General features: G+C 34.3%; 7 protein-coding genes and 1 non-coding gene across 20 annotated transcripts; 3 read left to right on the plus strand and 5 right to left on the minus strand.

Moving 5' to 3' along the window:
* The first annotated feature begins 5,182 nt into the window (after positions 1–5,182).
* LOC112728328 (cytochrome P450 704C1) lies at positions 5,183–9,504 on the plus strand. Its single transcript, XM_025778416.3, has 5 exons — positions 5,183–5,809; positions 6,585–6,878; positions 7,150–7,497; positions 8,016–8,216; positions 9,225–9,504. The coding sequence occupies exons 1-5, from the start codon at positions 5,297–5,299 to the stop codon at positions 9,411–9,413; spliced, it is 1,545 nt and encodes a 514-aa protein (XP_025634201.1). The 5' UTR covers positions 5,183–5,296; the 3' UTR covers positions 9,414–9,504.
* Positions 9,505–9,561: 57 nt separating this feature from the next.
* On the minus strand, positions 9,562–16,073 carry LOC112728327 (pentatricopeptide repeat-containing protein At1g02060, chloroplastic). 12 transcript variants are annotated; one of them, XM_072209755.1, is made up of 9 exons: positions 15,601–15,998; positions 14,182–14,457; positions 13,862–14,065; positions 11,709–13,778; positions 11,435–11,546; positions 11,192–11,275; positions 10,351–10,442; positions 9,997–10,263; positions 9,562–9,821 (listed from the first exon to the last, which is right to left on the minus strand). In XM_072209755.1, the coding sequence occupies exons 3-5, from the start codon at positions 13,963–13,965 to the stop codon at positions 11,543–11,545; spliced, it is 2,178 nt and encodes a 725-aa protein (XP_072065856.1). In that variant the 5' UTR covers positions 13,966–14,065; positions 14,182–14,457; positions 15,601–15,998; the 3' UTR covers positions 9,562–9,821; positions 9,997–10,263; positions 10,351–10,442; positions 11,192–11,275; positions 11,435–11,542. The 12 variants fall into 12 exon arrangements, with proteins under 12 accessions (XP_072065856.1, XP_072065861.1, XP_072065855.1 ...); XM_072209760.1 differs by having other exon boundaries at positions 9,562–10,259; positions 14,182–14,388; positions 15,601–16,001; XM_072209754.1 differs by having other exon boundaries at positions 9,562–10,263; positions 14,182–14,388; positions 15,601–16,001.
* LOC140176873 (protein ROOT HAIR DEFECTIVE 3 homolog 2-like) lies at positions 9,590–10,440 on the minus strand. The gene is made up of 3 exons (XM_072208431.1): positions 10,351–10,440; positions 9,997–10,259; positions 9,590–9,620 (listed from the first exon to the last, which is right to left on the minus strand). Exons 1-3 carry the CDS (start codon positions 10,438–10,440, stop codon positions 9,590–9,592), a joined length of 384 nt encoding a protein of 127 aa, XP_072064532.1.
* Positions 16,074–23,091: 7,018 nt separating the features above from the next.
* Positions 23,092–27,431, plus strand: LOC112728329 (cytochrome P450 704C1-like). The gene is given in 8 exon segments (XM_072209761.1): positions 23,092–23,153; positions 23,317–23,564; positions 24,414–24,629; positions 24,865–25,155; positions 25,714–26,040; positions 26,362–26,565; positions 27,107–27,167; positions 27,170–27,431. Coding segments are annotated over 8 exon segments (1,509 nt in total). The 5' UTR covers positions 23,092–23,116; the 3' UTR covers positions 27,295–27,431.
* Positions 27,432–27,658: 227 nt separating this feature from the next.
* Positions 27,659–31,068, minus strand: LOC112728330 (uncharacterized). Of its 2 annotated transcripts, XR_011868906.1 has the most exons (4): positions 30,029–31,068; positions 29,847–29,931; positions 28,081–28,602; positions 27,659–27,884 (listed from the first exon to the last, which is right to left on the minus strand). XR_011868906.1 is itself a non-coding variant. In XM_025778417.3 (3 exons), exons 1-3 carry the CDS (start codon positions 30,038–30,040, stop codon positions 28,133–28,135), a joined length of 567 nt encoding a protein of 188 aa, XP_025634202.1. In that variant the 5' UTR covers positions 30,041–31,068; the 3' UTR covers positions 27,997–28,132. The 2 variants fall into 2 exon arrangements, 1 of the variants encoding a protein (XP_025634202.1); XM_025778417.3 differs by lacking the exon at positions 27,659–27,884 and having other exon boundaries at positions 27,997–28,602.
* LOC112728331 (BEACH domain-containing protein C2-like) lies at positions 30,666–55,143 on the minus strand. The gene is given in 34 exon segments (XM_025778418.2): positions 30,666–31,211; positions 32,141–32,263; positions 32,751–33,514; positions 33,901–34,258; positions 34,435–34,548; positions 34,896–34,992; positions 35,775–35,895; positions 35,984–36,068; positions 36,184–36,333; positions 36,828–36,944; positions 37,032–37,118; positions 37,242–37,310; positions 37,407–37,463; positions 37,573–37,656; positions 37,781–37,850; positions 38,645–38,790; positions 39,350–39,814; positions 40,371–40,514; positions 40,607–41,155; positions 41,357–41,517; positions 41,520–41,550; positions 41,676–41,760; positions 42,253–42,818; positions 43,570–43,893; positions 44,428–44,509; positions 45,890–45,966; positions 46,446–46,559; positions 46,899–47,003; positions 47,726–47,860; positions 48,544–48,635; positions 48,638–49,247; positions 50,171–50,955; positions 52,190–54,244; positions 54,966–55,143. Coding segments are annotated over 33 exon segments (8,844 nt in total). The 5' UTR covers positions 54,189–54,244; positions 54,966–55,143; the 3' UTR covers positions 30,666–31,133.
* A 591-nt stretch (positions 55,144–55,734) lies between these two features.
* On the plus strand, positions 55,735–59,457 carry LOC112728332 (uncharacterized). Its single transcript, XM_025778419.3, has 10 exons — positions 55,735–55,924; positions 56,343–56,547; positions 56,649–56,785; positions 57,275–57,341; positions 57,475–57,527; positions 57,929–57,983; positions 58,064–58,138; positions 58,226–58,346; positions 58,823–58,869; positions 58,967–59,457. The coding sequence occupies exons 2-10, from the start codon at positions 56,443–56,445 to the stop codon at positions 59,069–59,071; spliced, it is 765 nt and encodes a 254-aa protein (XP_025634204.1). The 5' UTR covers positions 55,735–55,924; positions 56,343–56,442; the 3' UTR covers positions 59,072–59,457.
* Positions 59,458–64,476: 5,019 nt separating this feature from the next.
* Positions 64,477–64,582, minus strand: LOC112731512 (small nucleolar RNA R71). The gene has a single exon (XR_003167286.1). It is a non-coding gene; the product is annotated as a small nucleolar RNA R71 (small nucleolar RNA).
* Positions 64,583–71,559: the final 6,977 nt, after the last annotated feature.

Genomic DNA, 71,559 nt, shown 5'->3' on the forward strand with positions numbered 1-71,559 from the left:
ATAATCTAGTTAAGTAAACACTAGTATCTTAAGATACATATGTTTAAATCATTGTTACATCTATTTATATATAGTCCAAAAGTGTATAAAGAGTATAATAAAGAGTACATTTAATAATACGCATAATGAATATAATAAATAGTACATTCAATAATAAATAAAAATAATAATAATTATAAATATTTTTTATAAATTATTAAAAATCAAACATTTTCTAAAAATAATAATTATAAATATTTTCTATAAATTATTAAAAATAATAATTAAAAATATTTTCTACAAATCATTAAAAATGTAAAATTTTATATCTTTACCAAAATTATAATTTTAAATTTTAAATTTTTTATTTTAATAATTTGTTGAGCATTTATTAAAATAAAAAATTTAAAATTTTTATTAATAACAATCTTAAACTTAAACTGTATTCTTAGATATAAGAATTCATAATAACAAAATTAAAAATTAATTAATATTTTACCAAAATTAAATACTAAATAGAATAAAAATATTTTTAAATAAAAACCAATTAATGATCTGCATATTATCATGGTTAATAAATTCAATAATGCTAACTGATCAATAAATATAATGTTTTTGGCAAATATTTCACTAATTTTAAATATTAAAGACTAAATTCTAAATCTTAATAAATATTTTTAGAAAATGTTAGATTTTTAAGAATTTATAAAAAATATTTATAATTATTATTTTTTATTTATTATTGAATGTACTCTTTATTGAATTCATTATGGATATTATTAAATGTACTCTTTATATACGCTTGAATCATATATAAATAGATATAAATTAATTCGATCTACTATGATCCAAAATTTATTGAAAATTGACCGATTTGAATTACTAGGGACGTCCTAGCATGCATAATTTGAATCACCCTATTTCGAACTTCCCTAAGATTACATGCAAGCATAATTCGAATTGGACAAATTTGAATTACAAGCATCACTGCTAATTCGATTAGGACTAATTCGAATTAGTATTGGTTTGTCTCATTCGAATGGGATTGATTCGAATTACATAAGAATGTACTTTTGGGATATCCTGGTAATATTTTTCAATTTGGTAGATTTGTGTAATTTGGTCATCCATTTGGTTTAATTGTGCATTTTACCCAATATATAAAGTGCCTATAATAACTATGATCAGATATAAAGTATACAACAAGAAATTGTGTGGCAATAAAATGTGTTTATATGATATACATAATTATTAGCGTTATATATAGAAGAGTCATTTGGCTTGGTGGCAGCATGACATTGTTAAAGCTTTTCCTTCTTCCAGGTTCAAGGTTCGAGCCCTGCCTTCTTTATTTGTGAAAGGCTTTACATAGTTTAATTGGACCACCGGTACATAGTTGATCCACACGTTATAGGTCCATTGGTGGAAGCGCGGGTTTAATTGGACTACCAGACGATCCGATCCGATTCCAATAACTATGAACGAAAATACTAAAATTTGGCGGCGGTTTAGAACCGCCGCAAAACAAGTGCTACTTTCGTTTATTTGCTATTTAGCGGCGGTTATTCCAGCGGTTGACTGAAATCGCCGTTATCCGTTTTGCCGCGCCCTATCTTCCGGCGTTTCATGAAATCGCCGCGAAATGTTTTGCGGCGGTTCAAAACCGCCGCTAAATGGCTCCAGGAACCGCCGCTAAATGGCATTTTGTTGTAGTGATTACTAGCGTGATAATTCGTGCAATGCACGGGGTTCACGAAATTTAAATCTTTTTAAAAGAAAAATACTAAGAATATAACTAAAATATATTCTATAAAAATATATTATATTTGGATAATTACAAAATTATCACTACATTAAAATAAAATAATAGAATACAACAATTATTCAATATATCAATAAATGGTATAACATGTTTTCTAAGATAATAAAAGATAATAAAATATAATAACAATTGTTAGACACTAAAAAAATAGGTAAAAGAAGTCCAGCAGAGATGTAGTTTACTATTACGTATAATCTTAAAAACACATAACGTCAAGATACCTATTGATACCAAAACAAAATATTTACAACATATATAAATTTGTTCATTAATTAAAAAACAAAATATGTCCAAAACAACTTAACATATAATTCAAAATATCTATCAAATAGAGTTATACATAAGAGGCCTAACATCGCTGAATCGACAACTCTATCGGGCGGTTAGCTATCGAGCCGAGTTTCAAGGTAATGATGTCCCCCTCCTTTAAATTGTATACTCTACAACATTCATTTCACTCGACCCCAAACTTCCATTCTCCACCTCTTCCTCCACTTTTCAGTAAGTGAAAAAAGAACACATTCTTCTCTACATTGGAATATGGACCAGTGATGGTCCAAATCGAACCATCTCCATCTAGTTTAAGATACGCAACAAATTTCGAAGCCAAATACTGCAACAAATAATTCATAGTTAAGATAAACATAATATTTTCATACACAATGAATAACAGATTTAGGAAGAATATTCAATAAGCTTGCAAGAAAAAAAAATAAAAGAAATCACTCTTTTGAGATCAAGTTACCAATCTAGATTGACCCAGATCCGAAGCTGTGATGATCTTTTCATAATAAACCTCTAGAGTGTATCTAATTCAGGATAATATGAATATGTTAGTCACCACACTAAAAAATAGCAAGCTATCCCATGATATTAAAATCCAAAACACAAGGAAAAAAGTTACATTTAGCATTACCTATGATCAGACAATTCGTTTGTCGCGTTACTTTGTTCGTTGACCTCCAATGATAAACTACTTCCACTAGACAAATCTATCGATTATGCGGATTATCCCCTACCAGTGTCTCATCTTGATCATTGTTTGCATCACCATCTGATGAAAACTGATCATCAGATGGTTCAGACCCAGATAGAACCATCACATCAGCTGATGAGTCCTCATCAATCCTGGTATACTTTATGTGGAATACTCTTGATACATTATCAAGTGTCTCTGGGTCCATTAGCTCAGGCACATAGCAGTCAGGATCAAGGTGAACTTGGATGGGTTGGTTGTCATGATTCCACAATGAAATAAAAAAAAATTTCCAAAACCGACATACCTAAATTGAACAGATACCCCTCTATTGATAAAATAGAAAGTTCTAATCTGTTTAAATGAGGAGTCAGTTATGAGCAACTGATCATTTTTTCTTATCACCTCCAGCACTAAACAATTATCTAGCTCGTCAATGACATAGAACATTGGCCCTAATCCGAGTAGAAACAAAAGTCGAGGGAAGAGCTCTATCACCCTATATTCAAATTTCTTTCCAAAGTTAATTCATGTGTAACAAAACATACTAAAAATGCTTCACATAATTTTACGTAATTATTTAGCAAAGAGAGGTATATATACCTTTAAATCTACCATTATTACCAACTGAGCAACACAAGAGAAAAATAATCACGTAAATGAACTAACATTATAATGAGTATCACAAAAATAGGTAACTAAGTAACTAACACATATGAGGTCTTTTTGAATGTCCAAGAAAAAATACTGAAGTTTTGAAAGAAACAATGAAAAAGAAATTGTTGTTATCTTGATGGATTCTGAAACCAAATCATGTACATGAACTTCGAATCATCTTTTCACGTATTAATAAATGCTGAATTTTCAAAGTCAGTATCAATATATGTATGATTACTAACGATTTTATTATTTATTTTGAATGGACATTGATAATTTATCAAAACTAATCTTTTTAGAGTTGTTGTAGTCTACACCCATTTGAGATTAGAAAGATCAGGAACTCATAATTAGCTAATCAAACTCATCTAACAGGGAAAAGAAACAATCAAGAGGAGGAAAGTAGAAAAGACCGCTAACTGAATATAAATTAAAAACAAACCATTCGAAGTTAAAGATTTAACCCACCTCTTTAATCGGTTAACATGCATGATATAATAAACCATAATATATTTCGTTACCTACTTACTGAAAAGGTGAAATCTAAAAATCGGTTCTTTTCCGTTGGGCCAATATTACTGGGTTGCTAAAAATCTCCTATTAGCATATAATGGTACGATTAGAATCTAAGACTGAGACTTTTAACCAAGAAACCAACTAACTAAGTAAAAAAAAAAAGAAGTAACAAATTAAAAGCATATTAATGAAAAATACCCAAGAAATCACTTTGAAAAACTACTATACAATATATTTTACAGATTACGACAACTTCTGAAATCTGGCCTACATATAAATGAGAAGCCAATAAAATTAAATTACAACATGAAAAATATCTGAAAAAGAATTAAAAAAAAACTATATTTTCAAAAGTTAATCTGAAATATATTGAATGGAAAAGTAAATGAGACTTCAATGGAATTAAAAATGCAACAAAGAAAAGATCAGCACCATACCTGTTTGAATCTTTTCTATTGGCATCCATCGCCATTCAGCCTTATCAGATAAAGAGATTTGGTATAAGGATTCAAGAACAAAGAAAAGATCTTGTCTCTTACCGCAAAAGAGAGCATTATAATAAAGTAAACCCTAATAGGAGATTTTAACAAATTCAAAAAAAAAAACAGACGATAAAATGAATCCAGAAACATAAAGAACAAACATAAAGAAGGAACAACAACCATTGATAAACAAAAGAAGAAATAGTTGAACAAAAATATCGTTATTTATTCTAATAAATTAAATTTCTACTAATGCTAATTATAATGTTGAAAAATTTCAGAAAGCTAACCACCACTACTAATAATAATTTAAACAAACAATCATGAATTATGAATTGTGCTATCTATATATTCTTTATAAAATTACTTTTTCCACCAAATCAGTATCTGCACCCATTTGTTTAATTACAAACAAAGTCCAAACATACCAATAAGAAATAGACAAAGTTTAATGTCACTGTTAGACATGAAAGGTGACTAATAATTTTTTTTAAAACATTTCTTTTGTACATAAAAACAAATCACTTGACTATATATAATATAGAATTTTAAAATGTTTGATTGTTAAAGCAACAATATATAATTAAAGTAAAAGAGTTTTGAATTGCCATTAATTAGATAATTTGTATTTGTAGGGCTTTGAAATTAACGACAAACGAGTGATGGAATAAAATATTTTATCCGATGTAACAATATATAAATTAAATTCTTACTACTAAAAAAGAAAATTATTACTTTGAAGCAATTTGTCTTATTGGCTAAGCTGTTTTCATCATTTAATTTTCAACAAATAAATAGACCTCAAATCCCTTCACCTACAGAAATATACAAAACCATTTCACCTTTGATCACACACACACAACAATGGAAGTTTTATCCACCATGTTGACTTTCATACCCTTTTCTTTTCTATGTCTCTTCTTAGGCTTATGTTTCATGATGTTAAAAGGAAAATCCATAGGTAACTCAAACTATGCCCCATGCAAAGGCACAGTGTTTAACCAACTCCTCCACTTCAAGAACCTCCATGACTACCATACAGAACTGGCCAAGACGAATCCGACTTTCCGGCTACTCACGCCGGATCAGAGCGAATTGTACACGGTGGACACGAGAAACGTGGAGCACATATTGAAAACAAAGTTTGATAAGTACTCAAAAGGGAAGTACAATCAAGATGTTTTGAGTGATCTTTTTGGTGAAGGGATTTTTGCTGTTGATGGTGAGAAGTGGAGGCAACAAAGGAAGCTTGCTAGCTATGAATTTTCCACAAGAGTTCTTAGGGACTTTAGTTGCTCTGTTTTTAGAAGGAATGCTTCTAAGTTTGTTAGAGTTTTATCTGAATTTTCTCATCAAGGTGTGGCTTTTGATTTGCAAGTAAGTGGTTAGATTTTTACTATAAAGTTGTGATATCATTCTATTAGCTTAATTTGTTGTGTGTATCATACTATCATCAATGTTTTGTATTAAATCCGTCTAAGTTATTCATGGAAACAATTCCAAATTTATATATAAAAAAAGTTGTCACTTTTTTGTAATAGCTAAAATAAAAATTGTGGAAGTTTTTGACATCAGACTATGAAGCAAGTATTAAAATCTGAGGGAAAAAAAAAAGAGAGAAAACAAGAACTTGAGCCTTCTCCAAGTCCTTTTACTCTTGGAAATGATTTTGGTTGTATACAGCATATAAATTTATGTATTACTTATTTTGATTTTTTGTTTATATATAGTGATGATATTTTCGAGTGAATTTATAATCCCAAGGTTGCACTATTTGTTTTGTTATTATATTCTATTATTATATCAAAGTTGCCAATAAAATAAAATCCATATATTAAACCCCATATACAAAAGTTTTAAAATTGGATAATTTTTTTTTTGGTGACTTTAAAATTGGATAATTAACCTGTAATAGGATTTACTATATTAAAGTTCCTTTTTCAAATGCTAAAATTTTATTTTCGGTAATGCTAAGAAAAAAAAAATTAAAACTTATTTTATTTAATATTTAATAATTATTGTAATAATTAATAAACATTAAATAATGTAAATTCTGAAAGTTTTTAGCTAATTTATTTTTGTTATTAAATATTTTTATTTCACTGTATGGACTTATTATGATCACATCAACATGTTTTTTTTTTCTTTGTAGGATTTATTAATGAGATCCGCTTTGGACTCAATTTGTGAAGTTGGGTTTGGAACAGAATTGAATTGCTTAGAAGAATCAAGCAAAGAAGGAGTTGAGTTCATGAAGGCCTTTGATGAATCAAATGCATTGATCTATTGGCGCTATGTTGATCCATTTTGGAAGATCAAGAGGTTCCTTAACATTGGTAGTGAAGCTACCCTTAAGAAAAAGGTTAAATTAATGGATGATTTTGTCCATGGAATAATTAAGGCCAGAAAAGCACAATTGACAGTTCAACAAGAAGAGTCTTCTTCTGTGAGTTGACCAATTTCTTATCTCTTTTCTAAATCTATGATGACTATTATTTTCTTGTTCACGCACGTGAGTAAGTAATTATCCACTCTAATTTTAAGGGCACAAAAATATAGTCAAGAAGATTTATGTTATACTATCAAATAGTACAAAAAATATATATTTTTAGTGACAATTTATTTTATCTTTAATGGTAAGAGTTTAATTTGTTGGATTAACAATGCTATAGTAATTCAAAATCTAATGTAGTATTAGTACACCCTTTTAATTTCAGAATGTTAAAGAGGATATACTGTCAAGGTTTTTGATGGAGAGCAAGAAGGATCCAAAAACTATGACAGATAAGTATTTGAGGGATATAATTATGAACTTTATGTTAGCTGGAAAAGACTCAAGTGCAAATACTCTCACATGGTTCTTCTACATGCTTTGCAAGAACCCTCTTCTTCAGGAAAAGATTGCACAAGAAGTGAGAGATAATGTCACTTGTTATAGTAGCCATGAAGGAGAAGAAAACATTGATGAGTTTGTGTCCAATTTAACAGATGATACCATTGATAAAATGCATTATCTTCATGCTGCATTGACAGAGACATTGAGACTCTACCCTGCTGTCCCTCTGGTATAATATATAAGTATTGACTATAATGTGTATACCAAAATCAGCAATCAAAATTAGCCATGAGTATAAAATATATGTTGAAATATATACACATTGAAAATAAATTAAACCATATATATATTTATACACAAATATATTGGTGACTGATTTTGTGGCTGATATTGATGTACAAATATCATTTTTGTATAAATATATACTAACTTTTATGATTTTGATCAAAACTATCTTCAGTTATCTCTTCTTTATTCACACTTGCTACTCATCCACTTTAATCTCTACTCATTTTAAAAAAAATAAAGCTATTTAATTTTTTTTTAGATAGACATTCTTTTCTCTTTTTATTTGTCTTATAATTTTTTTAATCTTTTAAGATTTATCAAGGATCATAATCTAAATTTTTAGATATAGAAGTCTGATACTATATCATAATGTCACTTTTTTTCAAAAATTTAAACTAATTAAAAAAGATGCCATAAATGATTATATCTCTAAGATTCAATGATTTTTCAAAAATATAGGATGGAAGAACAGCAAATGAAGCAGACATTCTGCCAGATGGATACAAAGTGAAGAAGGGAGATGGAGTGTACTACTTAACATATTCTATGGGAAGAATGTCTTCCATTTGGGGTGAAGATGCTGAAGAATTTCTTCCTCAAAGATGGCTCCATCATGGAGTTTTTCAACCTCAATCTCCATTCAAATTCGTAGCTTTCCATGTTCGTACCATCTTTTCCTTTCATTTAGTTAATATAACAATATATATATATAACACTAAATACAGACACGTACTAGCTATTACATATATATCATATAAATAAGAATATTCAAAATAAAAAAATTTGGCTAGGCCCTACTAATTTAATTTGTTCAAGAGATATACAATTAGATCAGTATGGTTACGTTACCTTGTTCATCTTTTGAGTATTATGATTTTCTAGCACAAAAATATTTTATATAATTAACAAAAAAGGTTAAAATTTGATTATTTTCTTCCAAAATTACTATTTTTTATTTTGAAAAATAAAAAAATTATTGAAATTTTATTATTTTCACAAATAATCCAAATATGTGAAAACTGATAACATTTTTTGTAAAAAAAAAGTTATTTTTAAAATAAAAATAAGTTGACACAAACACATATCCTTAGTCTAAAATCACATTATTATTTTACTGAGAAAGCATTATGCGTTTTAAGAACAAGTCAAGTCATTTATTTGTTTTATATTATTCCCAATTTTTAAGTTAAATTTTAAAATGTTACAAAAAACTACTTATGATCTAAAAAATTTAATTCAAAACAAAAACAAAAAATTTACATTGATGTGAACTAATAATTTACATATATATAATAATTAATGACTTAATTTGCTCTCTGAAGTTTGAACACTTAAGCATTTCGATATAAGCTAAGGTTTAATATATACATAGAGAAATTTTTAGAGCCCAACAATTTTTAGTATTTTTGGTTATTATTTAACCAGCACAAATATTAAATTGTCTTTAACAAATAAATTTTACTAATTTGTGTGCAAATTCTGAAAAATTTAGTTACAAACTATATTGATTTATATGTGCAAAATTTTGAAAAATATAAGTGTAAATTATATGCTTGTTAGGTGTAAAATGTTTGTAAATATATGTACAAATTACTCCTAGACAAATGTTGACAAAAAAAATATTTGCTAACTATTTAATATTGCTTATATATATGATTGTAATTGCAGGGTGGACCACGTATATGCTTAGGAAAGGAGTTTTCTTACAGACAGATGAAAATAGTGGTAATGGCTCTTCTACGCTTCTTCAGGTTTAAACTAGCAAATGAAACACAATGTGTGACTTATAAGGTCATGTTTACTCTTCAAATGGATAAGGGTCTCCCTCTCTATGCACTTCCAAGGTCATTAAAGTAATTATGCAATGTAAAGTAGTTGGAATGGAAATGCTCATCTTTTGTTGACTCATGAATCATGATATATATGATGATTTGTCTTTTCTGGTTTATTTATTTGTTCATGATTTGTCATTTGTGCAATGATTTGAAGTAGTAGTAAATCTATGAATCCTCAACAATATATAATATGATATATCATAAAATATTAATGTTATCTTCAGGCATCCTACAAAAACAAAAACAAAACAAATGGGGGCAAAAGACAATAACAACAGGCCTTATCCTGCCCGGTTAGAATTCACTGCCAACATAACGAGCAAGTTTTATTTTTAATAATTTATCCTAATTTCTTGTCCTGAAAATTTCTGGCACTGATAATAACATCCTCTTGCTTGAAAAATCCTGGCACTCCGATATCATTCAGGGGCTTCACAAATACATAGCAAAGCATCATGACTAGTTTCAATCCTTACTACTATCCAATTCCCAAACTCCAAAAATCAATCAATTTATAAAATAAATCTTGCAAATTGCAATACAGACACATGATTGGTACATAGATTAAAGAATTGACAAGATTTATATTTAGAAAATATTGTTACCTATCCTTCATGCGAATCAGAATCTTTCCTGACTCTTCTTTTGCTTTATTTGCCACTATTTGTTTTGCATAGTCCCTTAAGCTTTGTTGCATTCTTTCAACTGTTTCTTCATCCAATTCAAAACCAGAAATACAAGCTGAAAGTTCTGTTACGGCAGCTTCAGTCTCACGTTTAAGAAGCTTCCTTATTGAAACCCAAGTGTCTTTTCCACCTGCTTCAAATAGTGACTCCACTGGCTCAATCAGGCCCTTGGCCAATTGTTTCTGCCTAAAAAAAAAGTCTCTCTTTCAGTGTTTGACAGAGATATGAAACATCATCAAATGACTAATCTCTTTGAAATGATGATACCATTACCTCAAATTTAGTTGTTATTTCTGATAACTTTGTGTCATGCACAGATGAAGCATGTGACTCAATAGTCTCTGACTCAATACCTGTCGTCATGTCTACAAAGAGAATATATTATTAACATTAATCAGCATATATACAACACAAATCCTTCAACATTTATATTATTTCAAAAAAAATTTGACATAACCTCCCCTAAAATTGGACATATATCCACTTTTATGGTTCTCACAATTCCAACCAACCTCAATCCATAGCATCAGTCAAAACTCAATTGAATTCACAACATTTCCAGCAAAATATATTAACTTGCTTATACATTGGAAAGGCAACATTTTTGTTTGAGTTATGCTCAGAAATTTCAGCAAATAAATTGTTATGCATGTTCATCCAATCATCATGAAGTTCATTTTGCAATAATGACTTCATAATATATTACTTTATATTTATTTATAATAGTTTCATAATTCCTATGCATTCATATATAGATCAACTAAACCTGAACTAATTTTAATTATAATATGGATCTACTACTACTACTAGAGCATGAAGCCCTGAAATCAGCAGCTAAACCTGAACTAACCTTAACAACCAATAATGTTCGATTTTCTATTTTGATCAATTTGAAGACCAACTCATCTTTAGTTAGCAAACGGGTCAATTATATAGATCAAACAATGTAGTTACTTTCTATTATATACAAGTCATATTTACAAACAATTAAATCTTAAGTCCTTTCTTAGGTTTATGTCTACAGGTCTTATTCCTGCTGAAATACCAGTTAACTTCACCAAATTATGGGAAATAAGTACATCTTGTTCTACTTCAATCTTGAAGAGAATATCACCTTAACCCTTTCGGCTCTCAGCAGAAACAGCAGACATGGCTTCTCACAAAGAAAAAGGTCCTACCACTATGTACTTTAGAAGACCTGTAAACACAACAGCGGAAATGGAGTAAGTTTTCAACAAATTGGATATGTTTTAAAACTTAATATCTGCCACAAACTTGGCTTGATTACAACAATTAACATGAGGAGGTTAATCAAGAAAAAGAAACTGAACAATGCGTAAAGTATAATGTTACTTGCCATTACAATGGATCTATTGGACACTGGGCTTATCTGCTTCTGCGCAAAAGCTTCTCCGGTCTACATTCACTCAGAAACTACCATCCACAAATAACTGTCCCTAGCACCTTATCTGTCAAATGTTTTAGATCAATTTTGTTTGTGTCAAACAAAAATATTCTAAAGATGAAACAGACATAACTATGCAGCATCAGAAGCTTATTATGCTATCAATATATGATCAAAATGGAACAGATGAGAACAAAAGACTGAAAAAGAAGTGAATTTAACTCACTTTAGGTCGACTCTTGGCATTCTCTTCGATATAAATGCAGCTTCCTTTAATCTCCCTCCTGCCTCTAGAGCTGCTATCAGATCATTTAGGCATATCAGTTCCTGATGTAAACCTTTCTCCGCTAATTCATAGCATAAATTAAATGCTTCTGAAACCTTGTTAATTTTACAAAGGCCCGCAATAACTGAATTACACAAGTCAATATCAATATTTCTATGATGTTCCATACTAAACAACAACAGCTTGCATGCTTCTGGTAGCTTTCCTCTTTGGCAAAGGAATTGAACCACTTCTATTTTAACACGGTATCCATTCTTATAGTGCAACTCAATGATCTGAAATGCTTTATCTCGCAGTCCAGAACCAAAAAGGAGCAGTAAATTCTCAGTTGACAGGTTTATATTTTGTCTAATATTTCTCTCCAGCATCATGACAATAAGGGAGGTAGACTCATGAACACAACCTTTTTCCAAAAGTCTTGCCAATATAGAATGCAAGGTAGATGTTTTGGGTTTATAGGAGCTCTTTAGCATTTTCTCTAGAGTCTCCTTTGCAAGAAGAGGCTTATCCTTCAGAAGAAAACCATCAATCAAACAATCATATATCTCAAAATCAGGAACAAAATCTCTTCTTAGCATCCATACCAAAATCCCATAACCATTTTCATATGCTCCTTCTTTACAGTGCCCCATAATCACGGTCTTATATGATAGGGGATCTTGTGTTCCCCTTTTCATTAGCTGTCTAAGTACCTTCTCAGCCTTCTTAGTTTTCCCATGTTCACACAAATATTGAAAAATAGGACTATATGAGGCAGCAATCGGCTTGGAACCATAATTACTTAACAAAGTTTCATTCTCATATAATTCATCAAACAGCTTCTCTGCTGCATCATAGTCACCTCTCTGACACAAACTCCGAATCAGAACACTGTACGAGGCTGAATCTGCTGGGACTTGAAGGTTTTTCATGTTTTCAAACACCTTAAATGCTTCATCGAGGTTTCCTGCAGAACAATGTGCATGAATTAATATATTGAAGGTATATGTATCTGGTATGAAAGTCCCATCTCCCATCATTTGGCCCAAAATATCCTTTACCTTGTTCAACTTTTGTGCCTCACATAATCCTTTTATCAGAGTATTGTACGTAATTACATTTGGCTTTAGCCCCCTACTAGTCATCTCTTCAAGAATAAACAATGCTTTATCTACTTCTTGTTTCATACAATACCCTCTAATCAAAGTTGTGTAAGTCACAATATCAGAATTCAAATCTTTGCATTTCTTGTTCATACCATTCACTAAGTTATGCGCTATACTAACCTTCCCTGCTTTACACAAGCCATCAACGAGTGAATTATATGTAACAACATCCGGATCGCAATCAAAGCTCATCATCTCTTTAAAGAACCTAAACCCTTCTTCAATGTAGGAATTCTTGCAAAACCCTCTGATCAAAATATTGTATGTGTACACATCTGGAGTGACACCATATGTCCCAAGCATTTCGTCGTACACAGCTCTTGCCATATTGGTCCGGCCCCGCCTTAGCAATATAGACAAAACACTGTTGAATGTGACCACAGATGGTAATACACCAGTTGACTTCATAGTCTCAAAAAGCTTAATGGATTCTTTGAAGAGGCCGGCTTCACCATAACTTCTAATTAAGCTATTGAAGAACCTATCCTCAAGCTTGACTTCCCCATTGGACTTTTTCTCAATGGAAAACAGAAAATTCCTAGCAACATTGAGATTCCTCTGACGACCAAGGATTTCCAACATCATGAAGTAGGATTGAGCACTGTGCGGGAAACCCATTTCATGTGCCCACTTGAAGAACCGAAAGGCCTTGGAAGGTTCCTTGATATGGCATAAAGTCTGAAGCACATTGGTTTTGGAAAGAAGGGTAGTGAATGAAGACAGCAACTGATTTGACCAAGGTTTATAATTGATGAGATTAGCCATGTCTTTGGCTCTTTTACACGAATTCCTTGATCTGGGTTTCTCATTTTGGTGGAGCTCTTGAACCCTTGTATGATTATCTGTCTTCTCAGACCATAACTCCCTGAATTAAATAGGTTATGAGAACATGAACAAAAACAGTGACACACAAAAGTAGTAAAAAAAAAATTGTTTTGGGAACAGCACCTGAGAACAGCACAGGGGTTAGAGCTGAAGTTGGAGATTGGAATGAAACGCTCCTTGGTAAACACTTGTGATGAGAGACTCTGAGGGCCACTGTTTAAGGCCATGAATGAAGGTTGATTTTTAAGGCAGTGAATTGACCTTATTCCCTACACTGAATTGCTTTTGCGCACAAGACTCTCTTTACACACTCACTGAACAAGTGCACTAACAATATAAAAGATTATATATTTTAATTAATTACCAACTAATTATGAACTAAATTAGTTAACGTGTATATTTTCACTATAAAAATCCTAGAGGAGCAGAGGCAGAAAGCCAACCCGAGCAAGGCAAAGCAGAGGGCGGCAACAACGAACCGGAATATGAAGAGGCAGACAGTAACCCAGACTCAAGAAGCATGAGCAGAGGCAGACGGAAAGAACACGAATCGGATGCTGACACCTGCGACGACGATGGCAACGACAAACGGAATAAGGAAGCACGAGAAGAGGAAGAAGAAACAGAGGTGAGGCCTTGAGTGTGGACGGCTGCAAGGAGGAGGGAAGGGAGAGTCAGTCTCAGATTGAGCGATTGGGTAAGGGCGTGAATGATGAGATCTGATAAAAATTGCAGCAATGTATCAATTTAATCTGAAAAGCGAATTACAGCAACCAAAAGATAAATAAATAAAACAGAAAGAAAACACCAAATTGAAGGTCCTAAAATCATAGTTATAAGAACCGAACCGGTCGAAATACTGGATTACTGAATTACAAGTTCAATCGGTGGATCACAGGCTAAACTTGTTGACCTGGTCTCGCTTAAATAATCAATTATCCAGAGATTAATCAAGAAAAAGAAAACATCCGTTTATGTGCCACAATATATCTTCTACAGTCACTCTTTTTTTGCACTTTTAGCATCTTTGTTCTAAACAAGCAAAGAAAAACAAAAAGGCCAAAGAACATAACATAGAAGACCCTTCGTGAATGAAAAACAAGACAAATATCACTAAAAAACTATAACTCAAATGAAAATTTCATGTTGAAACTTAAGACTGCTAGAACCTTTCCATTCTCTCTCTTTTTAAAACAAACTCTTATTTATTATCACTGACCTCCAAATCAAACAATTGCAAAGTGATTAATCTACTGAAAAAATTAAAGAGTGCTACACAACACCAGAAGAAAGACCCTTTTATTGAATCTTCATCATTTGATTATCAAGCTAGGAGACAAATTTTATAGTGTTAATGAAAATGTCGTCTGTTCTATTATCTCTCTCAGCTTCTCCAACTTTAGTATACAAGCTTCGAAAAAGGAACAAGAACAAAGAAAACAACAAATTAAATCAATTAGTTTTAAATACAAATACAATTTATTTATACCTATTAAAAATTAAATCAATCAATTTTACATATAAATACAATTAGCATCAATACATTTTTTGATAGATCCAACATTGGAAGTGAGGAACAGCACCAATACAAAAAACAAGAACATTCGAAAAACCAGAACAAGCCAAACTAAAGACATCATAAAAGAACCACAAGACAACCAACCAAACACCACCGCTGCATGAGAGTTAGTAAACAAGACGCCACAAAACAAAGAAAACAAGAAGACACAAAAAGAACAGAAAAAGCAATGATTGAAGGTACGATCAATAAGAGCAACCTCCATGGTCCTTCAAGCTACATTAAAACAACAAAAATCCAGGATAAAAAATTAATAAGAATAACTAAAAACAAAAAAACTCACCAACACTACACTGCAGAAGCAAAAAGTCAAAAACAGAGAGAGGAACGGTTTTCCAACTTGGGGTCGTTGCAGAAGCAGAGCTTCGAAAAGGAGCAGAGCAAAGCCTGCAGAGGAGCCAACACAATGATGAGGCAGACGAGGCACGAGGCGGAGGCAGAGACATGCGAGGCACGGCGGAGTCAAGGCAGCCGGGAGACACGGACGGAGAAGGCAGAGGCGAGCAGACACTGGCGGCGCGGAGAAGAGGCAGAGGAGCCGGCGAGGGGATCGACGAGTGACTTCCTCCGTCGTTGGCTGCAGTTGTGTTCGGCGGTGACAGCGCGGAACTGCGGTGAGTGAGGTAGAGAGGTGAGACTTGAGACTATTTGGATTGAGTTTTCACTTTTCAGCATTTCAGGGTTAAATTGAAAACTCACCTCTCTTACTTGGAGTAAATCCCACGATGGTCCCTCAAATTAGGTCTGTGCACCAATGTTGTCTTTAATTTTGAGATGCTCTAAATGTACCTTTCAATTTAAGCTCTGTGTAAAATCTTGGTCCTTCCACTCAATTCCGACATGACTCAGCAGCCGGAACGTTGAGTTGGCGGTTTCACCTCCACGTAAGCTGCCCGAACGACGTCATTTTGCTTAGAGGGGTTGATGAATCAAAACGGTGTCGTTTTATGATGGAGGGGAATTGAAACGTTGCTTAGGGAAAGAGTTGATTACTCGTTAGTCTTTCTTCTACTTCTCTTCAAACGTTTCTTCTCCCTTTCGTCCAGAGAATGTTGTCACACTACGGCACGTTCTGGTTAGTACTTTTTTGAGTTTATTGGCAGGAGAAGGAAGGACGCCAATCATAGAAAGTTGGTGATCCAGAGGGTATCATCATCGTCAGCATCAACAAGGTTAAAAATACAGTGTGTAGTTGAAATTTAAAATTTTTTTTTTGGGTTTCATTGATGGCTCTTCACGTGATGTGTTGATTGAAGGAGATTTCATCTTCATTTGGTGTTTTGTTGAGATTTCTATGTTGTTAGGTTTTTTGTGCTTACGATGTTAGCATGGAGCTTGTGTTGCTCTGTTTTTTTTTATGTATCCAACAAGGGCTCTTTTCTCTAATGATACGGTTGTCTAGTTATGGTCAGAAGTTAGTGTTGCATGTGTTTAATTTGTTTGTTTACGTATCTTGCAGATGGATGAAATACTAGACATGTTTCATCATGGAGGAACTTTTGAAAAGGGTGTGGATGGAAAGATTGGTTACTATTCTGACAACAGAAACTGCTTGGGTGATGTTGAGGTGGATATGCTGGATGTATTTTACTTGAGAAACTATAGGAGCTAGGTTATGACAGAATGAAGGAAGTTTGGTGGCTTGTACCTAAAAAGAGCATAGGGGAGGGATTGAGGAAGTTAAACAGTGATGCATACCTAAGAGAGATGTGTGAGATGATCTCAGTTCAATCACAAGTCAAAGTTAGACTCAATATGTAACAATGCGTGCGAAATATTCAACGCAAATATTAAGAAGCTAGGAGGAAGCCTATAATCACACTGCTTGAAGAGGTTAGGATGTTCGTTATGAGGACAATGGCCAAAAATAAAGTGAAGCTGGATAATCATATGGGGATACTTCTCCTAGTGATCAAGAGCAGACTGGAGAAGCTAAGGAAGGAATCTAGGCAGTGGCAACCAATCTGGGCTGGAGACACCGGATACGAGGAGTTCGAGGTACATGGACACCCTACGCACCATGTAGTGAATTTGGGGAAAAAGCTATGTACTTGTCAGTTTTGGATGCTAACTGGTAATATATTTAACTGTTAATTAATTATTTAAGTAGTCTGCCTAGTGAACCAAATTAACTATTCACCAAATCGTTATTGTTGTTTATGTTGTTGTAGGAATCCCATGTGTTCACGCTTGTGCTGCTATTGCTAGAGTGAACAAGTGGCCAGAGGATTTCTACCACAAGCTCCTGACAATGGAGTCGTACAAAGCCACTTGCTCCCACCACATAAACCCTTTACCTGGCTAACAATTATGGGAAAGATCTGAGAACAATAGACCATTGGCACCATTGGTTAAGAGAAAACCGGGACAGCTCCAAACCAAGAGGAGGAAGGATGGGGATGAAGGAGGTCAGTCTAGAAAGAAATCAAATCCAGCTACCACTATGAAGAGACAACTACGACCATTCACTTGTAAGTATTGCTTGCAGAAAGGTCATACAAAAAGAGGGTGTGAGAAGAAGAAAGCTGCTGAAGCTGCAGAAGGCTGCTGCTAAAGACCCTAAGGCTGCTGCTCAGAATGTCACTGCAACTGCCTCTGCGGCAGCTACAACAACTACTTCTAATGCAACTCAAGCTGCAACTGCCTCTGCTACTGCTACAGGATCTGAAACTGCAACAGCGTCTGCTACTACTACTGCATCTGCCCCTGATCCTGCCACTCTTGTGGAAGTGGATATCCAGCAGGCTGAGATTGATCTGTCTCAGCCCTCATACTCTGAAGCCGAAAACTCCCAAAAGGTATTCTGTACAATAATTCTTCATGTAATGTATTTTTATTATTTGACATTCATCTTATTTTCTAGGCTTTATTACTGTCTGCATTGCAGGAGCATGAACAAAAGAGGAAGACACTTACAAGACCTGGGAAACTGCCACTTAGAAGAAGGTCACATACTCTAATTGGCTCTGCATCATTAAATCCAATGGAGGGACTAGTGATGCAACTGCAGCACGGCTGGCCAACTTCCTCAAGTTTGTGCCCACTCCAGGGTTCAAACCGCCAAGAAAGAAGTGATTATGTTCATAGCTTTAGGTTGAAATTCTGAAAGTTTGTGTGTTTTGTGAAATAATTATCTTTGTCTTTTTTGTTTGGTCATGGTGATTCATAGACACCTCTGCAACTTCTAAATACTAACTAAGTTGCTGGAATATAGCTGAAATAATGCTCAGTATTTTTTTGCTTGTTATTGTGATCACTGCATTATTGCAGATTTTTATATGAACTAGTGTTATTGTCATTCAGTTATGAATTATGCCCTATGTAAGCTTTCGCATTTGTTGCTTATCCATAACATAATTGGGTGTTCAGTTCTGTTTACAAAAACAAAACCAAATAGTTACAACCCACCAAACAACACAATCATTCAATATATCAAAATCAATCTAATATCAATTACATTGTTCATAAAACGGATTACACTGGTTCTGTACTAATCAAACCTTCAACATTAACATCAACACAAACACAAATAATACGAATACCCCTAAACCAAGCACTTGGACCATCACTTTTACATTTCTCACATCTGCTTCCAGTTTGTCCACCTTCCATGCAATGTTCATCTTCATCCCACCATGCTCATCTTCTTCATCAGACTTCACCAGCACCTCATCCTGTACAGAATCTGTCCAGATAAATAACCCACACCAATTTTTTCCACTAGTCTGCAAATATGCATCAACTTTATCAAACAACTACCTCAACTAACCAACACTTGAAATTTCAGCCAGTAAATATACTCACATTATAATTCAGACACCCGAAGAACGACTTATTAGGATGAGTCTCCGTCCCTTACCACCGAAGGACAGGCCTGCACCCACAACTGCACCACTTTGGAACTGCTGAACGCCAGCTACACACATTGTTCTTTTTCCAGTTTCCGGTCGCAGATGAGTGATTCGACCTTCCAGAAGCGTGACTGTCACTCATGGTGGGAGAGGACGAAGAAGAAGACTAACAGGACGAAATCGAACAACAGTCAGACCAACCACAGGGTAGAAGCCGAAGAGCTTGAGCTGGACGACGAACTAATTCATAGAGGAAGAAGGAAGAACAACTTTAGGGTTTATAATTGGTACCAGGGACTAATTTGGGATTCTTTGATGATATTCCACATCAGCTAGCCGTTTAAGGTTGCCTACGTGGAGGTGGAACCGCCACTTTAGCGCTCTGGCTGCTAAGTCATGCCGGAATTGGGTGGAAGGACCAGGATTTCGCACGGAGTTCAAATTGAAAGGTGCATTTAGAGTATTTTAAAACTGAGGGGCAACATTGATGCACGGCCCAATCTAAAAGACTGTTTTAGGGATTTACTCCTCTTAATTGCTATGTTATACTTGTTGAAGATATAATTTGGTCAAATTTTTCATTGTCTCCTCCATTTTATTTTGATGGATAGATAAGTTTATTTAGCCCATTTTATAATCTTACTTATTAAGAAAATTAAAGACCTCAAAAAAAATATTATAAAAAAAATAAAAATTAATTATGAACAATGCTACAAAATTAGTATAATATATGATTTTTGACTAACAATTAATAATATTTAAAATATTGATTAAAAAAGTTATGTTGAATTATTAAGTTAAAAATATTGGGTTGTTGATTAAAAATCTTAGTCAATATAAATTAAAATTATTAATTTTTGAATTTTTTTCATAAATTATAAAAAGTACTAAATTGTATTTCATTTAATTATTGTATGTCAACTAATAAATAGGATAAAGTATTAAATTGGTCTGCTATATTTAGGCATAATCTTATTTTGGTCGTTAAAGTTTAAAGTATCTTATTTAAATCCAAAAAAATTTTATTTAGTTTTTTCATCGTGAAGTCAAAGTTAAATAATTAACAAAATATCCTACATGACAAACAAGATCAATAATCTGGAAAATGAGTACAAGATCTAGAGACACAAAATTAACTGTGGATGCATCAATACATTTATTTATCATTTTTCTTATAATTTAAATGAAATATTTTCTATAGAATTAAAGAGAATGATAAATAAATGTATTGATGCATCCACAGTTAATTTTGTGTCTTTCGAACTTGTACTTATTCTTCAAGTTATCGACTTTGTTTTTGTACAACTGTCATGTAAAATATTTCGTTAATTATTTGACTTTAATCTCACGGTAAAACTACATTAAAACTAATAAAAAAATTTTTAAATTCAAATAAGATATTTTAAATTTTAAAATTAAAATAGGATTACACCTAAATACATGACAGTAATTTAGTATTTTACCTCTTATAAATAATTTGTTCGTCGGATGGATAGCTAACGTATGAAAGAAACTAAAATCTAAAAGAAAGAAAGAAAGAAAGAATGAAGGAATTGTTGAAACAGCTCATCTAATTGAAGTCTAAGTTTATATACAAGGTAACTTTGCTGTAAATAATAGCCATAAACGATATGTATTTATGATTTAGAGTTAGATTTTTGTATTAGATTAAATAACTGTTTAGAGAAAGGATCAGAATAGCATTATTTTTGGTAGAATCCTGAAGAGATGGATTCAATAAAAGGGACATATATCCAAACACGATCATTATCCAAGATGAGCTGTATGTAAGGTTAAGTGGGGAATCTCCATTGTTAAAATATCTACACACTTTATTGCTACCTGGTTTATTATAAAAAAATATTATTTATATATTAAAATTAATTATTAATAAGATATTTATATATAAAAATATATATAATTTAATTTAAATTATTTTTAATATATATTTTATATTAATGATTAATTTTGATGTATGTATAATATAGTTGTTTATTATACTGTTTCTTCAAATACTGCATAAAGCATACATTGGAGAACATCTAGAACGTTAACATTATCCGAAGAAACTCTAATGAAAAGTAGTGCTTTGGTTGGGGCTAATAATTCGGTTTATAAATTTTTTGATGTCTATGGATCAACGCCTTTTAATTATTAAGCAAAGAAAAAAAAATATTATTCTTATCAAACTTACTAAGAAAATATAAAAAAAAGGTTTAGCGTTATAATGTACTTGGTATCTCAATTATTATTATTATTATTATTATTATTATTATTATTATTATTATTATTATTATTATTACATAAAAAAAATCTATATGCAAAAAGAACACTAATAAACCCCTGTATAAGGATATATTTTTTGTTTATAAAAAATTTAATTATATTGCTAAAAAGTTTGATTATTTTATGATGACACTATTAATTATTTTAGTAACCGATTCTTTTTATTGAAAAAATAAATTAAACAATATATAAATATATAATAATTAATTTAATAGTTAATTTTAATATTTATACAATATGTTAAAAATAAAATATATTAGTCAATACGTTAGTAGTTAGTACCTATTAATATATTAAAAATAATTTGTAAACATACCTTATAAAAAAATACATAAAAATTATAATTTTAATTAATTTTTAAATTCACAATTTAAGTAACACTAATAAACCGCTGTATAGGGATATATATTATGTTTTATAAAAATTTGGATAAATTACACAAACAAATCAAATAGGAATTAATATTACACAAATATCTTAAAATAAAATTACTTACATGCATATTTTAAAGTAAATTTATGTAAATCGAATCAACTAAATTTGATTTACGCTTTTTTAATAGTAAATTGAATTAACTTGATTCAATTTACTACTTCTACAACATATACATGTAAATCGAATTTAGTTGATTTGATTTAGTAGTGAGACATATTATTAATATTTACTACTTTTAAGTATTAAATTTAAAATATAAATGTAAATAAAAAAATATTTTTTATTTGGATTCAAATAAAATATAAAAAAATTAAAATGAATAAGAATAGAAATTCAACTTTTGTGTTTTAGTTAAAATTTCAAGAAATCTACATTTTTATTAACTTATGAATGTAAAATGAAATATTAAATGATTTCTAAAAATTTATTAAAAATAATTATTTGACTCATTAGCATCTAAAAAATTATTACCAGAACTTTTGATGTTGAAAAAATTAATATAAAGTATAGCCTTCTAAAATGACATAAGAATCAAATTAGATTTGATTTACTATTGATATAACATATACAATAAATCAAATCCAATTAATTCGATTTACATTAAAAAAGCGAATTTACTCTATTGATATAGATTTAATTGTATAAATTATCCTAAAAATTTAGTTATGTTATTAAAAATTTTGAATATTTTACTATGACATTATTAATTATTTTGATAGCTGATATTTTTTATTAAAAAAATAAGTCAAACAATATATAAATATACACAAATATATAATAATTATTTTAATAACTAATTTTAATATTTATAGAATATTTTTAAAAATAAAATATATTAATAAACACATTAATGTCTATTAATACACTAATAAATTTAATTTTATACACATCTTGTAAAAGTTTTACATGGAATTAGAATTTTAATTAATTTTTAAATTCATAATTTAAATAATTTTCATCTATAATAATGTAAAATTTTTTCATATTATTAATACATTAAAATTAAAATCTAAAAACACAACTAAATAAGTGTCGGAGTTTATCTAATTAATAAGGAGTACAACAATGTTATTTATTTTCAGTAAGAAAAAAAAAACAATGTTATTTATTTAATAAGAAGTGTTTCAAGAAAGAGTTTTAATATTTCATTTTAATGATTAGAAAAATAATTGAAATTCCTAGGCTAATAACCTATTAATGGTCAGAAAAGACAGAATACCTTGCAAAATGTCGTACACAACTACAACTACTGAAAGTTACCAAGGTCCAAGGGCACCATCAATTGATTCCTTGGATCCTATAAATGAAGTTGCATCTTGCAACCTTTGCAACTGAACTATACTAAACTATAAACTCTCTTGAATCTAACACATCATCATAAATGGATTTTCTTCATAATCCTTATGTCTTTGCATCTCTTTCTGCAGGTTTAGTTCTTCTGTTGGCACAATTTCTGTTCAGAAGAAGAGATAGAAAGAAGAAGAAGTACCATCCAATTGGTGGCACAGTGTTCAACCAAATGATGAACTTCAATAGGCTGCATCATTACATGACTGATCTTGCAGGAAAGCATAAGACTTACAGATTGCTGAGTCCATTCAGGAATGAGATTTACACTTCTGATCCTATCAATGTGGAGTATATCCTCAAAACCCATTTTGAAAATTATGGAAAGGTACAAACTTTTTGCAGATGCTAGAATAATATTCATTGATTTTCAGTTTTTTGGGATATATTAAAACTGGGTTGGTTAAATAGGTTAAATAAACGATTTATGGTTGTGGTTCTTATAAAACTTTTGTTATGGTCTTAGCCCAAATTTTTTTAGAAGTAAATGAAATTCTTTGCGAATATTATTTCACATACATATCAATTTGGACCCTTTTTTTAAGCCTTTAAGTAACTATGTAGATGGATATTAGCTCAGCTGCATTCAGGATAAAAAATAAATAAATAATAAAAAACTTCATCACTTTTATTCCTGGTGAGACAACAGTCATATTTATTTTCTTGCTGATTTTAATTATAAGATTGAATCAGTTAGGAGGTTCTGAGTTTCCTGTTATCATCTTCATGTATGATCAAAGCAATGATGTCTTGTGCATGCAGCAACCCATTGGCCAGCGCCAGACCCTTAAATAGAGCTCCGATCCGCGACGGATTAGTCCTTGGCCTGTCGGGATGGGGGATACCGTGGGCAACCAAAAAAAAAAAGCAATGATCTCTTTCTATTTATGTTTCTCCTTCAAAATCTGGACATGGTGTGATGTGGTTGTTATGGTTGTCAATTTTAGGAATTTTTTTCATATATTGTCCTTTGGAGAATACTGATGAAACTTGTACATAGATTTTGGAAACTGTGAATTCTGATTAATAAAAAGCAGGTTAATAAGAGCATTAATAGTAATAGGTACATATAGAAGATGTTATGTGATGTAATTATTTTGAGTCAGTTCAATTATCAAAAAGATGAAACTAAGTTAGCCATATTGTCTTCATTTTTATTCTCAAAATCTTGGTGCAGGGAATGTACAACTACCAAAATTTAAGGGATTTCCTGGGTGATGGAATCTTCACTGTTGATGGCGAGAAATGGCGCGAACAGAGGAAAATATCAAGTCATGAATTCTCCACCAAGATGTTAAGAGATTTCAGCATTTTTGTATTCAGAAAGAATGCAGCAAAAGTTGCAAATGTGGTGTCTGAAGCTGCAACTTCAAACAAGACATTGGAAATCCAAGTAGGTTTACGTATTCTTGGTTTAATTACTCTAAGATTCCTATAGTTTTAGTCTATTTTCAGTTAGGTCATTATAATTTAAAAGTTTGCAATAAAGTTTTCATGTTGTACAAAAATTTCCAATCATCTCCTATACTGGAACCTGATTGAAAATTTAAACTATATGCTCTAAAACATATTATATGATTTCCTTTTCTTGTGTCATTGGTGTTAACTTGATCCAAAATCTTATGTAGGACCTTTTCATGAAATCAACTTTGGATTCAATATTCCAAGTTGCATTTGGAACTGAACTTGACAGCATGTGTGGATCAAGCGAAGAAGGGAAGAACTTCGCCGATGCTTTTGAAACTTCAAGTATGCTTACTCTATTCCGGTATGTCGATGTCTTCTGGAAGATAAAGAAATTTCTGAATGTTGGATCAGAGGCTGTCTTAAGAAAGAATACCAAAATCTTAAACGACTTTGTCTTTAAGCTAATTAACATAAGAATGCAGCAATTGCAGACTTCAAAGGATGATTCTGCTGTAAGTTTACTAGTTACAAGTTGTGTCTCTAATTGAAAAGAAAATATATTAGCTTAAATAAGTTTTCAATCTATGTAAAGTTTGTGATATTTTGTTTTCCCCCCTTCAAATAATTTAGTTTTGAACCCTATGAAATTTAAATATTTGTTTTGGTCCTTGCTGTTAGTAAATGTTAACGTGACAGATTAAATGCTATGCCACAAGATGAGACAAGAGATACTTAGGGTGTGTTTGGTTTGCATTTTCATTTTCAGTATTTTTTGTTTTTAGAATTTTGTGAAGAAAAAAGAAAATAGGTGGCGAAAACAGAGAACAAGATTTTATTATTTTCACTTTTTCCTTCAAAAATCTTGAAAACAGTAACACTGAAAATGAAAACATCAACCAAATACAACCTTGGTTTTAACTGTCATGTCAATATTTGCTGCAGACAAACTAATTGTAGGTACAAAACCAAACATTAAACCAAGTCACAAATTTTACAAGGACTAAAAACTTATATAACCCAAATAGGCTTACATGAATTATGCATTTTCTCACTTTGGATGGAATATGCAGAACAAACATGGTGACATACTCTCAAGGTTTCTGCAACAGGAGAAATATGATTCGACATACTTAAGAGACATAATTCTAAACTTTGTTATAGCTGGAAAAGACACAACAGCTGCAACACTTGCATGGTTTATTTACATGCTGTGTAAGTATCCTGAAGTGCAAGAAAGAGCTGCAGAAGAAGTGAAAGAAGTAACAAACACGAAAACTAAAACATTTAGCAGTGGTGCCGAGTTTGTGTCTTATGTAACTGATGAAGCTCTTGAAAAGATGAATTATCTCCATGCAGCAATTACTGAAACTCTCAGACTTTATCCTGCAGTTCCAGTGGTAAGGATATTCTTCAAGTTTATCTATTGCTTCTAAATCCCAAGATTGTTATCATCACAGATTTGCAGTGTTTAAGATTGTAGGGTAAATCTCAAATCTTTTCTCTGAAGAATTCGTCCATCGTCATTTGAAAAAACGTGACATATTAGTCATTCCTTATAAAACTCATGCATGCATGGAAGGACTAATATGTCTACTTTTTCTGAATGACGAGGTGCGAACTTGTTCAGCAAGAGAATAATAAGAGATAAGTTTGTCATTTTCATCAAATTTTTGTCGGGGAGGAAATCAGGAGTTAACTCAAAATTGTAAGACTTGCAGGATGCAAAGATTTGCTTTGCTGATGATATATTACCAGATGGATACAATGTAAATAAAGGAGATATGGTATCTTATCAACCTTATGCAATGGGGAGGATGAAATTCATTTGGGGTGATGATGCAGAAGAATTTAGACCAGAAAGATGGCTTGATCATAATGGCATTTTTCAGCCAGATAGTCCTTTCAGATTTACAGCTTTCCAGGTATTTTGGTTTAATTACTTTGAAGGACCTATAATTTTCTTAAACTTTTAATTGGATCCTTATAGTTTAAATGTTTGTAACCGATTGAGTCCTTATATTGTACAACAGTTTCTAATCAAATTCTTATAGTATAAACATTTCTAATTGAGGTTTTATATTGTACAAACGTTTTTAACTTGATCTCTAGTTTACAATTTTGTGATCAAGTGTTTATCATCCAATATAAGACTTGATCAAAAAAAAAAAAAAAAAAAAAAAAATATAATATGATCAAATGTAAAAATAAGACTTGATCATGTAAAATTTTTAAACTAGAGGGACCAAAATGAAAAATATTTATGAAGTATAAGTACCTGATCATAAATGTTAAAACTATAAGGACTTGACTTGCATTGGTTACAAACTCTTAAAACAATAAATTTTTAACTGAAAATTGAGTGAAATTATAAGCATCTCTGAAGAAAATTATCTTGCATGCAAGCTTGTATTAAGGCCTGAGGCTAATTCAGAAAACTCGAAATGAATTTTCTTTTATTTGCAGGCAGGTCCTCGGATTTGTCTAGGAAAGGAGTTTGCATACAGGCAGATGAAGATATTCTCAGCAGTTTGTTAGGTTGTTTCCGCTTTGAATTGAGTGATGAAACGAAAGTTGTTACTTACAAGACAATGATAAATCTTCATATTGATGGTGGTCTTGAAGTCAAAGCCTTCCACAGGGACTGGGACTAATTAGCATATCGTTTTTAGAACAATCCAAGCTTTATAGAGAAGCTTAATGTAATTAGAAATAGATAACAAGAATGTAAATAGTAAATACACCTATCTTTCTTGAAGTTAATATTATACATGTTATGTTTATATGAGAAGTTAGTATGTATCTCATGAATTAAAAAAAATAATTGGAATATGTTGAAGCTGCAAAATTTAAGAATTACTATACAAAATTATCCTTTGAGAGTTTAGACAAGTACATTAATCATTCTCTATTGAATTACTTTATATATTTATACTTTCTCATCATTTGGTCCAATATTGATTAGGGTATTATTAATTAATAAGGGATATGACTAGACAAATATTAATGTTAGACTAATTTGCTAAATCAGTACTTATTTGTGAAATAAAATTTAAAAAAGTAAATCTTTATTTGAGAATAAAGGAGTACAAAACTACTAAATGTCATGCAATTAAAATATCAGGGAAGATAACCAACTTGAGTCGGTTGAGTGGTCAGCTTATTCGTCTGCTTAAACAAGTGTTGGGGGTTCGAATCCCGAATGGAGCTCGAATCCGCGACGGATTAGTCCTTGACTTGTCGACTTTGGGAATATTGTGGGCAAAAAGAAAAAAAAAAATCAGAGAAGATTATTCGCAAACTCACCATTAGTAACTAGATGTGAAGGTTTATGTTATCAATACATCTCAGTTCAATTATATTCAAATATTTAAAATTTAAAATATATTAAGAAATTTTCAAAGCGAAAGTTATTATGAAGCAAGAGTTTATTTTCTTACATCCATTAATTACCGATGTCACACATGCTACAATTACTTGTTCCCCAAGTAATCAACTAATTGTACATTGTGATGCTTCTTCTTCATGAAAGTGTTGATAGTGACAGTTCCCATAACAAGGCCAGCTCCCACCATAACTATCATATATTGGTCTTCCATAATAGCCCGGGAGCCCACCTGGGCCACCCTCATAGAAAAGCCCGGCTGGCGAAGAACTCACTGATGATGGGTATGCAAGAACAGAGACAGCAGGTACCGGTTCAAAGAGTTTTACTGGCTGAGTCGGGGCTGCAACATCCTGTCGTGGAGGTGATTTAGGCTTCTCCGGCTCGGCACGGGGAACAGGATGCGGCTTGGGCTTCTCGGGCGGGGGAGGTTTGGGTTTGGCTTCCACAATTTCAATGCTTTTGATGGCACCACCACCTCGGCAACAAATTTTGTCCACTAGCCTTTCTGGGCTGCAACATAGCACTTCGATGATCACTATGTCGTTCTCCGCGTCATACTTTTGCTTTAGAATTTCTATCATTTTAAAAAAGGAATTGTTAGTAGATAATTATTTATTTACATTCTCTCATCAATTTAAACTTTTTGGGACAAGTATCATGGCAATAACAAAGTGTAGAGGTATTTGAAGAGTAGAATGTGCATCAACGACCACCCAGGACCAAGATTACAAAAAACTAACTGTTAAGTTGTAGACTCTGTCATTGCTTTAATCTTTAATTTCTAGCATATTCATTTCATCAAACTTTATTGTCTAAAATTAAAGTTTGGTCAGGTTACCAAAATCAGCAGAACTCATATATATGCATGTCAATCATTAGTGAGTTAGAAATTATTTGTCATGCTCTATAATTTTAAAATATACTTTTAAGTTATTTTTTTTTATATTGTTAAATTATTATTCAATTTTGTCAATCATAATTTTTTTGCCTATATTATTCAAATTCGTAATATAAAAAACGTCAATTAGCAGTAAAAAAAATAGTGTCTCTTTGCCTACAAGTAATTAATCTTAATTATCCTGTACATAGCATAAACTCCTATAATTATTAATCATAAAAAAAAAATAAACCCTTTATATCTATTATTAATAATAAATTACTTAAATCAATTCCATATATGAACCTATTACTCTATAATTTTAAATTAATAAATAAAAAAAATTTATTTGAATAACAATTTATATAACTTTACTATAAAAAATTAAAAATTTAAATATATACCTATTATTAATTATTTTACTAATTATTTTTATATATTCATAATTATATAAGAGAGGTATTATCTAATCCGATCCGTTTGCCTCCTAATAAGCGACTAAATCCTGTCCGGTACTTCCAGGCATTTTAATTTCAAAATTCTAATAGTATTAATATTTTTTGTTATTAATATTATTCTAAATAATGTATAGAACTTTTCCAAAAAAATAGAAGTCCATCTAGAGTTAGGAAAAAATTAAATTAACCATTTGGCTACAATAACCTCATAGAAGTCTATTCTCATAAAAAAAAATAAAACTTACACAGAGAAAAAGTAAACTTAAACCATAGAGTACCCATAAAACTTATAATAAAAATCAAAAAAAAAAATAAAATATTTACATAATTATATAACTTTTATACAAATTATTAATAAATATTATAAGTATTATTTAACAAAAAAAAAAAAAAAAAAAAAAGTTTACTCCATAAGAATGCATGGTATGTAAACTCAAAACTAAATACGAGAGAGAATTAAACCAATGTATAGTGAAAACTCACGAGGAAATTTGCTGAGGACCCTCTTTACTTTCATGTGGCATTTATAACATTGAAGGTCCACCTTCAGCTTCATTTTCGCCTTTCGCTGAATAAAATATAAACACGGAACATTACCTTTTCTTCAAGTAAACTAAGGAATGGCTACAAAGTAATAATATACGAGAATGCGTGAAGATTGTTACCTTTTCTTCCATGGCTGTAGAACAGAACTACTACACAAGATGCAGGTTCAATAATGAGAATGATAGACATATTATACGGTCTTCACAAATGGAAAAAAATAAAAATAAAAAAGAAAGGAAATGAAAAGAAAGAAACAAATATAATATGGACAAGGTAGTTGTGTGTAATGACAAATGAGATAGATATAATGGTTGGAGTTGTATGAAGTATTGGGTTGGCTACTAACAATACCCTATCATCAACGAATATGCAATCGTGTAATGTGAGGACGTTAAATTTCATAACTAAAGCATTATCATATCATGTCATATTTAGGAAAACGCACGTGCTGGCTTCTGGCCACGGGTTGGGTAAGATTAATTTGTGTAGTCTTGCTGAAAGTGAAAAATTCCATTCATTTAGATATTGAGAATGGGCATCAGAGTAATTTCATTTAGATAGTGTTTGTTTCTCTCTAACATTCACCACTTTCAGTGACAGGTCTTTTATATTTATTATCAGATTTTCATCTTATAAATTACGTACATAAAACTTATTCATGAGAGACGAGTACTTAATATAATATAAAATAATTAAAACAAAGATATGCGGCAACATAGATATATTTGAATTTTTCCCTACTTAATACTAACAAGGTTTAGAAAATAAAAAATGGAAAGATTTATATTAATGTGTCACTTGAAGACTCATGCCTTTAGCCGAAATATACTCATAAATATTCTTTCACTAAAAGAAAGAATAGCTAATATATAAAATTTTCTTTCACTACAATTCTGAAAGAGAAAATAATGGAAAAAATTGAAGAGAAAAAATTTAATGGCTCAAGCCTCAGCGAGAAGTCTGTCAAATACAAGCACTTCAGTAAAGCTGGGAGAGCAAAGAGGACCCCTGATCTAAATCTAAAAGCCTAATACTGTGGTGGTGGTTAAAAAAAAGAAAAGAAAAGAAAAGAAGTGTCACATATGTTACAAGACATCTCTGAAACCAAAGGGATGAAACGAAAATGCTTATAAACAAGAGTGGTATAAACCCCAATCCTAATTTTCCTAATTGTTAATTATTATGTATAGGAGATCTATAATCGACTTCTCTATATCCTAAAAGCTATGACTTTATGAGGTTCTTAAGTCCATCACCTTCCCAACCAAGCTTGAGCATTTGATCAACCACCTTCAAGCTTAACTGCAAGCAAATAGTAAAAGAGTTATCGGCTATTTTATTATATGTAGGGTAGACATCAACATATATTGTAGCTATAAATTTTTTTTATAAACATTTTTTTGGTTAGTTGGAGGAATAATATTTTTTTAAATTTCTGACCCGATGGTCAGGCTTAAAATGTAATGAGATTTTCATGACAAACAAATATATAATAATCTAGTTTTAAGAATAATGAAAGTCACACAGGTTTTAGTGCACCACACTCACTGGTCCAGTGTAACCAATTTGATTTTCATGGAGGTGATCCCACAGGAACACAGAAATATAAAAACCTACCACACTACAGAGGTGTAAATTGTGGTGGAGAAATTCTTGTATGCTCCAAGAACATTTAAGAACTTCTTGTAAATTGTGGAAATCGAGATAAAGTGCAATGCTAGATATATAACTATCATGTGCCTATACCTAATAGCTTAAATTTTTGGAGTAAATGGTTTCACAACAACAACAGCAGCAGCAGCAACAACAACAATAATAATAACAAAGCCTTATCCTACTAGATGAAGTCAACCACATGAATCAAATGATGCTATTACACCTTATCATGTATCATGTATCATGTCTGCAATAAGTCCATTTATGCTTAGATCTCTCTTCTGAGTCTTCTTAGGTCTTTCTTTGCCCCTAAACAGTAAACACTGGTCTATCTTCCATATGATGTACCCTTCTAATCGAATGCTCTGCTGGTCTTCTTTCCACATGTTCAATAGTATTGAAGAAACTAGATTGCAAGTGAGATATAGGAAGTTCATCCGTTTGGAAAATTTACAAGGATTAGGAAAATGATTCCTTCCTCCAAGAGAACACAAACGGATAATTAAGCACGCTAATTCACTCATAAGCAATGACTGATCTATGGCAAGATTGTTATCAAGAATGATTTAACTTACAGCTGGATCAGTGAAGATAATCAAATTTTTATCCAAAGTTGAAACCAAAAGATTCGTGTTATCCTTGTTTAGAGCAAGAGCTGTGATTTCCTGTCCATCTGCCAGCCTCATTACATGAATTACCTAGAGAAAAATAGTATAGTAGAACTGTTAAATGAAGAACCGGGTGCTAAAGAAGGAGATCATGCATCACACAGTAAAAATGCTGGACCAAGATGAACATTTATGATGTTTTGTTAGACTCACATAAAGTGTTAATTTGTTTAAAAATTAAAAAATGTTGATGTCTTCTATATAATAATTCAACAAGAAACAGCAGATAAAGTGGTAAAATAAATAAGATGTTACAATTGCAAGGAGAGAATGCAAACCAATTGTTGGTTTTATGAAAGATTTTTTTTTCATTTATTTATTTTTTCAAATAATGTTGGGTGAAATATACAAAATTTCTGGAGTTAGCTTTTAGGAAAAGAACAAGTTTTCAGTGAGAGCACATACAAAACAACAACAAAACCTTATCTCATACAGCCAGAGAACATAGTGACAGTTTAATGAGATAACATGTGTAATTTATTTTCTGCATCACATTTGAGCATCATGGATATTCTACCTCCAGAGTGTGCAAGTCCAAGAAGCAAATTGATGGTGATGGGACATCGATTCTGTCGGCTTCATGAGTTTCTTTTGGTGGTGAATCAGGATCAGTTATACCTGTCTTGTTCCACCAACTGTTATCCTGGGGTTTACTATTTTCTGCAGAACTGATTCCTAGCAAAGCATTCCTCCCATCAACAGAGATTTCCATGCAACTGACGCCTTTATAGAAAGATAATTCAGTTTTAGCTATCATAACACCATTAATAGTAAAGGTACAGAGAGTATGCTGTGATTCATTCCAGGTCATGACAACTCCTTCAGAGGAAAGGCAAACAGAATGTGCCTCAACACCATCCAGCCTTTTGATTAAACGTCCCCTCCTTATTGAATGCAAGAGAACATCTGATGATTCGGAGCATGAAACAACTATTCCAACATCTGAGTTGACACAACAACTAAGTATTTCACCGTGGTGCCCCCGAAGTACCTGTAGAGGACCCTGAATGCGCCGTCTCTGATTCTTTTCGAAGAACAAATGTGATGAAGAAGTACCGCTGGTTGAAGGAAGTGAGCTAATGGAAGAGTCTGATACACGAGATGTATGTGACCTATGTATTCTCCAGATTATTACTGTTGTATCTTCAGATCCTGTCACCAGATAGTTACTATCCGGTGAAAGACCAACGCAAGTTACAGGAGCACAGTGCGCATAAGCTGTCTCCAAGGTTTTAGCTCCATCTGAGGATACTACCCTAATACTATTATCAGCATGCCCACCTAACCAGAAGCCAAATTTTCAAATTAGATGTTAAATAGCACCATACATAAGCAACAACTACAAGTGTTTTGCAAGTTGAGCTGACACAGTGAATAAATTTTGATCCAACATAGAAGACAGAGACAAAAAACTGTATCCAAGAAAGAGAATTTCTGATGTCCAACTGTCATGCTTTATGGTTATATATTTATTGGTTTCATCTTACCTAGAGGCTATATGGATTTGGATCTACAACCATTAATTGATTATATAGTTTAAGGCAAATAAATGATCAGTAGTACTTCTATCTATATCTTCTTTAACATGTTCCTCTTCTATAAATCCTGTGTGAGTAAACATTGTAAACATCCAAAATAGCTCCCATTGTTAACTTATCTAGATTTACCAGTAATGATTTCTTTGTCACATGTTACAGCGACAATAGCTTGGCTCCTAATTCCAGAAGCAGCAAAAGCTAATGCCTTGGGAAATAGCCACTCTTCATCACTTGCCCCTTTGAACATGCGCATAAGTCCACCAGCAGACCCTGATGCAGCTTTCCCATGATGAAAAAGGAATGGAGTACCCTGGCCATCAGGCGTATTGGGCTGCCACTTGTGTTGTGCAATATGAGCTGCTGGTGCATTCATATCAACAACCACAACCATGTCTGAAGATGCATGAATGGCAGCTGCAGGTAGATTGCAGTGCTGTGGGGATGGAACAACATATGGCTTGACTTCTTTGGGGTTTCGAAATATTGTCTGATATACAAAGCAATATATGGATTAACGGATTATCATTATAATCACATTCATTTGTCATCAACACATGAAAGACACTTATCATAATACTTCTGGCATGAATCTTAAGAAGTACAGAGACAGCATTCTGTATTTATGTACAATGAAGATGTCAAACCAATGGAATCAATAGTTACCTGCAAATGCAGAACCTCGGCTAATGGCTTCTTCTTTAAGTGAGGAACAGTCAGAAGTTGGGATGGTGTCTGTCCAAAATAAGCAATCTGATCTTGTGTTGCACGCTGTTGTACCTTTACTTGTTATGCACAGAAGGGAGTCGTAAGTTGCAGAAACATAAATAAATTATGGTTTTTTTAAAGGTCATATACAACTAAGAAGGTTTCTGGTAAATAGATTTGCAAAAATACAGATAAGATTGCCAATATGCAACAACAACTGTATTGCTAATTGTGGATGGTTTGCTTGTAAATGACAAAATAAATTCATATTGCAAAATAGTATAATTAACATGTCATATATCCTTGAGGCAAAGAAGTTAATTCTCATGGTAAAGAATATAAATAAATAAATAACTGGGGTTGCATTTTATTCAAACATCCAAAAGAATTTGAAATATGGAGAAGCAAAGGAAACATACTGGGTCAGATATTTTATCAATATCCACTGTTCCTTCATAGGTAACATAAAAGAAAACATTATTCGCTGCTATAGCTTCTTTGCCTCTTTGCTTATACCTGCATGGTCGAACTCACTAATGTCACCAGACGTAAATGGTCTAGAAGCTACAAAAATAATGAAAATTTGAAAAGCATTGTTATAGATACTATAACTCCGCCTATGTTACATAGCCGGTCCCAAGTCCAGATAAAAGAGAAGGGTTGTGTTAGGATAGGGATGAAGGCAAAGGAGTTGGATACCTTCGGGTTTAAGCTTTGTATATAAGAAAGGTGAAGAATAGAAATGGGATAGGAATTATCATGGGGGTCTTTATGTCACAATGACGAAAATTGGGAAAAATACAACGTTAAGAAGGAAACAAAGGTGGTATTAAGTAAAGTGAGAACAAGAGTATATGAAGGTCTTTATCAATCTTTGGGTACAAAGAAAGGGGAAAGAGGTATATACAAGATAGCAAAGACTTGAGAAAGAAGGACGGGAGATTTGGATCAACTAAGTGCATTAAGGACAAGAATGAGGAGTTTTGGCCACATATAGAGTATTAAAGGTGTATGGTTTGCGCATAAGCCATAGTAAGTCGGAATATATGGAATGTAAGTTCGGGACAAGGATTGGAAACACTAACATATAAGTGAAAATTGGAGAAAGCACCCTCCTACAAGTAAAGAGATTTAAGTATCTTGTGTATTATATAGGATAATAGAGAAACCAAAGAGGATGTAGAAGAAAAGATTCAAGCAGGCTGGTTAAAGTAGCAGAGTATGTTTGGTTTTATATGTGAAGGAAAAGAGAAGAGTATTGTTAAAGGACAAGCAAAAAATTTGAAGCAGGTGCATACCCAAATATGAGGTCAATCCACTCATGTAAATGAGCAGATGCATACTCACTCTCCAGAGCCATCCTATGCTTATGCACAAAATCAACTGGATTCTCAGCCCAAGGAGGAAGTCTTACAGTATCTGATACACAGGGATAATAACTAAAATATGCACTTGAGTATACCACAAATTCTTCTAAAGAAACAAATGCAGAAAATATAGAGTATACCAAGCTTTTCTCCCAATTGTGTTGTGCCAAAATCAATTGAATTTTCGTTTGTGAGGACCTCAGGGAGGTAAAATAGCTCGGGAACCTAATAGGTTGACATAAATAGGCCAAAAAAAAAAAAAAAAAAAACATACACAAGATGAGAGAAGAGTGCATAACGTACAAATCAATCAGTTTGTCATAAAAGTTGATAGACTTACCAATTCCTTCACATCACTCATGTCCTCAAGGACTCCATTCCAAGTAGTAGAAACATCTGAGAACATCCGATCTGCATGATCAAATTTTCCACCTTGAAGTTTGATTGCAAGGGTAGTGAATGGTTCTACCCTAACAAGATAATACAGAACCTGAAAAGAAGATAATAACCATTAACTCTGCAAAACAAGCAACTAAGAATCAACCATACTAGAGAACATTGTGTACAGCATAAGAAATTGCTTCTATTGCTATTTTAGTTTGAAAAATGAAACATGTCAACATTATCATAGTGGTTTATGCCGTGCTATGAGTATAAACTAATTTTAAAATTTATCACAGCAGTAAAATAGACACACCAATTCTACAGCAAGATATCAACAAAGCATGACCTTATACATCAGAATTTTTGAATTTTTGGTCGGCTTCCCTATTACGACTTGTATGACTTCTTGGCCATAAATTGATATATCTATGAGTTAAATTTGTTATTAGCATTCTGAAACAGCCTGGCTATCATTTAGTATAGCTTCCCTTTAAAAATCAACTTCCCCAAAGCTACCAAACAACTCTAGCAAAACATGGACAAATAAATTATTTTTTAATTTCTATTGAAAAAGGAAGCAGAAAATAGAGGGGAACCCACTGTTCCTGCACTGGAGTAGTGTGATCCGTAATGGAATTTGGGGATGACTGGGTCGTTAAAGCTAGCATATCTCTCTTGAAATTTTTTCAGACGGTCTGGGTTCAGTGCACCAATAGGCTGCATCAAGTCATAAGCATTAATTATCAGAGAAAAGATAAAAACATTCTCTTAGAACTGATTAAATCATGATTCATTATACAATACCTTTGAAAGATCTCGGTAAGAAGAAGGGTTAGAAAGATCCAAGCTCTCAGAACTGTAATCAGAAAGAATCCAGGGGAAAACTGGGTACTGCCAGAAATTTTTTTTTTTCACAAAAAAGGTGGTATATAAATAACAATTTCATATAAGATAAAAATTAATAAATTAAGAAAAGAAATAATTACTGGTTAAGAAACAAGGGAAAAAGATCACCTGTGTTATATCATTATAACTACGCCCAGCCAGTGTATTGAGTTGCATTAGGTAGTCAAAATTACTGATCTGCACAAGGGATTATAAAATTAATGAATATAAGTGATTCATATGCATATTATATTAGAATCAAAACCCTTTGATCAGTTAAGGCTCAATTCATACCTCCCACCTAGCCCAGCGCTCCATAAGTTGTATTCTTTTCAAAAGTTGTTCTGGCCTCTGCAAAAAGTGGTATATTCTTAGGTTCTTCGCTTACATCCTTTATTGTTATCCTAAGCCTACATGGAGAATGATTTGCAAAAGAGAACAGTAAAAGAAAAGACATTACTTGAGTGGCCAAATATATATTGTTTAAATGAGGAGGCCGTGATTGAACAATTGCTCGATATGCATTCCTTCGCCCCTCACTACTCTGAAGAGAAAATTCATTGGTAATAAGTATTAGGAATACGAGTGTTAAACATTGGAGATATTACAAATCCAAGATTATCTTATGGAAAAATAGAGAATAAAGTAGCACAAATAAAGAGAAATACCCCAAAGTCAAAGAAGAAATTTGAACGGTCCACCATAAATAGCTCCAGCGCACTTCTTCTAAGGAGATATCTGTAAAAGGAACAAATACTGATAAAATGACAGTTTTTTTTAATTATTAATATGGACATAAAAGTAATATGTTATCAACTATCGACCAGCAAACATCATGTAACTAAGCTATCAACTCATTGGCTAATATTGTAAGTTTCTACTTTGTTAAGATGCTTGTTACTCTTGAACCATAATGTAATTTCCTTTCCTCTAAAAGGATCATTTTAGGATTATCAATCTGCAAATTCAGAAGGAGTTAACAGTATGTTTGGTTTATTTATCCCATATTTTAAAATTCAAAAGCTTAGGTTTCATCAATAATAAGAAATATGTTCCACTGTTTTCATCTCGTTCATATTTTCAAACTTATTGGAACTTTTAGTTTCATGTTGACCATTTTCCTCATAAAAGTTTTTAAGGAAGAAGCAGGGGAAGCAAGGTGGCACTAGTGTAATTATCACTGAAAACACAAGAAAGACCAAATAAAACCTAAGATTTTAATAACTGTGTGCAGTTTTGTTGTCCTTTTATGAGAGTGCACAAAGGGTAATTTTCGGTTAATTTGGTTTGTTAATACCGTCACATTTTTAGCTTAAAGCCATCCTGCAAATTCATATAGTATGCCACATAATAAATCAACATATAGATGGTTCAAAGATTATTCTTCATATCAAGGTAATAAAAAGTTAATAGATAAGATCCATAAATAGTTTTAATATAATGTCGACATATGCATCATGATTAGAAATGAAAACACATATATAGAATAGACTGATAGGATTATGAATGTTCATTGAAATGAATTCATTCACCTCCGGCTAAAAATTTGATGAAGGGATGACGTTAACCAGCTACGATCCTTTTCTTGGTCCCACGCCTCAGAATTGATATCCACACCATCCATGGGGGTGCTGCATGCACTGTTATCTACTATAAAATTTATCCTCCTACTGGTTACCTGCAATCAGGCAATGCTAATTTACAATTGTACAATTACAATGGCTACCCAGAAAAAACATTTTCAACATGCACCTTTGCCACACTAAAATTATGAGTGCAAATAGTAAGCAATATCAGATTTTATCCAACAAAAAGTTTCCAGGCATTTTGATCAAAGAAAGCAAAAGCTACAAAAATCAAGAAGAGAAGATAAATAGATGAAAAAATCTCTGAAATTAACGCATCCTTCTTTGATTGACCAAATTGATATGCCATAAATCTTCAAGAACCAATATAGAGATTTCTTCTCACTTTTATTTTTTTGAAATTTCTTCTTCTCTTTTCCTCCACCAGCAGCTTTCTAAAATTCCACTAACCTAATCAACCTCAAATGGGCTTACAAAATCAATAGAAGCATACAAAGGCAATTCTCAGAAAAGGAAAATATCTTTATTTACATATATGCAATATCGTCAGCATAGCTTAGCTACCTGCAGAGGAATTCAAATACATAAAATAAAATAAATAAATAATTATGAAGAATTAAAAGAACTTTAAACTGGACCAAATAAACTTACTTGGAAGGTTCCTTGTAATACCCTAAGTGGCTGGACCATTGATGAGGGTAGCTCAAGAACAATTCTTTCATCAAGTTCACTTGGAACATAGCCAGGTGCAATCCCCGAAGAACTTCGAACAATACCTTCAACACTCGAAAGTTTGGTTGCACTGGTTTCTAAAGATTGCTCTACAGTTTGCTCTACTGGTTCAGAAAGTTTAGGAGGCTGATTCATTACTTTGTCTTCAATATCATTAACCTTAGCGTCCAGATTATCAATTTCAGCCTGTTCTTCATCTTCATTCATACCCTCTATTGAGATTGCTTCTGCTGATAAAATTGGTGTTTTCTGATCTTTATTCTTCTCTGAATTATCATCATCATAATTGGCTGCAGCACCTAAATGATCATATCCTCGGTAATTCCTCTTCAAACATCTTCTCATCCGGCAAGAACTTTCCATAAAATCTAGCTTCCAAAAAACCTAGATATATAGAAGTTATCATCATGGTGAAACATCACATCCTTATTTTTAATCTAAGATTTTAATAGAAGATGGTATGAATTATTCAAATAAGAAGTTCACCATAAATTATATATCAAGAAATATCATTAACTAACAGAATAAGTTGATGAGTGTAGGTTAAGCCTGACTCCCAGGAGAGCTGGCATAACTAACAGCCAACTGTCAAAACTAGTGCACCTGATTGCCCCTGCTATTACAGCAGTATATGATCCCCAATATAAGTCTAATTACAGTGAAGTGAGTTAATCATAATATTTTTTTTTTGTGTTAAACATAATATCATTCTCAAAATTTCAGAGCTTCTCTCTCTCCTCTTACTCTCTCTCTCTCTCTCTCTCTCTCTCTATATATATATATATATATATATATATATATATATATATATTTATTACACTAAAAGGAATTTAAGGCGAAAAAGAGATGAAAAGCAACAAAGAATGCAAGTTTTATGAAAAGCAACAAAGAATGCAAGTTTAGTGATGACAATGTAGACGGTTATATTATTACAACATACAAGAGGTGGGCTGTATAAATGATCCGCAAAAGGCCCAAAAAGAGTTCTCATCTCAATTAACTGCCGAATAAGTTTGCGCCACCCACGGATTCCTGTATTGATTCGATGCCTAGCTATTATATCAACATTACCACGCCTGTCAATCTGGCAAACAAGAAATATAAAAATATAACATACATACAATATCTCAATATATAATATGAAAACCATGTAACATAAATTGTTTAGGAACAAACCTCAGACCGTTGCATGTTCCTTGCTAGGGCAAAACTGGCAACTAGAACTGCAATGAATTTATATGATAAAGCATTAAAATCTTTCTCATACACTGACTTTGTATCAACTGGCTGCAAACATTCCATCCAGGCAACTCCCATTGCTTCAGTTATAGTCCACCTCTTAACACGCTCCATATCACTAGCATTCCTTCGCTGAGCAGATGTGGCCATTGCAACAGCACTAAGACCTCTTCCTGCACCAATCTTTGAAAATCGTTGAAGATCACGAGCTGCTGCCAAAGCAGCAGCTTTTGCTGCAGCTTTGTCCTTGGGTAATGGAGGAGTTTTAGTAGGTGCTTCTAAAGGTTTTTGAAAGCTTGAAAATGTAGTAAGCTTAGCCTGTTGTTTCCGTTCCATCAATGAGGTGTCACGCCTAAGTTGGGTATTTCTTACAGGGGCACGACTTTCACCACCTGAAGTACCAGCTGCTGCCATAGCCAATGCCATTGCTGCAGGCGGAGATGCAAAAGCAGCAGCCCAGGCTGGAGACATCATTGCCAGAGCAGCCTGAAAGAAATGTTAGATGCATTGCAGTAAAATCATACAAATGAATTGAAGATCAACACCATATAGAATCTCATTGTAGCAGATAACTTGGACTATTTTTAAATTTGATCATTTCAATCCTTTAATTCATATTGGTTGAATACTTTTCTCCTAATTTATTTTCAATGAGTGCATGTGCTGGCACAATACACATTAAAGTACCTCGACTGGAAGGGCATCAGCAGCTAGTGCAGGATCATCTACGGTAAGAGGATTCAGACCATCAGTAGTTGCGAGTTCATGGGTTCCAGCCAAGATGGGGCGCCACCTCCTCAAGACCGCAACAAATGGAGGTAAAATAGCCTCAAGGTACTGTTTACGAGAGGCTTTTGGTCTATGCTAACAGCATGGTACACCTGACCAGATGTTGTACTATGGTAACTACATGGTTGTGCACAAAATACAAAAAACGACACATACTTTGATAACAGCCTAACATATTAAGCAAGAATAAAAATGTTAAAGGCTCAAAAATACTAACCTCAGAATAAAGTAAACAGCATGCTACCAACACTCTTTGTCTTTTAAACTCAGAAATTGGCATGTTCAGAACTGGAGAGAGGACACTGTTCAAATTACAAGACAAATAAATAAGACAAGATTTGGGATAAATAAGACAAGATCATGGTCCATTTCATTTTGCTTTAGTTTACTGTGTGTTGCATGCACATGCATAGTGTGTGTTAGTAATAAATAAGACAAGATTTGGGATAAATAAGACAAGATCATGGTCCATTCCATTTTGCTTTAGTTTACTGTGTGTTGCATGCACACGCATAGTGTGTGTTTGTGTGTGTGTGTGTGTGTGCGCGCGCGCGCGCGCACACCCGCGCTGAAATTGAACTTCTAATAACTATATTGAAATGAAAAAAATGGTAGCATAAAGAGGGGAACATCTTAAGCACTAGCTACAGAGAGGAAGGAAAAATGAGCAAATGTCAATATTATGGTGCTGTATAGAATTATACCAATTGATAGCCAAATTTAATCCAGATCATAAACCATTCATGATTAAAACATGTACTGGAAATGGTATTAGATAGCTATGATAGAATTACCTCCACAAAAGTGTTGAGTTTTGTTTCCTTCCTTCAGAGATTGCATCCTCAATTGTTGAAGTCTTCATCAGCATATGTTCTCCCCCATCATCTTCTTCCCTCATTGATAGAAGAACCATCCGGAGCATGCAAAAGAATGGTTGGTCACTGTCTAATAGCTGGTACAATGCAGCCATTGCTCCCATCCCAGTTCCTGACCCTCCACCAATTCCAAGACCGCCACCAAGGCCAGACTCATCTAGCAACAATGCTTGGAGCATTGCCATAGACTTCTTCACCAGAGGAAGCTCAACCCAGTTGCCATTGCCATCTTTCTCCAAAGCTGACTTCCAAATTTCCCATCCTCCTGCACCACCACCAAGTGGAGTTCCCTTTGAAGGAAGGCCGACGCCATACCACAAACGGCTCCGAAATTTCCAGCCATTAGCTAAATCCTTAGCGCAGGACCCGTAGGATACAAAAGCACAAGAAACAGATTCATAAGGCTCAGCAGCAGCAGCAGCAGCAAGCCTTTCCATCACGGAAGTGGATATTTGACCATTTGCATCAGCCATCGAAGCAAGGACCTAGAATAGTGGACAGCATGAATGCTTGCACAATATTGAGATAAACATGCAAAACAAAGGGAAAAGAGAAAGAAAAATGGACTATTCAAAGGAAAGCATTATGCAAAAACAAATCTAAGTTACTACCTCAACCAAAAATTTCCTATCCTGTATAGAAGGATTTTTTTTTTCCTTCCACAAATTACTGTAGTGTTGATGTGCTTTAGAGAGATTATTTTTTTCCATCCTGTCTTTACTAAATGAGATCAGCAAAGGAGAGAAACACAGAGAGAGAGGAGAGTAATAATATTAAGTTTCAATAAGGGTTTTGCTAAAATGTGCCCTAAAGGCATAGGTTAAAAACACTATAACAGGAAATGTTTTAGTTGTTGAAAAAATAAACGTTTTTATATTTCCAATGCATTGAATACATCAAAAACATTAAAAAGATTCTATTATTATATTTTTAAAATGTGCCCTCAGGGCACAAGTTAGCTAAATCCTTTCAATAAAACTAGTGCTTTTCCGATCATTTCATTAATTAGTGAGAGCATTTATAACTGGACAGTTAATTTTGGATAGAGGTAGTATATAGGATGCTTGCTTAATAAATATTTTCCAGAAAAGAAAAACAAAAGGTGTGCAAAGTAAAAAATGGCATGCTACCATTGCATGAATTCATGAATGGAAGGCAAAACTATAAGCAGTATAGAACCCTATCAATTTATGACTTCTACCATGAATGCCTAAGTTTAAATTTTGGCAGACATACATCTAGAGAGACTGCCCCAGAATTACTAGAGGACGATGTGCGATCACCCATAACTTCTGTTGATTCTCCAGTTACTGACAATGACGGTGAGTTATCCTGGGCTGGAAAAAAAAGAGAAAGGGGAGATGGAGAGACATCTGTGGCACGTAAAGTAAACTGTTTGCTCTGTAACCTTAAATGATCCTCAACAAGCATAAGTATCACAATAGCATTCTCTACTAATGCCACTGACAGGTAAGCTGCATTCTCAGCCTCCACCTTAGCGAGATCTGGAGACAAACCCTCAGCTGCAACGCCAGCAGCAGCTGCAGCAATAGTGTGAGTCTGCATTCAGGAAAATATGAATGCAAAAACTTTAATTGTTGTTTCCTTCCACTCTTTTCATAAAAAAAAAAAAGTGGGTAAGTATGTGTATCTGCAATTATTCTTGTATGTACAGATTTTATTTCTAAGGTAGTGTTTGGAATCTGTCTCTGGGACACAAATTTAAAGACAATAAAATCTTTCCGTTCTCCCAACAAGTGGAGATAGTGGAGACGGGACACTGAAATGGAAATTTTTTTACATTTTGTTTTTCTGTTTTATCCCCGAATGTTAAAATTATTAACAAATACATTTGTCTTTGTATCCATCACTAGTGTCTCATTATCTCTATATTTGTATCCCAGAAACCATTTTCAAACACTAACTAGGTGTGCTTAACTATGAGTGAAGCTATTTATTTTTAGATAAGCATGGACATTCGGAACCAAAACGATTGATGAGGAAAATAGAATCAGAAGACAAAAGGATACAATTGTGCCTACATGCCATAAATAAAATGTTCGAAAAGAAGATCATTGACAAAAACCAATGTACCTGAACCTGCAATTCTTGAGCAGAAAACTCCAGCAAGGCACCTAAGAGTCTCCTCTTGAATATAGGCAATGCTTCCTCACGCCTTCAAGACATTCAAGAATAGTGATAATATACATTAGGACCTTTTTTTTCTATTCGAAAAAGTGTAGTCATTTTTAAACTTTTTGGTAGAAAAAAAAAGTTCACAAAAGTCTTCTATGTAAAGCTAACCAGTATCATAATTGTGTATTCCAAGAGAAAAATAGTTAAATGAAGCACATAAAGCACAGAAGCACATTTCAGCTAAACTTCAGATAATGGCATATCATCATTTAAAACCATTCATGAATTTTCTCTTCTACAACTTTAAGGACAACTGGTGGTTGACATGGCTTCAAAGCTTCTTAGACTAGTGTTAGTATTCAATCCTTGCTGCATTTGTTCATGCCTCAAGCTCAAAAGGCTCTAGGATGAGAGAATGTCTGAAATGTTTAACTATTCATAAGCTTCACCTTACAATTTAAGCTTTTAGCAGATTTGGTCCTTAACAATGATCCCAATTTTATAAATACTACTTATGACAATTGTTCAAGCCTACCTTAAACATACCAGCCTGTCTCAACATACCATGTTGAACTTAAGAATAGCAACCTTTTTCACATCTACTCATAACCAGGCCATGATACCCTCAAATCATTATCAAACACCACACAACCATGGTCTTACTCTTGCGAAACATGTAATTTTGGGTAAGATCAAATTTGCTCACCCTGAATCCCAACATGAATTTGGGATTAGAAACTATAATCTGAAAGATGCCAAGAAGTATTCTTTAGGTATTTTGTAAATAACTGTGGAACACGTATTCCTACTGCTTTTCACATTTCCTCATCTAGTTTTTGTAACTTCTATTTGGTTTTAGACCCTACCCAATCATTGGTTTAACATGAATCAAACCAAATTTTCTTCAGATCAGCATTCCTTCTTTATTTGATCTTAATGGAACCACTTGCATCTGAGTTTTATTACCAAGAATCTGATTAACCTGGCCCACTCCAAGCTAGGTCTGAGGAGGAAGGGGGTAGAGGTTTACCAATGAGGATTTTTCCATTCCTAGGGCTAGAATCTGGGACATCTAGTTATGGGACTAAAGCACCTACCAATTCCACAACATACATAGCTATTCTTGCAATTGTAGAAAATAAAAGAGGAGAGTAACAACAATGTAAGGAAGAACTTAAATTCTTAGGTTCAACACTTGAGTGATATTACATGCACCACAGGAGACAATGTTCATATGCCTTAATTTTGACATCTATGACAATTTTCATATAAGTTTCACTTACAAACAACATCAATGAAGTGGGGTAACATTATCATTCAAAATTAATTCTACACAACTAAGGTTTTCAAAATATAGTATGATGTTTCAGGAAAATAATGATGCATTCTTATTTTATGAAACTCATAGTGGGTGCCTTACCTCATCCTATGTTCTCCTGTGCTAGATCCACCCACAATACAAAGCCATTCAGCACAATGAATTGTTGCTTCAATATCCTATACAAAATTTTAGCAGCACTAAACAGTATTAATGAAGTAGATAATACAAGCAACCATACAAGTTTAAAAAACATCTATCTAATAGTAAGTTAAAATGATCAAATTAGGGAGTTAGTAACATTGGAGAACTCCAACAGACATATATTGCTAAGAGGTGAATAAGATATTCCACAGCATTTTAGCATTCCAACAACCAAACCTTATATCACAAGGTGATATGAACCTGTAAATCTCTACCAAATGACCAATGAAACTACACTGAACCAGAAAGTTATTTTCGAAATCCATTTCACATTCAAGTATTATATCATCTAATATTTTGACGTTCAACTGTTACAGCTCCAGCCAAAGAACCAAGAACTAATACATTAAAGGCACGAAAAAAAGCCAACCAAGAGATCTAAAAAGTGGATCATGGGTATCAGCAATGACAAGCAGTATATTTAAAAGGAAGTAATGATCTAAACAAAATCAACCTTCCATCCATCCTTTTGGCGCATCGAATGTTCTAGTAAGGTCATAAGGAAGTTATGTATAAGGTCCTCTATGTCTCTTGGGCTTGTATGATCAGATGATTTGCTTGAACCCACCTGTCAAACCAAACTATGTAAGTACATAAATAACATCACATATGAATTACAGCATAAATCAATACATAGATTCACAATTATTTCTAACTATTAGAACCCAGTGCTTTTTCCTTTTTTTCCAATCCTGTTGTTGTGGAACACTGACAATCATTAAACTTCTCATTCACATGGCAACTTTTAGCATTGTCAAAGTTTAAGAGTGTGAAAAATGTGTGCACGCGCAAATGTTTCCTTTTTTGCTACCATGTTGTAGTGGGATAGTAACAGTCAATAAACTTCTCATTCACTGGCAATTCTTAGAGTTGTGAAAAATGTGTATGTGTATATGTGTGTTATTACCTCATGGTTTGATATTAGGACCTCTAAAATCCATTCTGGCCATTCCTCCATATTTGTCAGATTGGTTCTGTTTTCTGGATGACTGCAAGCCAAAAATAGAACATCCTGAAATCATACACAAACAAGCAGCTCAAAAAAACTGGATGGTATAAAACAAGTTTTCCAGAATTGGAATCCTTAATTCTAGTACAATGTAATGGAGAGATAGAATGACGAAAAGCATAATATACAAAAATATACCACAAGAAGTGACTAGAAGTAACAAGGAAAAACATGATATTCTCCTTTCACAAAGCCACATAGAAAAGTATAAGGCATAAAAAAAAAAAAAAAGTTTCTTGGATATTCTCCTTTCACAAGTACTCTAGCATGTTTGCTGTTGTCGCATGTACAGCACACCATGAAGAAGCTATGAAACCATTTTTCGTTTCAGTGAAATACATCTTGATATAATTACCGTTCCAAGTACCTTAAAGTAATGTAAATTGCTTAACCTTGGTTTTAAGCATTTTACCAGGCTCAGGCTGCCTATGAAGGAACTTTGGTAGGCATATAGAATGAATTGCATGTTTAATCTCTGAGATTAGGAAATGGAAAACTTAAAGGAAAGAATAATAATCAATGAAAAAGAAAATATGTAGCATAAGATTCTAATGCATCAAATAACAAAACAATAAAATAAGCAAGTCTATCCATCAAAATCAAATGGATCAAAGAAGCAAGTGCAAAAATATGATACTAAAAGGACCTCACAAAACAATAGAATAAGATACAACGTACAAATACTAGACATATAATGATGTAAGAAAAAAATGGTAAGCCAATACCTGAAGCACTCTTCTCTGCAGAGGCCTTGGCGCAAATGGAAGGGAATGCAAAAGCACCAATAGAAGTTGTGAATGCTTGAAGCGGTGACCAGAATCAGAGAAATTCAGTCCATCCTCAGTTGAAGAAGCATTTAACTGAAATGGAAAGAAGGATGACCAAAAGAAACTTGGAATAAGAAAGATCAGCTAGTGAGAAGGAACACCATGGCTAACTAATTACATTTATCAAAGGGTTTTTGCCCAATAGAGATTACGGGACTTGAAGGCTTAGTTTTATGATTCGAATATAGTGATAGGGAAATTGTCTGATTGGGAAGAGTGTTTTCGTCACTCTTCAAGTTAACAAGTTTCCCTTTTACTGAGAGAAAAAGAAACGTTAGACATAGAAAAATGGTCATGAAAATTGCATGACAACTAACAGAAAAGTGGTAGATGAAATGGGAAAGATCAAGATGATATAATTTGAATAGAGAATGTGTCACCGAAAGTATCATCCTGACAAAATATTCAAACAAATAGTAAATGAGCTGTTTGGATTGTCAAAAATTAAGCAAATGTTGAGAAATGGGGAATCCAAAATATCTTCACTGGTACTATTGTTTTATCACATTAGGTTGGCATACAATAATCATGGGAATCTTCAACACCAAGATGCATCCAGTGATGCATCAAGTAGCACTTTCAAATAATAATAAAACAATAAACATAATGAAAAGTCCATCGCCATTTTTGCAACTTTAAAGAACTAATTCTCATATTGATCTGTGCATTTCTAAAGATAAGGATTACAGACAAGATGGAGAGAGAGTTTGTCATACCGAGGCAGCCAATAAGGCTGTGTAAACATTGTTAGTCATTAGCCTATTGGGTGCAGCTTGAAAAGCCTTCTGTAAGGCATAAAGAAGAAGAAAACTTTATCATCAAACATAGTACAACCTCCTTCATCTAGTCCAACACCCAAAAGGTTGCTTGATGTATCTGGACCAGCAGGGCAATCAAACTTCAAATGCCCAGAAGCTACTAAAGCACCCAAGAGACCTATTATTCGAACAACAATGCCATCACTTTTATCAACATTGTAAACATTTTTTCTAGCACTGTCGGCACTAATAGATAGACTTATGCCTCCCAAGTTCTTGTCAGACGAAAGTTCAGAGGTTAATGCCATCCTTTCACTATTCGCATCAGGAGAACCAGGATCATCAAGATAACTGCCACTATCAACAAATTGAGAACCTTGGTCATTGTCTTGTAAAACGTATTCACTTTTCTCCTCAAATGCTTCATCATACTGACATCTTTCTCTGGTTTCAGTTCTACTGTTAGTCTCAGGTTTTGAAAGATCAGAATGCTTTGACATTGATTCCAAGACATCATTGTCTCCAGCTTTAGCTTCCCTTTGGAGAAGGACAAGTAGCGTTTCAATCCCACCAGACGCTAGGAATGCCTCTGCAAATGTTTGAGCTCTAGATTTATTTGGTTGCACAACTAACCTGTAGAAGAGATGCAACATTCTAGCAATCTGAAAAAAAAAAAAGAAACCAATAAGTGTGTGTCTGTGTGTGTGTGTCTCTCTCTCTCTCTCTCTCTATATATATATATATATATATATATATATATATAATTTTTAGAACTGATAGATATATTATTAAAAACAAAACTAGCATTTGTAAGTTCATCTTAGATATCTCAATTTCAAAATAAGCTGTTTTAGATGAGATAACCAATAAGCAAATGATGCATATTACTAGTACTCAATTACTCAATCTAATACAATGCACAGAAGATTATAGATTATCACTTAAGCCAGAAAGGTGGGTATTCTCCTATTTCAATGGTCATGAAACTAAGACATGAGGTGCTATGTGGATTACAGAGAGGTTTTGCGGATAGTACAATACATCAGCTGGGGTTTACCATCCCCTATGAAACAAAAAGTCTTGTGCAAGATAGAAGCTATAGCTAAAAGGAGCCAGTTATAAATTTGTGAAACAACAACTGGCTCCATTTACCTCTATCAACAGATAAAATTTATATCAACTTTTAAGGCTTTCTCATAAAGTTTCTAACAACTTTCTCTATCCCTTTTGCTCGTAAAATTGATCCATCTTTTCATGCCAAAGCATCTATTGGTTTTTCCTCACATGACTAAACCTCCTTCAAGAAGGTTACATAATTTCTGCCTCTGTACCTCAACTTTCCCCCAAATATGAGTGTTCATAATCATATTTGTTCTTACTGTGTTCAATCATCATTCACCACAAAGTTTGTTCAAGACTGCCCAAGAAGAAACATGACATATAGTCATATAGATATTCTATTAGAAGAAGACATGCAGTTTATAATGTTATTGTTTATTGTGCTTCATGTCAGCATCTTGCCAAAGAATTCTTTCGATCAACCCTCAAAAAGGAAGAGATAAAACGCATTTCATGGACCACTTACCTGACTGGGTTGTGGACTGTCAACCAAGAATCCAAGTAAACATCGGACATCATCTGATGCAAAAGAAGGAGATGCTGCTACTATTAGAAGTTCAATTACCACTAAGAGCTCATCGACCAAAGCATTGATTTCACCAACTGGTCTTGTTCCAGTTAGGGAAAAGGTATTTACTGAATCCTTTTCAGGAATAATCCAATAGCATTTTCTGCACCCATCAAGAAGCATCTGAATGGCATTGGCATCTCGCATCACTGTTGACTCAGTGAAAACCATGTCAGCAAGTGATGATAGAAGCTTCTTTTGTATTCCATAACTACACAAGCTCCAAATTTTTAAGTCTAATAGCAGCGTAGTGAAGAGCTGCACTTTAAGTGGATGGTTAATGTTCTGAGATTGACAAAGTGAGACAACAGCTGCAACAAGTTCCTCATCTCTTACACCATCACTCTTCTCAACATCAAAGGAAGATATTGTTTGGAGAAGATAGTTCAAAATTTTTGAAAGAACCTCAGGCCCTCTTCCACGAGATAACTCCTCATTATTCTTTGGATATTTAATAGCTGTGGATATAATTCTAAATATAGGACCAGCAAGAGACGTGGTGGCTATAGATACGGAAAAATTCCCTTGCTTTGGTTCTAGAGTATCCTCGCGTAAATTGCTTATAGCCAAGGGAAGCAAAGACAGTGGACCACCATAAGCCAATGCCCACAAAGCATCAACAGGTCTCATCCGTGTAGCAACATGGACTTGCCCAAGAACCTCAGCTGGACGTCGGAGCAATCCTGAATCATGACAAAAGAACCATAACAAGATAATTCAACATATTTTTAAAACCTTGCTGAATAAAATGAATTTTATCGTGTTAAAAGACCGGGTGGCTTTGTGTATATGCTCCTAGCTGGTGGAGTTTGGGGAGGCTAGACATATGCTGCCTTCCACCCACAATCCCCAACATACACACACATACACACAAAAAAATAAAAATAAAAAAACAAGAAAGCAGAGATGCCATTTTTAGGCAATGATCTGGTCAGCTTTAAGTCACAAGGCAGAACCTCACCATTGTGTCATGACTCAACTCTCAAATTAATTTTGTCATGTTGTAATAGTAAATATAATCATGTCAAAACTAGGAACATATGAAGAGAACCAGCTTTTAGCAAAAGGGAATAGGTTTTAAGAACTATGACTATAAACTAACAGGAAAGATACCAAAAAGGAATGATGCATAAAATATACCAGCTTAATTTATAGTTTGCATCATAAAACACCTCTCCTAAAAAAGCCTAAGTAGAGGAATATAAAAGGTTTTATATCTATACACCAGCTGAGGCTGGAGCCCGTAAGACTTGAATCAAGGACACTTACTAGCCACCTTTATTTTATGTTGAAATTTAACATTAGTTAGCAGAAAAAGGACCAGAATGAACTCTAGGAAAATAAATGGTTATATATTCAACAGCTTATCAATAAGCTAAAAGACAGGAGAGGACTAAAGACACCGATTACTATCAAAATGAACCTCTCTCTCTCTCTCACACACAAAATAAGAAAAAAGAAACTCACAAGGGAGATGCATCAGCTCCAATTTTGTTTCTTGAAAGAAAATGTAACCTAATTTTGTTTCAATGGATAGATTACTGAATGCAAGTTCCTTTTTCAAAATACAAGTAGCTGTTGATTAATATTTATCAAGAATAATGGGGGAAATAACCTGGACGTTAGAAAAATAAATTAACAATGAAGAAGAATTACACTAGAAAGGAGCCAGTTAAAATAGCAAAATAAATGGTTTTCACTCAGAAAAAAAACCTAGATACGTTTAGAATGTTGCAATCCAAAAAGTTATTAAAAAATAAGGGGAGAATCCATCTTATAAGTCTAGAAAACAACATTTCAAAGGATTATTTATTTATTAGGATCCGGGGCCATTTTGCATGAAAAACTGACACGATACTTATGCAGTAGCATAACAATTTACATGTTATCATAAGATCAAGACAGAAATGACCTAACCTGCAGCACCTGGAGGTGAAGCATCTGGACAGAAACGCCCACTAAGCAAACTAGGGTGGTAGAGCAGGTGAATGAAACCTCCGACTTCTGCATCCAATAGAACACTTTCTTCTGCCTTGCTTTGCACATGGGCATTTGTTGCAAGCCATGGAATCCCTGCTGCATTACCAAACGAAGGCACTATATCACCTCCTCTAGAAGCCAAACGTGCCATTTTTTCTTGGCCAATTGGATCTTTAAAGATGTAAACAGGGCCCATCTCCGCAAACAAAGGACACTGACGACGACGGCGTTGCAAACCAGCCATAGTAGGAGGAGGGTTAGTTCCTATGCAGCAAAATGCAAGGGGCTTGGAAATCTTAGGGAACTCAAATGGACGACTTTCGTATAAAGACCCATCTACGTATAACCTCACTTCGCTTTCTGCATTCCCCATGATTCCATGCTTGCCTATATGTTCAACACCAATGAAGTACCAGCACTGTGGTTTGAATGCATATGTAAAATGCAAAGCAGATCTCTTTCCCTTTCCGATACCAGTTTCAACAACCAGAAATTGTGCATGAAAATAAGCCTCTATCCCCTGATTATCAGAAGATAAAAAACTAAATAAGCGAGGCATGTGTGCTGTACCTTCACCAGCAAGTGCACTAGCTGCAGCTGCAGCTGACATCGCTGATGATCTACCAGACTTAGCTGCTGCAGCGGCAGCGATTGCAGCCGCAACTGTGGCAGTATTTAATGCGTCGGCAAATGATTCAATGTAGATCCATGTTGCAAATGCATACCCATTGATAAATGGCCAGCTTTTTTCACCTGGACCAAGCAAACCAGAACTTTCACCATCGAACTCAAACGTGCAAGCTGGTCCACTTGACTCCTTTTCATTCATTGCTTTCTCCATTGCAATCATTAAGCGTGGAGCCCAGATCGTGGTAAGGGTTCTTGTGATGATTTGGAACCATCTATGAAGATCACGAACACTAAGAGAATGCCCAGCCAAGTACTGTATGCAGTGGCACAAGGGAGTTCCGTCCCACCTTATTTGCCCATTTAAGCCAACATCCACAGTAAAAATCTTTTCTGCTGTTCTCAACAGTACTGCTAATAGACCAGCCATTGAGCACATTGCTCTATTTCTAGTGCAAGCACGTAATATGGCAAGTAGTCCCCTCACCATTCGTGTCCTAGGTGACATGACAGCGTCAGAATCACCTACATAAGGAAGCCAGGGAATAAGTTCGCCCGACACGATGGCAGCCCGAGAGTTCAGCATTACACTAGGAGGATTGTTAGCACCATCCTCATCAAAACTTTCAACTCCACCCATTGTTGCAAGAAGTGAATCTACTATTAAGAAAGCAACGTTCTCCATCTCCTCGCCATTCCCTAAAATTTCTACACCGCTTGCAATGTTCTTTAGCTTTTCCATACTTTCTGGTTTCCCCATGATAGCTGAATCAACTAAATGCAATAACTCTGCAGACACATTTGGCACGGCATTTTTTTGTCTTGGCTTTGATGGAGAACGAACAGGAGAAAATCCAGGTGTGTTTAAACCAGTTGATGAGGCAGACTGACCAAAATGTTCCTCTGCCTCTGGACTAAATGGATAATGTTGCATGTCAGCAACTGGAGAAGAATACCCTGTCGAATACGTCCCAGACGGATATTGAAAATCCTCTGCATTTCCATCAACTGGTTGCTGTACATCATCTAGACCTGACGGTTGTTTTGAATATGCATACTCATTATTCTTCTCTTGATCTTTCAAATACACTTGCTCAAACTGACTCTCATCCACAAGTGATGTTGCAAAATCAACTCCACGTCCTTGTTTTTCAACTTCATGTTCATCCTCAACGCCACTGCCAACACTTAGATTTTCTTTCTGATTACTCTTACCAGATTGCATCATACTACCATCTACTACCCCACCACTATCTAATTCAATACCGGATGTTTTTATCTCTTTCGATTCATCCTCTTCTTCCATCATACTATTTTTGAAGAAGCCAATAAATATTCATTCAAGTAAAAGAAAGCCCAATCCACCTGCAATCAACAGAACAAATAAATAGATTCCCTTAATAATAAAATTAAAAACCGATATCAAAGAACCATGATATAAATGTTTTGACTAAGCAGAGCATACATGCACTTTGCTCAGTAATTAACTACCTTTACCGTTTAAAAATCCATTCGCAAATAGTAAACCAGTTAAGACTACCAAGTAATAAGAAGAAAAACACCGACTAAATTAACCATTAACACATCAACACGTTACTTATAATTAACCACTTTTACTATAAATTTAGCTAAAAATCTCAAATAAAACACCACTTCGATTGAACACCAACTACCTTAGCCATTAAAATTCTAAACAAAGCGCACGTGCGCGCACACACAAGACCACTTCCATTGAACATCGCAATCCATGGAATGCTGTAGTTTCACTAAACTCTTGAAAACATTCTTCAATCCTCATAGTGATTAAGCACGCGAAATTCTAAATTAAACAACAACAACAGCAACAATAACAATAATAAGTTACCAGCCGACGAAATCCAGAAAATGAAATCGGCTTCAATCATCGCATTTCACATTGCGAGAAAACAGATCAAAGAAACGGATTTCACACATTTCACGCATTCTCATTGTAACTCATATTCGAAATCAGCATTGATTCGAGCACGTGAAAAATTAAAATAACATAAATAATAAAAACAGAGGAAAGAGGAAGAGAAAAAAAAGGAGTGATCGGAGTGTGCGTTACCCTGGAGAAGAATCCAGCGAACGCGATCGTGAGCTGAGAGAGAGAGAGAGAGAGAGGATTCGATCGGAACGAGAATGGAAATGGCGGAGAGAGAGAAGAGAGAGAGAGAAGGCGCGAATATGGCGCGAGAGTAATGAAGCTTATAGGCAAAGGCTGTGTGGTTTGCTCAGTCAAATATGAAAACATATCACTTTCAGAAACGGAATATAACGGATGCTGGTTCGGTTCGTTTGGTGCGTCAACTGCATTGTGCTCTTTACTCTTTTGCCACCAAATTTCCTCAGCTTCTTACTCAATTTTATACTATTTTCATTTTCTTTCACAATTTTATTGGTTGATTTTCACTACAGTACATAAATATTTACATGTTAACATATACTTTTGTTTACAATTTAACATATTTTGAATGTAAAATTTAAAATAAGCATTTTCAGCTTTATCCTAATATAATAAATAAATAATAATTAATAACTGAATAATTCTTTTGTAATTTGTCAATATAAGACCTGATAATTTGATAAGCTATATAAATATACATTGCTTATATTTTTACTTGTTAGGTAGTTTTTAATGAAATATGATATTATTGGTTTTAAATTTTTTAATTATAAATTTAATTTTGATATTGTAAACAAATTTTATATGTAAATAATAAATTCAGTTATATATTATCATGTTAGTTAAAACAAATCTTTTCTTATTATGTAAAGATTATTTAAAAAATTAACTTCATTAGATAATTTGTGAAAATCCCAAAATACCCCTTATTAACCCATTCTCATGCTGCTTAGTTATCAACCCCAATTCAAGAGAGAGTGGCAACGCCGCAAGGGTTAAGGTTTTCCACCCACACTCTGCCATTGTAGCCGCCACTCCTCCACTCTCCGGCCACCAGAAAAATAGGGGCGTTGCCTCTCGCCATCTCAGTCCTCATCGCGTCTTCGCTATCGCCTGAGAAGGTAGCATCTTTGCTATTTTTTACTTTTTTCTGATTTGGTTCGTGAATTTGTTCCTTCACTATTTCACTCCTTGGGTTTTTCTCATGCAGCCTGAAACACCAAGCTTCATATAATTGTTTTTTGGTTAATAAATTGATTTACTAATGCATTTGTTAATAATTCGAACTTCTATTCAAATTTGACTTGCTACAAGCTCATCAATTTCAACCTAGTAACTTTGTTGATTTAGTGTTGTGAATTGAGATAGTACTTTGTTGATGTATTGGAATGTTGCTGTTCGCTCTCTCAATCTATGAACTTACAAACTCTAGGTTTTTTAAATGCTAGAAAATTTGTTAATTCCGTACTGACTTTTGGATTTTAATTTCATCTCCTGGTGAAAACATGTTCTTGACAACCTTGCTTTCTTCTTTTTCAGTCCTGTTTATTCTCACAACTCACACGGGTAGCAGCAGCTATAGCCTTCGAACCACACCACCGGTTCTCTATCATCTCTTGTGAATTCAAAATCCATTGTAATGAAGAAACACGGCAAAAGTAGAGTGCCACAGCCTCTTGCCGAGACTGAATCTGACGAGAGTGAGAGGGACGAATCTTCATATTCTTCTGGTTCCTCAGAAGATGTGGGTAGCTTCTAAATCTATACATTTGTTCTTTTGTAATGTTTTGGGGAAGATGTGATTATAAAGGTGATAGTAAGTGTCATTGATTTTGATTATTATAGGAAGAAGAGGAGGAGATAAAGAAGGAGCTGGCTGATGTAACGTTCGAGGAGTTGCAGAGAGCACGCTCAAATGGGACACTTTCATTTTTCCAGAAACACAAAGAAGAGAAAAAGCAAAAAAGGGCTAACAAGAATAGGTACTATAATATTATTTGCAATTGTCGGTGTACTTGTTGGAGCTTCGGGGAAAGAAAACAGTGACTTTATAATGTAGCTTTAGCTTCATTAATCCCCCAAGATGCTTGGGTTCCACCCCCCCCCCCCCTTCCTTCTTTCAAAAATATTGAATTATATCAATCAACTAGCACCCTTACCCGCACACGTTATTGAACTGGGTTATTTTTCTCATCTTCCATATTGCTGTAAGATGAAAAACTTAACAATTTTGTTTCTGAGCATAGCTGACGAAGTGTTGGCTGTACTGATTCTTTTCAAGGCAAAGCAGTTTCAAAGATGCTTTTAACATATTATTAACTGAAGGGGGTAATTTGACTAATATTATTATTTCAAGGACTTTATTTTCATTTATCTTGATAAATTTGCCCGTTCTGCTTCTTCTATAACACACAAGCCTTGATGTAGCAATCTGGTTAAACATAGGAATGACTGACTCTGTGCTTGTCTAGGCCAATGGAAGCTAGTAGCAAGAAGCCGGTTTCTATGTTTAGAGAGGTCATCCAAGCTCCTAAGAAGGTGTGAGTTTACTTATTTATTAAGTTTTCAGATTTACTTATAATTTGCTGTTGGTAAGCCACAATGAAATTTAAAGATCTTTCAGAATCTGGATATTTTTTGCCGAATTACCTATAATGTCAACGTTGTTCAGGTTGTACGTGATCCACGATTTGAATCTCTCTGTGGAAAGCTTGATTCTGAGGGGTATGTTCATTTCTAGACATGATGACATGCATGCTCTTTCTCTACGGCTTTATATGTGTCCAGTAAAATTGTATTAACATATTACATACGCAATCTTTTTAGCAATCACCATTTTGGCGTTTAGCATTCAAGAACTTGAAGTGCTATTCCTTGTGTTTGAACTGCAATATTGTGATCACTCATATGATGGAGTCACAATAAGAACTGAGAATAGTTAAAGCAGTGGATATAATAATGCAATTTTCACATTGAAGTCTTGCTTTATGCTTTACATGAGAAAATTTTGTTCCTCCCACTCAAGTTTTATAATGTTTTCGTTTCTTTACTAAATGTGCAAAGTTCTGGTTTACTTCAACGGGAGCGTTGTGGCACTAGTAATATATATGTACTTCTACTTGCAGGTTTAGGAAGAGATATAATTTTTTATACGAGAATGATCTTCCTTCTGAAAGACAGGTAGTCTTCCTGATTCTGGTTGTATTGTCTTTTGACTTATTCTATGACTTTTCTCTTATGACATTACCTGGGCATGACAGGCTTTAAAGAAGGAATTGAAAAAATGCAAAAATCCCGAGAAAATCCATGAAATAGAAGAACGTATGTCCTGGATTGTAAGTACTCATTCTAGGAGTTTGTCTTTTGCCTTTTGAAGCATGACATGTAGATTTACTTGATCTCTCATGTACGTCTGTTTTCAGGATAAACAGTTGAGGTCTGGCAATTCAGCCAAGCGTATTGATGCAGAGATTTTGGCTAAACACAAGAAAAAGGAGCGAGAAGCAGCAAAGCAGGGAAAACGTCCATTTTATCTCAAGAAATGTAATGCTTCTCCTTCTTCCTTTCCGTTCTCTCTTTCTCTCCATATGTTGGAAATGAAATTTCTGTTTATGTTAATTTTTTCTGGTTTTCTGAGGTAAGTTAAGGTCCATGCTAATCCCATAATACAGAGTATTTATCTGGAACAGAGAAGTAATTCTGATTCAGTGGATAGACTCTTAAAGTAACCTGAATTCCCTTTCCAGTAGTGCATTAGTGGTGTTAGTGGTAATATTCTTGATAGTGATGATGCTTGCAATTTGTATTAGTTGTGTAACACTATATCATTTTGTACCATATCTATGTAGTGTGATTTCAAAGCAATCTAATTTATTGTGGCCACCAAATTCGGTTTAATAGCCTTCCTATAAATCCAACTGGGTGTTCAATATTGGCAATAAACTTAAGAATTTTATCAAATAAACAGATAAGATAACTGATATCAAGTCGATGTTCCCCTTTCCTCTTGTATATTGCAGCTGAAATCCGAAAGCAAAGACTTGTTGAGAAGTACGAGGATCTCAAGGTATGTGTAAATGTGTTTCAAAATGTCTCTGTCTCATTTCTATTATGTCATTATATGATTTTTATTTTTCTCCTAACTAATTACACACTATTTTCAGTCATCTGGTAAACTTGAAGCATTTGTTGAGAAAAGGAGGAGAAGGAATGCTGCAAAGGATCAGAGATACATGCCATATCGTAGATCCGGTGACAATGCAGAATAAGGTTGTTTGCTGTGCTGCAAGATTTATTAACAACTTTCTTTTTTCCCTTTGGGATAAAGTAGGAGCTTTGAATCTTGGTGGAGTAGTGGAGAATTTTGGACTTCAGCCCTTACAAGACCTTGAACATCACAGTCCCATGAAGACTATGGCCTGTGGGAAAAGGTGTTGTCATACTCCATTAGGTCCCTTGTCTTTGTGAATGGTGATTCTCTGATTGCGTAGGTTGCTGAGATTCATAGGCTGCAACCAATGAATATGGATGTTAGAGTATGTATCATTTCTTTTCAAAAAACTTAAGAGGTGGGGAGTTTCAGTTTAGTTCAGAGATCCCCTTTTGACTTTTTGTGCTTAATTTTTGTTTTCAATACAGAAGAAGGGTTAGTAGATGAAAGTCTCATTAATTATATTTATGTTTTATGGAACATAAATTTAGTTAATATTAATCGCGTCATAGTTTATGGAGCTTAATAAAGATTACATTCATCTAACAAGGCTTATTGAGGGATCTATCCCAGAAAACTATGACATAAGGGAGGATTTGAACTTATGATAATTGTTTAAGTGGATTAGTGAATTAAGTTCAAATTGTTTAAGTGGATTAGTGAATTAAACACCAGGGACGGACATAAGAATATAGGAGGGCGGGTAGTGGGCTTGCCCCCCTGTCCCCCACCCCCAAAAATTTTAAATATTTTATTATGAGAAGCATCATATTAAAATTATAGCATCTTAGATAAATTTATTTAAATAATATATTTTATTTATAAATATATTTTAAATGCATATAACAAAATTATTAGAATAATTTATTTATATTATTTTATATTATATTTTTTATTATATAAAGTATAAAAATATAATTTACTATCACATTAATGCTTAACAGTACATTAATTAAACAATCAAAAATAGATAATTTTTATATTTTATTGAATTTAAAACCAGAAAAAATTTTAAGACTAAGATAATTTTTTTATTTGGCAAACTTTTATTAACATTTTTCTTATTTAGAAAAAAATTAATTAACATTTATTATTATTATTATATACAAAATTTTAATTTTTTACTTTTTTTTTTAGTCAAAATTTTAGATTGGTCTTTGCTAACTCCTAAACTGACCTAAATTGGTACTGGGTGTGTCCTTTGATATAGGTTATAAGGCTATAGGCCTTTAAATTTTGAATTAATGGCAAATGCATATGTAGCCGAGTTTTTCTAGAGCTATCGGTCCACGGGCTAGGAGCTCCAAATTATACATTATTATTCGTCTTATAGAATTAATGTACACAATCATCTTGGATTAGTCGAGTCTTTAACTTATTCGTCTGCCTAAATAAATGTGATCTATGATTGATTAATTCTTGATCTGTCAAACCAAAAAATATGAAAGACAAAAAAAATAGAAGAAAAGAGATGTTAACATTCATTTGTCGAGTTTCTCAAGAAAAATATTTCTTTACAATGATCTCAACTTTTTAGGATGAATTTAGTAAGGGTTAAATACGATTTTGGTCTCTAACGTAGAGACTAAAAATTTATTTCGTCTCCGACCTTTTTCTGCCTACAAAATGGATAAAGAATAATAAAGAAAACAATAAATAGATAAATAATGAAACTAAATAAGGGTGCAGTGTGTGAAGTGGACAACGCGAGCTTCTTCTTCGGAAGCTCAACGGAGAGCAGCAGCGCTAGGGTTCAACAAATAGCGTCCATAGCTTCCCAAAGTTCAAGAGCTGCCCAATTTTGCTTACCTGCAAAGGAGTTGCTATGCGGACATGGTGAGAGGTCAATTCTGCGAACTTCATCTACGAAGGATAACCCATGCCAAAGATTTTGGGGTTGCGTATACTATGAGGTATGCTGTTGTTCCTCGTTTGCGATTCTGGGTCTGGAAATTTGGGTTTTTTCATCTATCTTTGTGGCTTCTATCAGGTTCAGGATGGTTGTGATTTTTTTCGTTGGGAAGATCCAAAACCTGAAGGAGCTGAGCAGGAGATTGAAATTGCAAGAACTAGGAGGAAGATTACAAACTTAAAATCAAGATTGAAGGATGTTGAATGGAAGCTTAGGATTGTTGCTGCTTTAGGGATTGTTAGTTGGATTGGGTTTTTGTTTTTGTTGCTGCAGAATCCATATAAGTTAAAGCAACCATATGGAATGCACCTAAATTATAGATGATTAGCTAGGAAATTTTAAGAGATTTGTTGTGTTGTAGGGTTAAAGTTTGAGGATAATTTGTGATGTTACAATGGTTTAATGGTGTATCATGTGTGAACCTGTTTGAATTAATGAATGAAAGTGATGGTTAATGGAGTATATGATATGAACCTGGTAAATGGTGTATCAGGTGTGATGTTTTAATTTGCAATCTTAATAAAGGTCAGTAAAGCACAATATGCATGAATGAGATTTATGAATCCAGTAATGACCTAATGGCTTGTTTCAATTGAAGAGAAGTTAAAACAAACACAAATCAACCATTGATTTCCACAAGTCTAAGATGATAACATAGATTACAGTGGGTGTCATGCCACTTAAACAAAAAACAAGACTCAACAAAGTGTGTCGAAACACCTAATACCAAAATACAGACTTTAAACTAGTGTTTATAAAGCATTGTTCTGAAACTAAACATTGTTTTCATATTAATAAGACATTGATAACAAAAGAGCATAGCAAGCAATATCTAAAGATTCTCCCATGCACTTGGAGGTAATTTGGCCATTAGCTTCAACTTCTGCAGAAGAACATATGGTGCACCATTTTGGATGATAGCAAAATGCCTCTTCCTCTCAGATGGCTGACTCAGTGACTGTTTCTTGTTGAGGAGGTTGCTGCTGCTGCACCCTTGTTCTTGGCCAATGATTAGGTTGAAGGTGCTTTCAGAATGGGCTGGGCTTGGGTGTTAGGCTGAGTGGATACATTCTTGGGCTGACGTGCTGGTTTCTTGGGTTTAGCTGCTGGTTTCTGATGCGTGAGCATCTTGTCTATCTTTTCCTAGTGAATTTGCATCTAATTTGTTGAGTTTAATTAAGAATTAATTATATTTTAGCCACTATGGATGTTATTTTGAGTTTTGTGCAATTTTATTTATTTTAGGTAGCATTCGGATGGATTTGATGAAGTTTCTGCAGAGAAAGAGAAGAAGTCAAGGAGATGACCAGTGAATACCGACGCGGACGCATGGATCACGCGACCGCGCGGAATGGAGGAAATCACAATGACGCGATCGCGTGCCTGACGCGATCGCGTGGACTAGAATCTGCACAAATGACGCGAACGCGTCACATGCGCCACGTGCAGAAAATGTAGAAAAACGCTGGAGGCAATTTCTGGGCTGTTTTAATTCAATTTTCAGTCCAGAAAACACAGATTAGAAGCTGCAGAATGGACAGAACAAGTGGTCTCCACCCATCAACTGAAGATCTGTTAATTAATTCAAATTTAAATTCAAATCTTATTTTAGAAAAAGATATTATTTTAATTTTAATTTTAGAAATTTGATTTTTAAATTATTAGGATTAGTTATAAAAGGGATCCCAATAGGGTGGTTCCAGAACAACATTCCACAACATTATTCCATACAAATTTATATTCCATATTCCCTGAGCAACTAATCCTCCATTGTTAAGGTTAGGAGCTCTGTCTATTGTATGGATTGATAATATTATTTTTCTATTTTAATTCATGTTTTGATTTATATTTCAATAATTGTTTTCGTTCTTTATTTTATGAACTTGGGTGGAACAGAAATATGACCCATGTTCTATTTGAGTTCTTGTAAAACTTGGAAAAGCTCTTTACTTGAACAATAGCTTGAAAACATATTATCCTGAATTTCTAATTGTTTGTATTTAACGGGATACGTGACATATAATCCCTTTATTTTTGGACAATTAGGATTCTTGTGGCATATAAACTGGAATTTGATCATCACCCTCTAATTGGAATCAATTAACCAAGGAATTGACAGTTGATGAATTTTAGAGGAGACTAGGAAGGTCTAAGGAATTAGGGTCTAGTCACAATTAGTTTGCCATGAATTAAATCTTGCATGATTAAAATAGTTAATAAGAAAAGTCAATCCAGAAAATAGATAACTCTAAAACCTTAACTGTCTTCTCCATATATTATTCCCATCTTAATTACTTGCCCTTCTTTAATATTTTTGCTATTGTTTAATGTCTTTGAACTCCCAACACTATTTTCTGTCTGTCTAACTAATCCTATCAAACGCTATTGTTGCTTAATCCATCAATCCTCGTGGGATCGACCCTTACTCACGTAAGGTATTACTTGGTACGACCCAGTGCACTTACCGGTTAGTAAATGTAGTTGTAAATACCGCACCAAGTTTTTGGCGCCGTTGCCGGAGATTGACTGTGATTAACAACTATTCGTTATTTGATTGCTTAGATTAGATAATTTTTTTATTATATTTTTTATTTTATTATTAATTTTTAGTTTGCATTTTTTTACGTTAATTTTTTCTTTTTTTTTTCTTCTTTACGTTATTTACTTTCTTTTCCTTCTCGTTTATATCCCCCCTCCCCTGTTTCGTTTTCCGTTTTTTTTTTAATTTATTTTTATTTTTATAATATAAAAAAAAATTTAATTAATATTAATAATTTTTCTTAATTTCTGAAATTAAGTTTGGTGTCCCTTAGTTAGTCTTATTTTAATTTTTCTTATTTAATTTACTTAATAATTTCGAAAATTTTTAGTAATAATTTTTCTAGTAATTTTTTAATTTTAGTGTTTGTTTGTTTTATTCAATATTTTTATCTCTTTATTCAGGTTACCTCACAGGGACTTCTCTGCACTCTGACGTAGAGAGTCCCATTTTTTTCTTATTTTCTGCTTGTGTATGCGCAGGAATAGGGACAAAGAACATCTTTTAGACTTTGATCCTGAACCTGAAAGAACTTTCAGGCGACGTTTACAACAAGCAAGACTTTGCAAGGCTGCAGAATCCACTATGGCAAATAATAATGCTAATGCCAACGTGGTAAATCCGAATGGGGATGATCAACAGAGGAGAGTGCTTGGCTCTTATTCTGCCCCTACTGCGGATCTTTATGGAAAAAGTATTGTGGTGCCTCCTATAAATGCAAACAACTTTGAGTTGAAGTCACAATTGGTCACCTTGGTGCAACAGAATTGCCAGTATCGTGGACTTCCTCATGAAGATCCAAATCAGTTCATATCTGATTTTCTGCAGATATGTGATACTGTGAAGACAAATGGAGTGAATCCAGAGGTGTACAGACTCATGCTTTTCCCGTTTGCTCTGAGGGATAAAGCAAAGCTATGGCTAGATTCCCAACCAAAGGAGAGTCTGAATACTTGGGAAAAGGTCGTTACTGAATTTCTCACTAAATTTTTCCCACCAAAGAAGTTGACTAAGCTTAGGTTGGAGGTTCAGACTTTCAGACAGAAGGAGGGTGAAACTCTTTATGAAGCTTGGGAGAGATACAAGCTACTGACTAGGCAATGCCCTCTAGACATGTTCTCCAAATGGACCCAACTGGATATTTTTTATGAAGGCTTGGGTGAGATATCCAAGATGAGCTTAGATACCTCTGCAGGCGGTTCATTGCACAAGAAGAAGACACCAGAGGAGTATATTGAGCTGATTGAATTGGTTGCAAGCAACCAATATTTATACTCATATAACAGGAATCCTGTGAACTCTGAGACCTCTCAGAAGAGAGGCGTGTTGGAAGTAGAAGCTGTTAATGCTCTTCTTGCTCAGAACAAGCTTATGTCTCAGCAGATAAATCTACTTACTCAACAGATGGGTGGCATGCAAGTCTCAGCTATCAACACTCAAAATCCACCCCAAGATACCTCCTATGACATGACAGGTAACTTTATGCAAAATCATAATTATGATTATGCTCAACCCTCTTCTGAACAGGTGAATTACATGGGGAGTGGTCCTAGAAATCCCAACAATGATCCATATTCTAAGACATACAATCAGGGATGGAGGAATCACCCAAATTTTGGGTGGAGAGATCAACCTCAGAGACCTCAGAACTTCAACAATAGTTCTCAGGGCGGTTTTCAACAGAACAACTATAATAACCGCCAATTTCAGTCTCAGCAACAATAACCACCTCAGCAGGCAAATTCTAAATCCCAAGAAGATTCTAAGTGGGAGATGATGATGAGTTTCGTGCAAGAAACCAGAGCCTCCATTAGAAACTTGGAGGTGCAAATGGGTCAAATGAGCAAGCAATTACCTGAAAGGTCTTCAAATACATTCCCTGGTGATACAGTGGTGAACCCAAGAGAAGATTGCAAGGCTATTCAATTGAGAAGTGGTAAGGTATCTAGTTCTGAGACTAAGATCAATGAAGATCTAGTTGAAAAGGAAGCTCCAGAGGAGAAGAAGGATGAAGTAGAGCACACCCCTCCTAAACGTGCAGACAACCAATTTCCTGACTCTCTTGACACTTATCCCACCTTACCAAAGGCCCCTGAATACATGTAAAAAATGCCATATCCTCAGAGGCTTCAGAAGGCGTCCAAAGAAAAACAATTCTCTAAATTTTTAGATGTCTTCAAGAAGCTGCAGATCAACATTCCTTTTGCAGAAGCTCTGGAGCAAATGCCTCTCTACGCTAAATTTATGAAAGAATTGTTGACCCACAAGAGGAATTGGAAGGAGCAAGAAACTGTGGTGTTAACCAAGGAATGCAGTGCTATTATTCAACACACCCTTCCTGAGAAGATGCCAGACCCAGGAAGCTTTGTCATTCCTTGCACCATTGGAGAAGTCGGCATTCAGAGAGCTTTATGTGATCTTGGAGATAGCATCAACCTCATGCCACTTTCAGTGATGAAAACGCTTCAAATTGAGGAGGTAAAACCTACTCGTATTTCTCTTCAACTTGCTGATCTTTCTATTAAATTACCTGTGGGTGCGGTTGAAGATTTACTTGTTAAAGTAGGACCATTTATTTTTCCTGTTGATTTTGTTATATTAGACATGGAAGAGGAGGTAAAACCCTCTATTATACTTGGTAGACCCTTTTTAGCTACAGGTAGAGTTCTGATTGATGTACAAAAGGGTGAATTAACCCTGAGGGTCAATGAAGAACAGGTGGTCCTAAATGTTTTTGAAGCTCTCAAGCACCCTAATGATTCTGAGGGGTGTATGAAAATAGATGTTATTGAACCACTTGTTCAAGAAGTACTGGAAGCTGAGGTACTTAATGATGTTCTGGATCCTATTTCTGAGTGTGAATTAGTTGAAGTTGACGATTCACCACCCCAAAAGGAGCTGATGTACACGCCTATAAAGGAGAAGGAAACCCACAAGCTTGAGCTCAAACCTTTACCTCCTTCTCTGAAATATGTGTTCTTGGGTGGAAATGATTCATACCCAATAATTATTAGCTCTTCTCTGAAGCCTGAAGAAGAAGAGGCGCTTGTTTCAGTGCTCAAGAGTCATAAAACAGCTCTTGGGTGGACCATTAGTGACTTGAAGGGGATTAGTCCAACTAAGTGTATGCACAAGATCCTCCTTGAAGATGATGCCAAACCAGTTGTGCAACCACAAAGGAGACTCAATCCAACTATGAAAGAGGTGGTCCAAAAAGAGGTAATGAAACTATGGGAAGCATGTATTATTTACCCTATTTCTGACAGTCCTTGGGTAAGTCCTGTGCAGGTAGTTCCCAAGAAAGGAGGGATGACAATGATCAAGAATGAAAAGAATGAGCTTATTCCTACAAGAACAGTCACAGGATGGAGAATGTGCATAGATTACAGGAGGCTCAACACTGCTACAAGGAAGGATCATTTTCCCCTCCCTTTCATTGATCAGATGCTTGAGAGGTTAGCTGGTCATGCTTTTTATTGTTTTCTAGATGGATATTCTGGATATAATCAAATTGCAGTGGACCCTCAAGATCAAGAGAAGACAGCATTCACATGCCCTTTTGGAGTATTTGCCTACAGGAGAATGCCATTTGGACTTTGCAATGCTCCAGCAACTTTTCAGAGGTGTATGCTTTCAATTTTTTCTGATATGGTTGAAAAGTTTATTGAGATATTTATGGATGACTTTTCTGTTTTTGGTAATTCTTTTGAATCATGCCTTAAACATTTATCTCTTGTCTTGAAACGGTGTCAAGAATCAAACATTGTTTTAAATTGGGAAAAATGCCATTTTATGGTTACAGAAGGCATTGTTCTTGGACACCGTATTTCAAGTAAGGGAATTGAGGTTGACAGAGCAAAGGTGGAGGTAATTGAAAAATTACCACCACCAACTAATGTTAAGGCAATTAGGAGTTTCTTGGGTCATGCAGGATTTTATAGAAGATTTATAAAGGATTTTTCTAAAATTGCTAAACCATTGAGCAACCTGCTGGTTGTTGATGTTCCTTTTGTCTTTGATTCTGATTGTCTGCATACTTTTGAAACTCTGAAGGCAAACCTTACCTCTGCTCCCATTATAGCTCCTCCTGACTGGGATTTACCATTTGAATTAATGTGTGATGCTAGTGATTTTGCTATAGGAGCTGTTTTAGGACAGAGGCATGGCAAGCTTGTACATGTCATTTATTATGCCAGTCGTGTGTTAAATGATGCTCAAAAGAATTACACAACTACAGAAAAGGAATTATTAGCTGTTGTGTATGTTGTTGATAAGTTTAGGTCCTATTTACTTGGTTCTAAGGTTATTGTTTATACTAACCATGCTGCTTTGAAGTACCTTCTAACCAAACAGGATTCTAAACCAAGATTAATCAGATGGTTGTTACTCCTTCAGGAGTTTGATATTGAGATAAAAGACAGGAGAGGGTCAAAAAATCAAGTAGCTGACCATCTTTCCAGAATTGAGCCTGAAGCAGGAGAACAACCACCCACAGCTGTAACTGAGACGTTTTCGGATGAGCAATTGTTCCTCATTCAGCAGGTACCATGGTTTGTAGACATTGAAAATTATAAAGCCATGAATTTTATCCCAAGGGAGTACAGTAGGCAACAAGTAAAGAAGCTATTGACTGATGCAAAGTACTACATTTGGGAAGAACCATACCTTTTTAAAAGGTGCTCAGATGGAATAATCCAGAGATGTGTCCCGGATGAGGAAAAGCAGCAAATTCTTTGGCACTGTCATGGGTCTGATTATGGAGGCCACTTTGGTGGTGAGAGGACAGCTACAAAAGTCCTTCAGAACGGGTTTTACTGGCCGACTCTCTTCAGGGACTCAAGAGCTTTTGTAAAGCACTGTGGCAGATGTGAAAAAGCTGCAAATCTCCCTGCCAACCATGAAATGCCACATCAGGGACTTCTTGAGGTTGAGCTGTTTGATGTGTGGGGTATTGATTTTATGGGACCTTTCCCACCCTCACATTCAAGCAACTATATCCTAGTGGCAGTCGACTATGTGTCCAAATGGGTGGAAGCTGTGGCTTTGCCCACCAATGATGCCAAGGTGGTAATGAGCTTTCTTCAGAGGTATATCTTTAGCCGGTTTGGCGTCCCAAGGACACTCATTAGTGATGGAGGAAGTCACTTCTGTAACAGACAGCTGGACTCTCTTCTGCATAGATATGGAGTCCGTCATAAGGTGGCAACCCCCTATCACCCTCAGACAAGTGGACAGGTTGAAGTTTTCAACAGGGAGCTTAAGAAGATTCTGGAGAAGACCGTCAGTGTTTCAAGAAAGGACTGGTCTAGGAAGCTTGATGATGCTCTCTGCGGCATACCGGACAGCATACAAGACTCTAATTGGCATGTCCCCATATCAGTTGGTCTATGGCAAAGTCTGTCACTTGCCAGTTGAGCTGGAGCACAAGGCTTATTGGGCAATTAGGTATCTGAATCTTGATTCAGAAGCTGCAGGAATTAAGCGGATGCTTCAGTTGAATGAGCTTGATGAATTCAGATATTCGGCCTATGAGAATGCCAAGCTCTATAAGGGAGAACCAAGCTACTGCATGATAAGAAGATTGCCATTAGAGTCTTTGAGCCAGGACAAAGAGTGCTTCTGTATAATTCAAGGCTCAAATTCTTTCCCGGGAAGCTGAAATCCCGGTGGTCAGGACCGTTTGTGGTTACCAGAGCCTCACCATATGGTCATGTGGAAATACAGGAAGAAAATTCTGACAGGAAATTTACAGTGAATGGCCAGAGGTTGAAGCACTATCTTGGAGGCGAGATTGACCGCCAGAGGTCCACTCATCTGCTGAACTAGCAGAACTGACCGTCAAGCTAGTAACGTTAAAGAAGCGCTTGTCGGGAGGCAACCCGATAATTTTGTATTCTTTGCTATTTTTTGTAGTAGTTTTTCTTAGTTATTTTTTTTTATTGAGTTCTTACTAATTTTCTGATCATGCAGCTATGTTCTTCTAGGAACCGAACACCTCAAGCTATTAAAAAAAAAAAAGGGGCACACGACGCGTAAGCGTCATTGACGCAAACACGTCAATCAAGTGTGCGTGAAGATTAAATATTGACAGAGAGTTGTGCGGGAATGGTGCTGGACTTATGCCTTTCGCACAAATGATCCCACGTGAACGCATGCCCCACGCGTTCGCGTCGCTTGTGATTTTTGCCACCCACGCGTCCGCGCCGCTCACGCGGCCGCGTGCCCTAGAATTCGACGTGAAAAGGGTGTATGACCGAAAGTTGTGCTAGAGTGGTGCTGGATTGGCGCTGCACGCACAATTCTTCCCACGCGGATGCATGGCTCACGCGTCCACGTCATATCCTTCTAATGGCCACCCACGCGATCGCATGCCCCACGCGATTGCGTCACCCAAGATTTGGCAAAAAAATAAAATTTCAAACAGAGAGTTGTGCGAGCGCGAGGCTGCCCTCGCGCCAGTAGCATGAAACGGGTCACGCGACCGCGTGACCGACGCAACCGCGTCAATCAGTATAAGCGCACTTCGCGCGACCGCATGCCCCACGCGGCCGCGTCGCCTTCGCTGCACAGTTTCTACTTTTCTTTTTCTCTCTCCCAATCCTAATTCTCTCTTGTTCTTTTATCTGTATATTCTTCTTTCCTCTCACTATTTATTTTTATTTTCAGTTCTTCTTTGCTTAAGGACAAGCAAACCTTTAAGTTTGGTGTTGACGCTTCGCTTATAGGTTTTCTGTCTATTCTTATGGCACCATAGGGAGGCAAATCATCTTCACAGAGGAGCACAACCTGAAGAATAAAACGACCGCTAGGATAATTAAGGTGGTTGAGTTCCTTTCATTTTTTATTCCTCCCCTCTTTTTCAATATTATGTTCCGGTTTTCTGCTATTTTGCTTTGTTTGCTGCATGATCCTTTATTAATTAGAATCCTAGGACTAGTTTAGTTCTTCCTATTGCTTTAATTCTGAAAAGATGTCTCATGTATTACTCACTGAGCTTGAATTCAAATTAAAAAAATACAGGAGTGATATATTGCATGAGAAAGTGGGTCTATATTGAAGAATAGTCTTATTTACTTAAATGTGGTGGTATTTTCTGTGATTCTGAATGCATGACATGAACAGTGCATATTTTTGATAGTGAAGTTCATGAATGTTAAAAATTGTTGGCTCCTAAAAGAATGATGAAAAAAGAGAAATGTTATTGACAATCTGAAAAATCATAAAATTGATTCTTGAAGCAAGAAAAAGCAGTGAAAAACACAAAGCTTGCGAAAAAAAATGGCAAAAATATTACAAAAAAAAAACCAATAACCCTTTAAACTAAAAGGCAAAGGGTAAAAAGGACCCAATGCTTTGAGCATTAATGGAAAGGAGGGCCCAAAGGAATAAAATCCTGGCCTAAGCGGCTAAATCAAGCTGTCCCTAACCATGTGCTTGTGGCGTGAAGGTGTCAAGTGAAAAGCTTGAGACTGAGCGGTTAAAGTCATGATCCAAAGCAAAAAGAGTGTGCTTAAGAACTCTGGGCACCTCTAACTGGGGACTCTAGCAAAGCTGAGTCACAATCTGAAAAGGTTCACCCAGTTATATGTCTGTGGCATTTTTGTATTCGGTGGTAATACTGGAAAACAAAATGCTTAGGGTCACGGCCAAGACTCATAAAGTAGCTGTGTTCAAGAATCAACATACTGAACTAGGAGAATCAATAACACTATCTGAATTCTAAGTTCCTATGGATGCCAATCATTCTGAACTTCAAAGGATAAAGTGAGATGCCAAAACTGTTCAGGATTGCAGTTGTAAACCCCACTATAAGAAGAGACATGGGCTTAATCGAACTCTCATTCTCATGTAAATTCACATCCTTATATTAGTTTTGGTTGCTTGAGGACAAGCAACAGTGAGCATCTTGTCTATCTTTTCCTAGTGAATTTGCATCTAATTTGTTGAGTTTAATTAAGAATTAATTATATTTTAGCCACTATGGATGTTATTTTGAGTTTTGTGAAATTTTATTTATTTTAGGTAGCATTCGGATGGATTTGATGAAGTTTCTGCAGAGAAAGAGGAGAAGCCAAGGAGATGACCAGCGAATACC

This window comes from Arachis hypogaea, chromosome 12 (assembly GCF_003086295.3).
Source record: "Arachis hypogaea cultivar Tifrunner chromosome 12, arahy.Tifrunner.gnm2.J5K5, whole genome shotgun sequence".
Lineage (NCBI taxonomy): Eukaryota > Viridiplantae > Streptophyta > Magnoliopsida > Fabales > Fabaceae > Arachis > Arachis hypogaea.

Coding starts and splice junctions, on each gene's coding strand:
- LOC112728330 (XM_025778417.3), bottom strand. Junction 28,603..29,846: donor GGTCCTCAGCAAATTTCCTC/GTGAGTTTTCAC, acceptor TTAAAATGATAG/AAATTCTAAAGCAAAAGTAT.
- LOC112728328 (XM_025778416.3), top strand. CDS start 5,297: ATGGAAGTTTTATCCACCATGTTGACTTTCATACCCTTTTCTTTTCTA. Junction 5,810..6,584: donor GTGTGGCTTTTGATTTGCAA/GTAAGTGGTTAG, acceptor TTTTCTTTGTAG/GATTTATTAATGAGATCCGC. Junction 7,498..8,015: donor TCTACCCTGCTGTCCCTCTG/GTATAATATATA, acceptor TCAAAAATATAG/GATGGAAGAACAGCAAATGA.
- LOC140176873 (XM_072208431.1), bottom strand. CDS start 10,440: ATGACGACAGGTATTGAGTCAGAGACTATTGAGTCACATGCTTCATCT. Junction 10,260..10,350: donor AAATAACAACTAAATTTGAG/GTAATGGTATCA, acceptor TTTTTTAGGCAG/AAACAATTGGCCAAGGGCCT. Junction 9,621..9,996: donor CTGATTCGCATGAAGGATAG/GTAACAATATTT, acceptor TTGTTTTTGTAG/GATGCCTGAAGATAACATTA.
- LOC112728332 (XM_025778419.3), top strand. CDS start 56,443: ATGAAGAAACACGGCAAAAGTAGAGTGCCACAGCCTCTTGCCGAGACT. Junction 57,342..57,474: donor TCATCCAAGCTCCTAAGAAG/GTGTGAGTTTAC, acceptor AACGTTGTTCAG/GTTGTACGTGATCCACGATT. Junction 57,528..57,928: donor GGAAAGCTTGATTCTGAGGG/GTATGTTCATTT, acceptor TTCTACTTGCAG/GTTTAGGAAGAGATATAATT.
- LOC112728327 (XM_029290854.2), bottom strand. CDS start 13,965: ATGGCCTTAAACAGTGGCCCTCAGAGTCTCTCATCACAAGTGTTTACC. Junction 13,779..13,861: donor AACCCCTGTGCTGTTCTCAG/GTGCTGTTCCCA, acceptor TATTTAATTCAG/GGAGTTATGGTCTGAGAAGA.